A 71,620-nucleotide genomic window follows, 5' to 3' on the forward strand; every position below is an offset into this window, starting at 1 on the left:
CCCAGGGCTGCCAGGCTCTGACCACTGTGCCCCTGCTGCGATGCAAGCTGCCTCACTGGGCTCTGCGTCTCCCCACTGCAGGGGCCAAGTGCTGCAGTAGCAGCTGCAGCCAGGCCCTCCTGCCCTTTGGAGGGTACTCAGCAGTTTGGGGAGACAGTGTAGCCCAGACCTCAGCACTCAAGTCCTGTGTCCCTGATGCACCCCCTGCTTATAAGTGTCTGTCTGCACTGACTGGAGCAGGAGAGCCTCTGGTGGGTGGGGAAATTGCTTCCCTTTGCTGGCTTGGTTCTCCCAGGAAAAATGGACACTTTAAGTTTGGGGAGTGACCCAGTACAGGAGTCTGGGTGGCTGTCCCGCACAGCCTTTCCCTGTGCCCCCGAGATTACACTCTCCTCTCACAATTCCAGTCCTCTCAGTGCTCCCGTCCCCGGAGCACCAGGTAAGTGGCTGTGAACGAGGTTTTCTGTGTGGTCCCTTTAAGACAGAGTCTGGGTCTGAGAGTTCTGTCTCCCTCTTGAAAATAGTAACCAGGCTCTTCTTTGAGCTAAATACTGTTCTTACACCTCCTCTAGTCTCTGGAGCTCCAGGCTGGGGTTCTGGTCTCCGGGCAACCCACCCTGCCTCTCGCTCCTGGGAGCGGGGCAGACCTTTCCGCATCTCTGCCCTTCCTACCAGCTCAGTGTGGTTCCTTCGGTGATGCTTGGTTATAGATTTCTCTTAGTTTAGTCCAAAGTTGGTTTTCCAAGATGATTGTTCCTAAGTTGTAATCTACTTTGGTTCTGGGAGGTGATCACGAATTATAACATCCACCTACTCTGTCACCATCCCCTCCCATTTAGTTATTTTTGTTTTTAAGGATTAACTTTTTTTAAAAATGTTTTATTCGGCCTAGCGTGAGGAGGACCCCGGTTCGATTCCCGGCCAGGGCACACAGGAGAAGCGCCCATTTGCTTCTCCACCCCTCTGCCGCGCTTTCCTCTCTGTCTCTCTCTTCCCCTCCCACAGCCAAGGCTCCATTGGAGCAAAGATGGCCTGGGCGCTGGGGTTGGCTCTGTGGCCTCTGCCTCAGGCACTGGAGTGGCTCTGGTCGCAACATGGCGACGCCCAGGATGGGCAGAGCATCGCCCCCTGGTGGGCAGAGCGTCGCCCCATGGTGGGCGTGCCGGGTGGATCCCAGTCGGGCGCATGCGGGAGTCTGTCTGACTGTCTCTCCCTGTTTCCAGCTTCAGAATAATGAAAAAAAAAAAAGTTTTATTTTATTGATTTTTTTAGAGAGAGAAAGGTAGAGAACAAGAGAGAGAGATAGGAACATCTATTCCTGTATGTGCCTTGACAGGGGATTAAACTGGCAACCTCTACACTCTGGGTCGATGCTTTAGCCAACTGAGATATCTGGCCAGGGTGTCCCAGTGTGGTTTAAATGTGTGTTTGGGGTTATACACGTTTGTGTGTGTTGATGTGAGTTGTGGGCATGTGTGGGTTTGCACTAATTTTGGGGCATATATGGGTGTGTTTCTGTGCATTCTGTCTTTGTAGACTCCAGAACATAGTGTTTGACAACAAGTACCTCAAGGAGGCACCCTGAAATCTTCTCTTGAACACTGGGAAGTATACCCTTCCTCAAAATGTGATTGTGAACTGGGGCAAAGCCCTGGACAGAGTGTTAAAAGGTAGATATAATAAAAGATAAATGTTTGAGGGGAAGAAATCAGGGATAGTGGGGGCAAGACAGTAAGGAAAAGCACCTACTTTGTAGGGTTGTCAACCAGTGATCATTAGTACCAATTCAACACCAAAAGAAATCTCCAATTTGGGTTAAAGAGCTGCAAACAGCTCAATTGTGATGCATCATGGTTGTGAAGCAGGTCCGGGGTGAGGAAGTTCTGCTCTCTGCTCTGCTGTACTCAAGCTACCCAAGTCCATTCCACTCTGCCCAGGCCTGGCTTGCCCTGACCAGCCCTGCCCAGTCAGGGATACTCAGTCTTCATTTTTCAGTGGGAAGGGAAACTGGTTACCAGAGCCAGAAGGGAGCTGGCTTCTATAGAAAGAAGTCCCCACCTCTGTTTCCTGATTGGCCCATCATCATGCAAATGAAAACTCCAAATTCTGGCAATTTGGTCCAAAAGGCACTGTCCTGATTACTCATTATGGAGCTGCTCTGATTGGTTGGTGAAGATGAGGACAGGGAATATCTCAGTCCTACTAGTTAAAATGTAATCCAGGAACTCCTTTACAAGGGCTACTCAGGGGGCAGGAACACAGTGCTGGCAGGAGGTGCAGTGCAGGCTTCTTCCTGAAGTGCAGTTTGTGTGAGAGGCTCCTGTGCAGTAATGGCTACCAGGCTATGGTGTTGTTTTTTAAATTTGAGCCCAGTTAGCCACCAGGAGCCCTTCTTAGTAGTTGTCTTCTTTCTCAGGTTAACAGGGTCCACTGTGAGAATTAAATGAGAAATGCATGTAAGGCACCTAGAGCAGAGGAAGTTCTCTGCACATCCCAGGCATTTCTATTATTAGAAACAACTACTGTAATACATCGCCGGGTCAACCAAATTAAGACATGTGAGGAACTTCCTACCCAGCCCCCACCCCCAGTATACCCACAAACTCCCTGGCACTTCCACTTTCACTGCCCCTAAATGGCTGGAAGCTCTGGGTCCCTTGTTGTTGGGCAGATAAAATATATTATGCTCACATTGTTAAAGATGGCGCTGCCCATGTGGAAGCCTGTCGCCCAGGTGATTGCTTGGGATGCGCGTGATTATATTAATGTGTGTTAGGGCGGGCTGTGGGCGGGCAGGATCCTTGTAGCCTGGGGCTTCGTTTTAGGACTAAGCCTTTCCCACCCTTTTTGATGTGGGGTGATACAATCCCATCATGCCTCAGATAAGTGACTTTGCATCAGAGACTTCCCTATTTTGTATATTGGATTAAAGGTCTTGATTTCTATACTATAAAGTGGGGCAGACCGGGAGCTTGTACTCTCAGTTCCTGAGATTAGCATTAGAAGAGAGAGCAGGGAGGAGAGGAGAGGCAGCCAAGATGAAGGAGTGCTGAAAGAGAAGCCAGTTAGTGCAGAATTTGTGTAGAGAGAAGGAGAAGGGGAACTGTAAAGCCAGGAGGCACGGCCAGGGCCACCATCAAAGCAGCCTGGCCTATGCAGGTTCGCATTGGATTCGGACAGTCGGTAAAGAAACAGCAGAGCCAAAAACTGATGGGCCATAGCCTTTAATCCTACCTTGCACCCGGCGGGCAAATAAAAATACACACTGGGCTCCAAAACCCAGTCACACTCAGTGCTCACAAAGCCACTGACTTATCCGAGTTTCCTAGAATCAAAGGTTTCTAGCTCACCAGCCTTATTCTCCTTAGTTCCCCATCTCCTTCCTTATCCCAGATACAAACTCTACACAAACTGGCATCTCACTCAGCACTCCGCCATCTTGGCTGCTTCTCCTGGCCTCCTCCACGTGGCCTCCTTTAGCTGCTGGCTCTACTCTCTCCGCTCTCTCATGCTAACCTCAGGAACCAAGAGGGCAAAATCCTGTTTTGCCCCCACTTTATACTGTAGCTTCACAACCTCTAATCCAATATACAAAGTAGGGAAGTCTCCAACCCAAAGTCACCTTTTGAGGCATGATTGGATTGCACCACCCCACATCAAAAAGGGTAGGAAAGGCTTAATCCCAAAACCAAGCCCCAGGCTTCAAGGATTCTGCCTGCCTTTAGCCCACCCCCAACACACATTAATATCACCCGGGCGACGGCTTCCTTGTGTTATCTTTAACAAAGTGAGCATAATACATTTTATCTGCCCAACAGGAACAAAGAAGAATGAGGCTAGTGAGCTAGAAACATTTGATTCTGGGAAACTCGGATAAGTCAGTAGCTTTGTGAGCACTGAATGAGTGGGTTTTGGAGCCCAGTGTGTGTTTTTACTTGCCCACTGGGTGCAAGCTAGGATTAAAGATGATGGCCCATCAGTTCTTGGCTCCATTGTTTCATTATCATCTGTCCGAATCTAATGCGAACCTGCATGGGCCAGGCGGCTGTGATGGTGGTCATGGATACTGGCCATACATTTGGTGTAGTCTGTGGCAGGATTCGATACAAATCGTTATGGAGCCACCACCACCTTTGAGCGGTGGAGTAGAGGACTGGTTGCTGTTATGGTTCACTGTGGCTGTCCTTTTGGGGACCATAGGCTGGCTGACTTTTACAGCCATGTGTGAGGAAACCTAGAGCTCTGTGGAAGAGTCTGCCCGGTACCTGCAAACCAAGCAGTGGAAGGAGCTGGAGCAAACGTGAGAGAAAGAGATGCTGACCCTGGAGCTAAAGCAAGCACTGGACGAGGCCGACCAGGTTTGAGAGATTTGTTTGGAAATGAAGCAGACGCTGGAGAAGGAACCACAGGTTTATGAGTTACAGCTTGCCCTGGACATTGTGGAGAGCCAGCAGCGGCAGGAGGCCAGGGCTGAGGCTGAGGCTGAGGCTAAGGCTAAGGCTGGGTCCGGAGCTGCAAGTTCTGCAGAGCAGAAGGGTGCAGCAGCCCAGGGCTCGAGACCGGCAGCGGGAACTGGTGTTTTCAGTTCCTTTTTGGAGGATGAGGAGAATCGGGCTGGAGTTGCAATCCACAGTCTCCAGAAGATGAGAGTCTAGCAGCAAGGAGTACTTGCTATGTCCCTGGTAGTTCTGCGATTTGGGGACATAGGGGTTGATGCCATAATGCTTTCTGGAGCAGAGATGGAAATGCTGACTGCCATTGCCACGTGCTCCTCTTTGGGACAGCGTAAGACCTGCTAGGACAGCAGGAATGAGGGGGGTGGCTGATGCCCCATGTGCATGGACTGATTTCCTGGACTACGACCACAGTGAGCAGTGGCTCCTTTGTTGGATGGACTTACGGATTTTGGACAATGTGAAATACCCTGATGGGGGTGGGAAGCGGCTTTGCTGGAAGCACTCCCCTGCCCCAGGAAACTTTTCCCATGGCTAGAAAGAAGGCTGAGGACATTTTGCGCTTTGGGCTAAGTGTTTAGAGGCTGGTGAAATGTACCTTTGTAATTGTTGAAACTGTATGATTTGTGCTGTTGTAATTTGTGTAATGTGCCTAATTTCCTTGCACAGGGATGCCGGTGGTATAGATTGTGGGTAATAAAGTGAGCATAGGGGTGGATTGTTGGGCAGATAAAATATATTATGCTCACTTTGTTAAAGATGGCGCTGCCCATGTGGAAGCCTGTTGCCCAGGTGATTGCTTGGGATGCGCGTGATTATATTAATGTGTGTTGGGGGTGGGCTGTGGGCAGGCAGGATCCTTGTAGCCTGGGGCTTCGTTTTAGGACTAAGCCTTTCCCACCCTTTTTGATGTGGGGTGGTACAATCCCATCATGCCTCAGATAAGTGACTTTGTATCAGAGACTTCCCTATTTTGTATATTGGATTAAAGGTCTTGATTTCTATACTATAAAATGGGGCAGACCGGGAGCTTGTGCTCTCAGTTCCTGAGATTAGCATTAGAAGAGAGAGCAGGGAGGAGAGGAGAGGCAGCCAAGATGAAGGAGTGCTGAAAGAGAAGCCAGTTAGTGCAGAATTTGTGTAGAGAGAAGGAGAAGGAGAATAAAGAAGAATGAGACTAGTGAGCTAGAAACCTTTGATTCTGGGAAACTCGGATAAGTCAGTAGCTTTGTGAGCACTGAATGAGTGGGTTTTGGAGCCCAGTGTGTGTTTTTACTAGCCCACTGGGTGCAAGCTAGGATTAAAGATAATGGCTGTAAAGCCAGGAGCCAGGGCCAGAGCCACTATCACAGCAGCCTTCTGGTCCATGCAGGTTCGCATTGGATTCGGACAGTCGGCAAAGAAACAGCGGAGCCAAAAACTGGTGGGCCATAGTCTTTAATTCTAGCTTTGCACCCGGCGGGCAAGTAAAAATACACACTGGGCTCCAAAACCCAGTCACATTCAGTGCTCACAAAGCTACTGACTTATCCGAGTTTCCTAGAATCAAAGGTTTCTAGCTCACCAGACTTATTCTCCTCAGTTCCCCATTTCCTTCCTTATCCCAGATACAAACTCTACACAAACTGGCATCTCACTCAGCACTCCGCCATCTTGGCTGCTTTTCCTGGCCTTCTCCACGTGGCCTCCTCCCGCTGCTGGCTCTATTCTCTCTGCTCTCTCATGCTAACCTCAGGAACCAAGAGCCCAAACTCTCATTCCGTTCCCATTTTATAGTGTAGAAATCCAAACCCTTAATCCAATATACAAAACAGGGAAGTCTCTAATACAAAGTCAGCCTCTGAGGCATGATAGGATTGTACCGCCCTACATCAAAAAGGGTAGGAAAGGCTTAATCCCAAAACCAAGCCCCAGGCTAAAGGATTCTGCCTGCCTTTAGCCCACCCAAACACACATTAATATCACCTGGGTGACGGCCTCCTCCTGTTATCTTTAACAAAGTGAGCATAATACATTTTATCTGCCCAACAATGGCCCATCAGTTCTTGGCTCCAGTGTTTCATTATCATCTGTCCAAATCCAATGTGAACCTGCATGGGCCAGGCGGCTGTGATGGTGGCCATGGCTACTGGCTTTACACTTGTCATCTCCAAAAAATAAAAAGGTTATTCATTTAGTAAATGAGGCAAAATTCAAAAGTGAAAATATAAAGAAACTGGGAATTCCCTCATCAAGAGTTGAAGATTAATTTTTCAAAAGTAAGAGGAATCTGAAGGAACAAGCAAGTAGTGAGGGAAAACAGAGGATGGGGACAGACAGACAGGAAGGGAGAGAGATGAGAAGCATCAATTCTTCGTTGCAGCTCCTTAGTTGTTCAGTGATTGCTTTCTCATATGTGCCTTGACTGGGGGGGGGGGGACTACAGCAGAGCGAGTGACCCCGTGCGCAAGCCAGTGACCTTGGGCTCAAACCAGCAACCATGGGATAATGTCTAGGATCCCATGCTCAAGCCAGCAACCCCTCACTCAAGCTGGCGACCTCAGGGTTTTGAACTTGGGTCCTCCTTGTCCCAGTCTAACGCTCCCTCCACTGCGCCACTGCCTGGTCAGGCCGTTTTGCTTTTAAAAGTAGATCAAAGGTACAAATATAGCTGTTCTTTCCAACAGCTTTGGTAGAAGGTGAGAACTGATTTTCACAACTCAGAAGGCCAGCTCTCAGACTGCAGCTCATGACGAGGCCAGGGAGTGCAGTGAAGTCAGCAGGGCTGTGGAGTCGGAGGCTGGGGTTTCCATGTCAGGCAGAACCTGCTTGGGCAAAGGGTATAGAGGACCCAGACCATAAGGCAGCAGCAGAGGTGTACGTGAACACAGGACCAGAAACAATGAACCAGTCAGTCCCAGGAAGCTGACCTTTGACTCTGCAAAGTTGATGGGGCAAGGTAGCTGTCTGGAGCCAACCTCTGAGCATCTGCAGCTGCAGTCTCCTCAGAGGAGCTGTCAGCCTCCACAGGGGTGTGTCTCTAAGTTATGTCTAGCAGAAAAGTATGACATCTGAGGACAGCAAGCAACAGTGTAGATGATGGGGCATTCTGAAAGAATGCTCTGCAAGGTATAGAAATTAAAACTGGATACAGGGCTCAGTATTTGTGCTTTATTGAAGATGACTGTCATCAGCAGAACTGGGTTTATGTGCACAATCTGAAAATCTGTTTTGCTTTTTCTACAGGGCAAAAAAAGAGAACCACAGCGTCTTGACTATAAAACCAAACCTACATGGAATGAAGCCTGAAAGGAAGAGTGGGTTATAACCCCATCATTAAAGACAAAGGAATTTTCAAGGTTAAAGGTGGTCTATGTCTACACCAATATTTGAGAGGTATTTTCATTAAAAAATCTTTTTTGCCTGACCAAGTGGTGGCGCAGTGGATAGAGCATCCACCTGGGATGCTTAGGACCTAGGTTCGAAACCGCAAGCTCACTAGTTTGAGTACAGGCTCATTTGGTTTGAGTACAGGCTCATCAGCTTGATCGTAAGGTCGGCAGCTTTAACATGGAATCATAAACATGTCTTTGAGCTCAAAGGATGCTGGCTTGAAGCCCAAGGTCGCTAGCTTGCGCCCAAGGTCACTGGCACAGATGGGGCCACCCCATCAAGGCATGTATGAGAAAGCAATCAATGAACAGCTAAAATGCTGCAACTTCAAGTTGATGCTTCTCATCTCTCTCCCTTACTGTCCCTCTTTTCCTTTGTTTAAAAAAAAAATCTTTTTTCCACCAATATTATGAATGGCATGTCATTGCTACAATATAATCTACAGCAGCGTTTGGAGAGTTACCTATGGTAGAAGGTTTAAAGTGCCAGATATACCATTTTTATAGATGATAAATAAGGTTGAGAAAATGGAAATAATAATAGCTAAAGCTTATTGAAAATTATATATATTTACTCATTTAATCCTTGCTGTGATCTTAAAAGGTAGGGACTATTGCTAAACCCTCATGACACATGAGTACACTGAAGTACCTGGAGGTTAGGTAACTTGCTCAAGGTCACAGTTAGTACCAAGTAGAGAACAGACTTGGGCCCTGGCAGTTTCCCTAGTAGCAGAGAAAAGAAAGGTCCTCAAATTGGTAGGAGCCAAAGGCTTGGAGCAGCCATGCTCAGCCTAGAAGAGCAGCTTCCTGGAGGAGAGCCCAGTTAGCAAAGGTGGGTCAGGAACACACATTATCAGGCATAAGATGACTTTTCCAGACACTGGAGCTTGTGTTTTTGATAATCAAACTTTATTTGTTTATTTATTTATTTATTTATTTATTTATTGAGAGACAGGAAGGAGGAGAAAAGGCAAGAAAGAGGGAGGAAGGGAGGGAGAAAGAGGGAGAAGCATCAACTCATAGTTGCTTTCATTTGAGTTGTGCATTGGTTGCTTCCTCATGTGTACCTTGACCAGAGATTGGACCTTGGCTCAAGGCAAGCCAGAGTCCCCTTGCTCAAGCCAGTGAACTTTGGGTTCAAGGTGAAAACTTTTGGGATTGTGTAGACTACTCCTGCGCAAGCTGACAAGCCCATCCTCAAGCCAGTGACCTCAAGGTTTCAAACTGGCAACCTCAGCATTCCAGGTTGTGGCTTTATCCACTGTGTGACCACAGGTAAGGCAACCAAAATATTTTTAGGAATTGGAATATTTAGCTCTTTCACAGAACTGCTGTGCTATTTTGAAAAGAATTCTTAGTATCTGTAAGCCTTAAGGCCTTTGTCTGCCGTAAGAGGAAATAACATGTGCTTCCTACTTAGTTTTTTATCAAATGAGTGTGTGTGTGAAAGAATTCATGTGAAAATATCTTTAAAAAACTATAAAGTAACTATGCAATTATATAGTATAAGTAATATTCCTTGCACAAATCTTTCTAGTGTTTTTCATGGAGTGTGCTGAACAGAGGTTAGCCTTTTATTGATGAGTCAGGGTCATTCTTATGAGTATTTATTATTATACTCTGTGTTGCTATTGCACTGTCACTACATTTAGCAATGCTACTGGGGTACGAAGCACTGTTTGACCCTGTTCTACTGGCTTTGCTTGTGTATACAGTAATAGAAGATATAGCAAAATATCTTTAAATGAACAAGTGCTAATAATTAGAAGACTCAAAAAAGCCAAATCTTAAACCAGCAGTGAAGAAAGCCAAGAAAAAACACTGACTATAAAAGCAGCGGTGGGCCCTGGCTGGTTGGCTCAGTGGTAGAGCGTCGGACTGGCGTGCGGGGGACCCGGGTTTGATTCCCGGCCAGGGCACATAGGAGAAGCGCCCATTTGCTTCTCCACCCCCCCCTCTCTGTCTCTCTCTTTCCCTCCCGCAGCCAAGGCTCCATTGGAGCAAAGATGGCCCGGGCGCTGGGGATGGCTCCTTGGCCTCTGCCCCAGGCGCTAGAGTGGCTCTGGTCGCAGCAGAGCGACGCCCCGGAGGGGCAGAGCATCGCCCCTTAGTGGGCAGAGCGTCGCCCCTGGTGGGCGTGCCGGGTGGATCCCGGTCGGGCACATGCGGGAGTCTGTCTGACTGTCTCTCTCCCGCTTCCAGCTTCAGATAAAAAAAAAATAATAAAAAAAAAGCAGTGGTGAAGGTGGGTCCATGACAAGAATAGAGGAATGATTAGAAAGCTTTTAAAAGAAAAATCCAGAAAAAAGCCAGGTCTCCCAAGTATTTTCCCCCAACTAGTTCCTCAGACACCAGCAACTAACCTACACCCACAGTCAAGAAAAGAGAAAAGCCTTCCTTGGCGCCTTAACCAGCCCCAGAAAAAAGACCTAATAATTCTTTTTTTTTTTTTTTTTAATTTTTTTAAAATATTTTTATTTATTCATTTTAGAGAGGAGAGAGAGAAAGAGAGAGAGAGAGAGAGAGAGAGAGAGGGAAAGGGGGAGGAGCAGGAAGCATCAACTCCAATATGTGCCTTGACCAGACAAGTACAGGATTTTGAACCAGCGACCTCAGCATTCCATATCGACGCTTTATCCACTGCACCACAACAGGTCAGGCTGACCTAATAATTCTGATAGGGATTTTCAAATCGTTGTATAGTAAAAAGCATGGCCAATAACCTCTGTCCCCCCTGTAGACAGGGCTTTCGCACCCTTGTCTTAAATATAAGCAGACAGCTAAGAGTCACTATATTTGAGCAATATTATTTATGACAGAGCAAAAAAATCTTGGAAGAGAGGGAATAGGGGGGAGAACATTTCTTCTAATATTAGCCTCAGAGAGATAAGAAAAGACATTGTAGCCTAACTAAGCAGTGGTGCCATGGACAGAACATTGGCCTGGGATGCTGAGAACCCAAGTTTGAAACCCCAAGGTCACCAGCTTAAGCATGGCTGACCAGCTTGAGCATGGGATCATAGACATGACCTCATGGTCGCTGGTTTGAGCCCAAGGTCACTGGTTTGAGCAAGGTATCACTGGCTTGGCTGGAGCTGGCTGGTAAAGGTACATATGAGAAGCAGTCAATGAACAATTAAGATGCCACAATGAAGAATTAATGCTTCTCATCTCTCTCTCTTTCTGTCTGTCTGTTCCTTTTTTTTTTTTAATCTCTCTTTCTCTCTTGCTAAAAAAAATAAGAAGAACGAAAGACATTGTATCCATGAAGCAAGAACAGGACACCAAAAAAAAAAAAAGGGTAATAATCAAGGAATAAAAATTCTAAGAAACAATCATGACAGAGTAAAAATGAAAAACTACAGAGAAGTTGAATAATAAAGTTACGGGTATCTTCCAGGCTGTAGAACAAAAGACAAATTTTTAAAAAGTGAAAGATTTTTTTTCTTTTTGTAAAGGATGAACAGTTGAAGAAATCAGATATGTATATGAAAACTCTGTGTTTCATAAAGAGAAAACAGAATGGAGAAAAATCAAGAAATAATTCAAGAAAATATCTTGGAACAGAACGACATGGGAGTCCATGTTGAAAGGGTACTTGGAAAGCCCAGCACAGTGGACAAAATTGGACCATGCCGAAACCCAGCACAGTGAAACTTCAGAACTCTGGGAACAAGTAAAAAACCTAAAATGTTCCAGAAGAAGGGATAGATAGATCAGGACAAAGGAATTTAGGGGATGCTGGAGGTAGAGGATCCAACGCCAGAAAGAGGCAGAGGAAACTCTGAGCATGATGAAGGAACAGCTCCAGCCCAGGGCTGTGCCACAGCCCCGGGTGCCAGTCCTCGACCTGCTGGGATGGTGACGGAGCCCCTGGGAGAGACATTTCCCCAGATGAAGCTGGTAGGATGCCTAATGTGCTTGTTTGTATTAATACGAGTTTTACATAACCAAGGAAGAGTTTGAAAATGATAAGTGGAAAAGATGTATAAACCTAAGTAAGAGAAAAAAAAAAAGGACAATTACTGATTCCATGAAATACAAAGAGCTGTGCAGAAAAGGAAAATTTATCCCAGCGAATGATATAACTTGGTGGTTTACGTAGGATAACAAATACAGCATTGAACAGAGAGCTAACAAAATTGAGACATAGAAATGGTGGGATGATGGAGCGATAGAAAACTGTGTGTGTGGTGGTAGGAGCAGGGGGCAGAACTGAGAGTGCTAAATCTTCACCTTCTGCAGTGCAAAGCCCACAGCTACTGCCTACAACTGAAAAAAAAAAAAAAAAGAATAGCAGCCTATTAGAGAGATAAGAAGAGGAAGGGAGAGGCTAAAAGACTTGGAACGCACTACCTCTGAATGCTTGGTGTGCGGCTACAGGATAAGGGTCAACCTGGAGGATTCTTGAATCTCTAACCACAGGCAGGCAGGTGGGCAGGAGTCAGGACATGGCCCCACTTACAGGGTCTTCTTCCTGTTTTTCAGGCTATGGAGTTGGCCAGTAAAGTGCCTTGGAGTGAATGGAGAAATGAATGCTGTCACACACAAACCACAGACATTACACCCCGCAGAGCTAAACAGATCATTGCTAACCAAGGGGTGAAGGATTCCTGCCCAGAACTTCATGATTTTTTTTTTTAAAGTTAAAGAGAGACAGGCAGACAGACAGGGACAGACAGGAAGGAAGATGAGAAGCATCAACTCATAGCTGTGACACCTTAGTTCAGTGGTTCTCAAAGTTTGTGCCAGGGCACACTGGTGCACCCTAGAAGATTTCCAGGTATGCCCTATGGCATTCCAGAGAAATACGTATGTGCCTGTTGGGGACCAAAAAACCAATAGGGTTTTTGGACTTTAGATTTTTGGGGGACAGAAGTGTGGGGAATTGGCTGTAAGCTGACAGTCTGCCCAACCCCCACCTCACTTGCTTAATTAAGTTGCAAAAGGCTGTTAAGCTAGGTGCTGGATTGTTTACACTACCCCCATGTTCCCTGGAAAGACTGGAGGCAAGTTTCTTCTATCCTTTGTCTGTTGTAAAGTTAAGATGATGTGTATGGTGGGAGCTTTCTGCACTCAACACAATTAAGAACAAAAAAAGTGGAATTCTTTGATGTATTGATGAGGAAATGAGAGTTTGCCTTTCAAACATATGCCCAAACATTGAAGAAATCGCTAGGACACATCAGCCTCATGTTTCTCATAAACGCAAGAATGAAAAAACTTTACAGATTCACGCTGGGACCTGCTGAATTTACTAAATCTTACTAAGACTGTATCTATATATATAAAAAAATTAATTTTTGTCATTTTTAAAATTTTTTAACCCCTCTTTTTTACAAATTCTAAAAAGGATAACTCAAAACATGTAACATAAAAATGTTTTTTAATGTCAAAATAAATTTAATTTTGTTGTATTTATTTCATTTAATTACCATTAAAGCACACTTGAACTTTATATATTTTCTTTAATATTTGACTTAATTATTATAACATATTTCTCAGAAATTTTTATGTAATGCACCTACAATTATTTGTAGGATTTTAAATGGGCCTGACTTCAAAAAGTTTGAGAATCACTGCCTTAGTTGTTCATTGATTGCTTTCTCATAAGTGGCTTGATGGGGAGGGGGGACAATGGGGGGTGCTGCAGCTGAGCCAGTGACCCTTGCTCAAGCCAGTGACCTTTGGACTCAAGCCAGCAACCATAGGGTCATGTCTACAATCCCACACTCAAGCCAACGACTCCACACTCAAGCTGGTGAGCCCAGGCTCAAGCTAGATGAGCCCATGCTTAAGCTGGTGACCTCAGGGTTTTGAACTTGGGTTCTCAGCATTCTAGGCCAATGCTCTATCCACTGTACCACCACTGGTCAGGCTTCATAATTCTTAAGAGGAAAATTCTGAAAAGTCAGACTGAGAGGTACAACCACTCATTACTCTTGAAATTATTTGCTCAGTATCTAGATTTCCCATTAGATCGCAACATTTGTTAAATATTTCATAAAAAATTATTAAGACTTATGTGGCATTTACTGTGCACCCAGTCCTATACTCAAATGCTTTTCCCACGATTGTCTCCTGTGGTCCTTAGGACGGCTTTGAGGTGGGTAGTCTGTCCATTTACAGAGGCAGAGGTACGGCCCAGACTCAGCAAAATATTTTATACCAGGCGGATGGACCCCAGGGCCGTGCTCCCCACCACTCTGTTCTCCTTCTTCTCACATCATTTTTTAAATTTTATTTGCAGGTTTTACAAGTCTCACTGAGATATAATCGAAAGATAACATTTGTAAGTTTAAGGTGGCCTGACCAGGCGGTGGCGCAGTGGAAAGAGCGTCAGACTGGGATGCAGAGGACCCAGGTTCAAGACCCCGAGGTTGCCAGCTTGAGCGCGGGCTCATCTGGTTTAAGCAAAAGCCCACCAGCTTGAACCCAAGGTCGCTGGCTCCAGCAAGGGGTTACCCAGTCTGCTGAAGGCCCGCGGTCAAGGCACATATGAGAAAGCAATCAATGAACAACTAAGGTGACACAACACGCAATGAAGAACCGATGATCCATGCTTCTCATCTCTCCGTTCCTGTCTGTCTGTCCCTGTCTATCCCTCTCTCTGACTCACTCTCTGTCTCTGTAAAAAAAAAAAAAAAAAAAAAAAGTTTAAGGTGTACAAGATGTGATGATTTAATATGTGTATATATTGTGAAATTACTATAATAAAGTCGTAAATACATCCATACTTCACCTTTGTGAGTGTGTCGGTTAACAACACCCAAGATCTACTCTTTCTTTTTGCCTAGCCAGAGAGAAAGAGACAGGAACATCGATCTGTTCCTATTTGTGCCCTGAGCAGTGATGGAACCAACAACCTCTGTGCTTCCGGCCAATGTTCTAACCAACAGAGTTATCAGGCCAGGGACCAAGACTTAATCTTCTCAATGTTCAGAGAAACGCTGCAGTATTGTTAACTATAGTCATCATGCTGTGCATTATACCGCCAGAACATTCACCTTCCTTCCACCTTACCTTGTCCTCTGCTGCACTTCCAGTACCCTGTGCAGTGCTAGCTCATAAATAGTACATGCTCAACAAATATTTTTTTTATTGTCCCTTTTGTTGGGATGCACACATTCCAAAGGAGACCTCACAAGAGATGTCCCTTAAGCTCATGCCTCTTGATATTGTGACAGAGTGATGAAGCAAAGTCAGATCTCAAACTCAAGTTAGCCCAGATGGACTTTTTTACCTCCGCCCCTCCCCCTCCAAAAAACCATGATCCTTTTCCAATTTTCTCCCTCTCAGTAAACGGCGCATCCATGCACACCATGGCTTCTGCCAGAAATCTGAGTCCTACTGTAGAAGATGAGTTGGCTAATGCTGTCCACATCTCCCACACCAACCCCTCACCAGACCCTACCTAGTCCCTTCCGGTGTGGCTCTCAAGTCATTTGCTTCTGTTCCCATCATCACAACCCTGATTCAGGCCCCTACTTTCTCTCCACAAGTCCACTTCAAGAGCTTCCACCCTGTCCCTTTCAATTTATTCTCCTGATCTAAGAGCCCAGATCTCAGCATGGCCTTCCTGCCCTTTTCTGCTGGAAACTGTCAGTCTACATTAAGAATAAAATCCAAACTCTTTTTCTTGGCCTGTAGGCCATGTGTTATCCAGCTTTGGAGAGTGGAGAGTGGCCATCTCTCCATGCTCTCTCTCCTCCTGCTTCCTTTTACCCACTGACCAGCCTTCCTCTAGCATCTCAGATTTGGGGAACACTTGCACCTCTAAGGTTTTCAGTGGAATTCCCTTCTCCTGGAATGGTCTTTCCCCTCCTCTTGCAGGCAGGTCACCTCCTCCTGTTGATCCTTCAGGCCTAAAGATGAATGTGTCTTCCTCAGGGAAGCTTTCAACAAACACCCTCTAGCATAAACATAGTCCCTCTGTTGCACCCTTTATAACATCCTTTTCTTTTTGCTTTTAAGTGAGAAGTGGGGAGACAGAGAGACAGACTCCCCCATGCATCCCAACTGAGATCCACTCAGCAAGCCCCCTACTGGGTGATGCTCTGCCCATCTGGGGCTGCTGCTTTGTTGCTATTTTAACGCCTGAGGCAAGGCGAGGGCATGAAGCCATCCTCACTGCCCGCGGTCAACTTGGTTGAACCATTTGAGCTATGGCTGACAGAAAGAGAAGAAAAGGAGAGAGGGAGACTGAAGGGGGAGGGGTGGAGAGCAGATGGGCGCTTCTCCTGTGTGCCCTGATCAGGAATCAAACCCAGGACTTCCACATGCCAGGCTGACACTCTACTGCTGAACCAACCAGCCAGGGCCCATGACATCCTTTTCTTATCTTCTACAGAAGGCACCACTATTTGTAATTTTGTATTTATATATCTTCATGATTGTCTAACCTATGTCTTCATAGAAAATTGAAATCTGTCTGAGGGTTTTCTGAATGGCTGCTGCCACCATGCCCCCTTCTCCACAGTGCCTAGCTCAGAGCAGACACCTGCAGCAGGTAGGTGGGCAGGCAGTAATGAGTAAATAAATGAAAGACAATATGAAGGGAAAGAAAACTCTGAGCATTTGCTGCAGGAGGTAGACGTCTGGGTCTTCTCAACCTGCTGTAATGGGCAGGAGTTAAATGAGACCAGTGTTCTGCAAAGGATGGCCAGTCAGCACAGACATGGGTCTGTGGGGTCTTTGCGTGCCACCTGCTCAACAATGATTATAATAAATAGATGAGCCTATGTCAGTGAAGTAAAAAGTGCCCCTAGAAATGGGCTGTGCTCAACTTGCATGACCTTACATGGCAGCTTGGGAGGCAATAGTAAATGCCAATGACATGTCTTGTTTCTTTGTATTTAGTTTTTCTCCATCTGGGGGGACACATGGAAGCATCCCTAGGAATTGAGCCTTGTCTTTGAGTCACCCTGTCTTCCATTGTTTTGTTTCCAGTCTTTAGAACACTCTTAGCAAACACTAACATTTACCTTTGCACCTGAATACTTTTCTTTGTTCTATTCTTATTTTTATTTTCCTATGGGAGTGGGGGAAAAGGGCTTTTTCTTTTTTCCTCCCTTTCTCCCTCCCTCCCTCTCTCCCTTCTCTCTCTCTCTTTCTTCTTTCTTTCTTTCTTTCTTTCTTTCTTTCTTTCTTTCTTTCTTTCTTTCTTTCTTTCTTTCTTTTTCTTTTCCATTTGTTTTGAAAAAAAGAAAGAAGGAAGAGAGAGAGAGAAGCATCAACTTGTTGCTCCATTTAGTTGTGCACCCACTGATTGCATTTCATATGTGCCCTGACCAGGACTCAAGCCAGTGCCTTCAGGATCAAGGCAGTGACCCCAGGATCGAGCCAATGAACTAGGTGCTCTGAGATGATGCTCTATCCGCTGCACCACTGGCCAGGGCAAGGGCTTTTTCTTTATTATACCTGTTACACCTTTTGAGCCTGTATTTTATCTAGTCCTTCCCTCTGGCTAGTTCAGGAATTCATCATGAGTCATGCCAATACCAGCATCCTGCAACCTTCACAGTAGGTTTAATGTCCAAAGACAAGAAACAGCCTCTAGTGATTGTGCATTTTCTCTACTGCAGACATGGGGACCTTAGCCTCCTGAGGTGAAGGATTTTTCTTTTTCCAGTTTATTTGGGGAGAAGTGAAGGACTTTTCTTACCATGTGTTCACAGAGCAACAGTGAACTGCCCACACTTCATGTAGGACTGCCCACACTTCATGGTCTTGCTTATTCTTGAACAAGGGAAGAAAAGGGCCAGCTGCCTTTGAAGCCTAAATACCCACCTGTCTAAACACTGCCTACACCAAAGTCTCCATCTTGTTTGTCTTGCTTATAAAGCACAAGTGGGGTGTCCAGAGTTTTCCTCTATCTAGAGGAGAAACTTCAGTGATGTGAATCAGGTCATTTCTCCTCACTACCCTAGTGCTCACCCCACAATCCATTGTCATTCCCCAAACAAGCTTCTGTTGGCCTCCAGCTTCTGCACATAGCCACAGGTCCACTGAGCCTGGAAAAGTGTTTCCTTCCCTCTTCACCTGGCCAACAGGAATCTCAGCTTGGACTTTTTTTTACTCCTGGGAGTCTTGACCCCTTCCCCAGGGCAAGACCAGGTCAGGTGCTGGTCAAATGCTGCTCCTCTGCTCAGCCTCCTCTTAGCACAAACACACTGCATTGGAATGTTCCAGGTACCTATAGGCTTCTACCCCAAGAATACACCTTCTTAAACAGCAGAGGATCCCCAGGTGAGGAGCTGAGCTTGGCCCATCACAACTACTCCATCAGTGTTTGCTAATAATGCCCACCACATGTGCCCTCACCACCTTCTAACCGGACATTCTATTTGCCCTTCTGCCCCGCTGCCCAGAGGCCAGTGTCAGCCCTCCCGCCACTTGTTTTCCAAAGGGCGCTGTGACAAACCCTTCTACCCACAGAGACTTAAGAAAGTCCAGCTGAATGCTGGTTCCAGTCCTCAACTTTTCAGCCTGGACTGCAAATTAGAATCACCTGGAAAGCTTTTATAAGTCACTGACGATGGCATCCTATCCTAGACCAATTAAATCAGAGTACCCGGGCTTGGTACCGGGCACTGTTTTTGTTTGTTTGTTTTAAGTTCCCTAGCCCTTCTTATGTGCAGCCAGAGCTGAAAACCACCACTTTCAGGAGACAGGTGCACCTGAAGAAGTTAAATAGCAACATATGGTATTATCTACACACGTAAAACGACACAGATTCCCTGGTAGTCTGGAAGGGAGTTGGTGGCTGCCTCGGAAAGGAGGTGAGACTTGACATGACCCTCAGTGGCATGGAGGAAGGAGGAAGACCTGAGGAGTGTGCCTGCCATTGGCTCATCCAACAAGTCTGCTGCCCTGCAGTGTTTACTGGGAAGGAGGGTCAGCAAAGGCCAACCAGGCAGAGTTCTGAGTGAGTATGAATATGTGGACAGTAAAAGGAGGTTCTGTGGAAAGTAACTTCACAGGGTGATCTGATCATAAATTCCTAACTGGGCAAGTCATAGTACATGTTCCCACGCCAGTCACACAACTTCTTCAGTCAAAGGTTTATCTTTGCCTCAAGCAAGCCCTGCCCATTTTCTCTGCACTCCCAGGTTAACACACCTTTGAAATGCCTCTTTTCAAATTCCTTCTTCTAATAAGAGAAGACCCTCAAGAGATCGCAAAGTCTTACAACCCTATAATACAGTTGCAGCCTAGCTCTCACTTATCTCCATGTAATCTTCTTTACATCCCCTCTTTAATTTTCAAATGCATAAAATTAACTCCAAAACTGTTTTCTGTGGAAGCATTTCAGGTTTTGTTCCCAGTATCTGTCATCAGCTTGGCTCAAATAAACTCCTATAAAACATAATCAGAGCTTCTCTGCCCACCTCCAAACCCCTGTGCTCTCTCCCTCCACTGCCTGGAAGCTCTCCGTACTGTGCTTCCAATGAGGAACTTTCCACAGAGGGGCCACACCTTAGAGGACACTGCCTGCCTGGCCCCTCTGCTCCCAGAACACACAGTGAAAGGAACGCCATATTAGAGAAGATTCAGTTGAGTGAACCTGAAGATCTATTCGGCTTTTATTAAGCAACTCATGAATCGGCAGCATCTCATCCATCAATTAGAAGACTGTAAAAAGAAGCAGTCAAGATGGTGGAGTGCTGAGTGAGAAGCCAGTTTGTGCAGAGAAAAGGAGATGGGGAACAGAGTTGTACGCATCAGTTTTGAAAGCTGTGCTCCATTGCCGATTGAGATGGGTGTGTTCAATTACCTTTATAGAAATACCAAATGTCCTTTGGCTGTTCTGCCTGACTGTCGGACCTCAACCTTATTTACTGGATAATTGCCCCTGAGGCAGAAGAGTTCCAGGAAGCTGGTCAAGCACCCTAAGGAGGAGTGTTCCAGAAAGCTGAAACCGTAAATCCACAGGAGGGGACATAACAGAACTTCTTGCTCTGTACTTACTCAGGCTCTCCCAAACACTATAAAAATTTGCCCCCTAGTCTGTACTGGTGCCCTTCTCCATGGAGAAGTACCCAACAGTGTTCCTTCCTTCCTTTCAATAAAGCCTGCTACACTGGTAAAAAAAAAAAAAAAAAAAAAATTAGAAGACTGCTCTGAGGAGTTTTACAAGTATAAGATGAAAGGTTTTTGGTCCTGGCTGGTTAGCTCAGCCAGTTAGAGCGTCATCCTGAAATGACAAAGTTACAGGTTCAATCCCTCATTGGGACACACATGGGAAACAAGCAATGAATGCACGACTGAGTGGAACAACAAATAAATGCTTTCCTTCCTGCTGCCCCCTCTCTCCCTTTCTCTGTCTTTCTAAAAAAAATCAATCAATCAACAAAAAATAAAGCCCTGGCTGGATAGATCCGTTGGTTAGAGCATCGTCCCAAAGTACAAAGGTTGCCGGTTTGATCCCTGGTCAGGGCATATTCAGGAACAGCTTGATGTTTCTGTCTCTCTTGCTGTCTTTCTAAAAAAAAGAAAAAGAAAGAAAAGAAGATGGAAGGTTTTATAGGGAGAAAGAGAATGGGTCGTTTCAGGCTGGGACAGCTTCCCTGAGGGAAAGGCAGGGAGTCTTATCAGGCAGGTTGTCCCAGTAGAGCCAGAGCTCTACGTCAATCAGCTGTTCCAATTCGACTTCCCCGTGCAGTGAGACACTCCTGCTTAACAGCAGGGCTGGCAGCCTCTTTGAGACTATTCTTGAGGCGGCTCTGAGGATTCTACTTATTGGTAGCGAGACCAATTGCCACCAGAGGAAAGACATGACTGACACATAAGTTAGTTGCAAGAATCACACAAGCAGTTTATTACTCACATATACTATGGCGTGCCTGGGTACAGCTTAAGGGGGCCCCATTCGCATGCTCCTCTTGGCTGTCCTTGTTCAATGTTGGAGTCTGAATGACTGACTGACTGACTGACTGTGATTCAGGAGCCCCTTCTAAAAACCCTGCACATGCAGCACCTCTCACCATATGGCTATCACAAACCACATAAACATCTGGCTGTTGCCAAGGTTGACTCTTTTCACTTCTTTGCACTCTTTGTTTGGCTGTTCACCCAGCACATAAATATTTTTAATTTCACTTTGAATTCATTCCAACTATTTACAAGTTTTCCTATTAATATTTCCACAACTTATTTTCCTGTGTTTATATAACACAGGTCACCTACTTTCTGCTGATCAGCCAGTGACAGATTGATTGGTTTAAAAGTTCACTCCTGGGAGAAGCTTAAATTGCAATCAGGCAGTTACTAAATTTTGGTTTGGTGGTGCAACCTAGCAAAAGTGACTCCTTGTCTCACAGCCTCCAGGGGCCACAGCTTTCCCCAGGCAGAGGTGTGAGGCCAGGTTCTGTGTTGTGAGCATCATACCTCCTCCTTAGTCCCCTCTCCAAATGCTGATGAAAACGTGCTTCCATCTCTGTTTCATAGAAAAAGTGAGGGTGCTAGGAGGAAGACAACCTGTGAACAGGGATAAACTGGGAAGCTCCAAGCTGAGAATAAGTTACCTCAGAAACAACTTCAAATGGAGGAGGTAGGCAAAGATGGGGTACAGGGTCATCTCTACCTTCAAAACCATCCCCAAATAGGGCTTAGAATATACTTTGCACATCCAAGACCGACCAAAGACACCCGCTAATACTCTCCCAATCTCTTAGTCAGGCTGGTGACTAGGTTAGGGTCTGTATCCATGGGCTAAGACCAGGGCTTGCGAACTGTGTGTGCTCGTGGGTACTGTCCCTTTGCCCCCAACTAACCAAGAACATCAATTTACATCTGGAACTCTTTTATAGGAATGACAGTGCAACATTTCTTTACCCCTAAATTAAATGGAGGGATTTGGGGTGACTTCCTCCCCAAATGCAGAACCTGGCAAGGTCTGTGTTGAAATGTAAATGAAGGAGCCATAAATATTTTTAAAGTTGCAACACAAGTAAAAGACTGCCCTGGACCAAAAAGATTACCTTTTATATTTAAATGAAAATGATGAACCGTTAAGGGCCAGTTATTGTCAGGGCAATAAACAGACTGACTCCCGCTGGAGGGAAGGGGTCACCTGGGTGGAACCTAGTGCATAGTAAAAAACCACCAAGGCTGAGGGAAAAAAAAATCAAAAGGGCAGGCTAAAGTCCTGAGGAGTTGATAAAAAACTTCTAGGGGCAGACCAGCATGTAGAAAAAGAACCAGAGTCCTGAGTCCATAACTAAAAGGTCATCTGAGATGAAAACAAGACAGGAATGTACCGTCTCAGAAAATGAACACAGTAACTCACAGCAAATGCAGTGTTCTGCCTTAGCATCTGGCTCTGCCTCCTCCAGTACTCCTCATGCTCAAACCTCACTCTTCTTTAGTTTTGTCTTTTTTAATTTTTCTTTTACAGAGACAGAGAGAGAGTCAGAGAGAGGGATAGACAGGGACAGACAGAAAGGGAGAGAGATGAGAAGCATCAATCATTAGTTTTTTGTTGCGCATTGCAACACCTTAGTTGTTCATTGATTGCTTTCTCATATGTGCCTTGACCGCGGGCCTTCAGCAGACCGAGTAACCCCTTGCTTGAGCCAGTGACCTTGAGTCCAAGCTGGTGAGCTTTTGCTCAAACCAGATGAGCCCACGCTCAAGCTGGCAATCTCGGGGTCTCGAACCTGGGTCCTAGGCATCCCAGTCAGACGCTCTATCCACTGCACCACCGCCTGGTCAAGCTCGCTCTTCTTTAGTTTTTTTTTAAAAAAATCTTTTTATATTTTATTGATTTTAGGGAGACAGGAAAGGGGAGAGAATGGATAGAGACATCAATTTGTTGTTCCTCTCGTTCATGCCGTCAGTGGTTGCTTGTTTTATGTGCCCTAAGGCTCAAACCCGCAACATCAGCTTGTCAGGATGATGCTCTATTCCACTGAGCTACTGGTCAGGGCAAACCTAGCTCTTCTTTCCAAGAAGGTGTTTAATGGTAGATTTCTTGATTGTGGAACTATGTTGAATTTTACTTTAATATTCCCAGCACCTGGCATATATTAAGTGCTCACTGATAAAAAACAAAAAACAAAACCATAGATTCTTTTTTTTTGTATTTTTCTGAAGGTGGAAACGGGGAGAGGCAGTCAGACAGACTCCCGCATGCGCCCCACCGGGATCCACCCGGCACGCCCACCAGGGGGTGATGCTCTGCCCCTCCGGGGCGTCGCTCTGTTGCGACCAGAGCCACTCTAGCGCCTGGGGCAGAGGCCAGGGAGCCATCCCCAGCGCCTGGGCCATCTTTGCTCCAATGGAGCCTTGGCTGCGGGAGGGGAAGAGAGAGACAGAGAGGAAGGAGAGGGGGAGGGGTGGAGAAGCAGATGGGCGCTTCTCCTGTGTGCCCTGGCCGGGAATTGAACCCAGGACTTCTGCACGCCAGGCCGACGCTCTACCACTGAGCCAACTGGCCAGGGCCAAAACCATAGATTCTTTGCTTCTGCTTTCCCTCTGCTCATTCATTCACATCCACCAAATATTTATCGAGATCTATTATATGTCAGGCAGTATCATGGGTCTGGTCCCTGATCTCTTGAAGTCTGCAGTCTATAGGACAAGAATGAACATGAACAAATGGTCAACCAACTATATACATGAAAATAATTACACATAGCATATGGAAAGATAAGAGTTGCATAAGAGGGAAAACCAACCCAGTTTCCCCTCATGAGATGACATTTAAAATGAGATCTGAATAGAGAGACTCAGCCAGGAAAAACAGGTGCAAAGGTCCTGAAGTGGAAAGTTGAGGGACTGGAAGAAGGATATAGGGAGGGAGGTTGGCAGGAAAGCAAGCAAGCAAAGAGCTTCATGCGATGCTGAGAAGCGACAGCCACAAGAGTCCCATCTCAAGACCCTGCCCCACCTGCTGCCAGCGGATGGAAAGGAGGTTTGCATTAGGCCTACTGCTCGTCTTGCTCTGACCTTCCCCATTGCCAGCCTCCATCTTTGCTTCCCAGTCTGCTCTCCTCTAGCCCCTGACCATGACTTAGCTGGCAGCCCTGCCCCTCCCTGGCATGGAAGACTGTCCAATACTGAGTGTACCATGACTTCTGCCTGGAGTCATTAGCAATTCGTAATAGTGACTTTTTTTTTTTTTTGCGACAGTCCGTTGCTTATGAGTCATCAGAACCTGAAGAAATGAACAACCCCCCCACCTTTCCTGCCAAGAACTATTTAAGAGGCTTCAATCACTTCTGTCTCACAAGGAAGCTGGAAGTCAAGGCCTCTGCAGAACCAAATAGGAAGGGGCAGAGGTGAGCTGGCTGTTCAGAGAGGTGGACGGGAGGGGGAAGTTGGACAGGAAATTAACTTAAGGCAAGAGGCCCAAGGTATGTGCCTTGAGAACCCAAGCCCTGAGGTCAGCTGAATTTACTATTGCAGGTGAAGAACAACCAGCTTATGTATCTTCTCCAGACAACTGAAGAAAACTCAGAGAAGGTATGAAAGAAGGAGGGACTGGCCAGGAAGCCAGAGACATCCAGGGTGGCAAAGGAAGTGAGCATTTAGAGTAAGAGCATGAACACCAACCACAGGATCAGAGGGAATAATAGTGGAGGACCTGAAACGGAATGTCCTTCTAATCACAGTAACAGGGTGGAACAGAGTGGGTTGGTCAGAGGGTGGCAGCTTACCCTCCCTGGTGGCATAACTCACATCACCTTGAGGTTAGTAGCACCCTGGAGATGTGGAGTGTGGGGAAGCAATGCCAGGATGTGCAGGGTGCTCAGAGGTCCTGCGGAAAAGCAGATGGTGCTTCTGAAGGAGCTGAAACCAGCCAGGTACGACAATGATGCAGATTCACAAATTGAAGCTCAAGCCTCTGTTTCCGGGCCACCAAACCGCCTATGGAGACTGTCATCAAGCTAACTTGTCATTAACCTTAGAGATGTTAGAACCTGAAAAAAAACAAACCAGTGGTCACATGAAAAAATAACATTTGTATGACGTTAGCCACTGACAGCTATTGATTATGTGACAGAATACTGGAAACAGATCAGCAGTCCATCAACAGGAGACAGGGTAAGTAAATTATAGCACCCATTTAAGAAGTACTAGGCTTTATGGAGATAGAGGAAGAACTTTCCCTATGAACTGTAAGAAAAATATCTCCAAATTACATTTAATTTTAAAAATAAAAAATGCGGCTCTGGCCAGATAGATTAATTAATTAGAGCGTTGTCCCGATACCCCAATATTGAGAGTTCAATTCCTGGTCAGGGCACATACAAGAATCAACCAATGAATGCATAAATAAGTGAAACAACAAATTGAAGTTTCTCTCTCTCTCACTTTTCCTTTCCTCTCTTTCTAAAAATCAAGAAATTTTTTTAAATGATAGAAAAGAAAAAGAGAAAAATCAAAGCACAGGCATGTACAGTATGCTACCTCTGGTGTAAATAGGGAGAAGAACAGTGTTCATATTTGTGACCATGTTTATAAAAACCAACTCTGGAAGAATACACAAAAATAGAAAATAGTGGTTAGCTGGTAAGGATGGGTGAGGAATTGGGTGGAAAAAAAACAGGGAATGAGAACCTGGCCTGTGGTGGTACAGTGGATAGAGAGTCAACCTGGAATGTTGAGGTCATTGGTTCAAAACCCTGTTCAGGTTCTTAAAATGTAAAGACTTTGACTATTTTTATTAAAAAGAATAGAAGAGTTAATACATGTATAAAAAGCACACTTATTGCAAGTTATTGAATAATTTTCAACTGTCTATTTGGTTTCACCTATAATAAACATATAAGGCAATCTAACACAAGCAGATATAAAATGTGTTTCATTTTTCTTAAAGATTAACATAATATGATTAGAAGGATAATTTCTCTAGATTTTTCCTTTCTATGCTGATATATGTTTAAATGCCATGGCTACTTTCCACAAATGATATTGTATAGGACCAAATTTTATGAGGAGCTTGAGGTGACATCCCTCCTCTATGCCATATGATAATATGATTACCTTGATCACCAGCTGTAATTAAACCATTGTTCTTATGCCACCTTAAATCAGCACCCTGCCCTTTAACTTGGGCGGAGCTATGAGGGCTTTAATCTATAACATTTTATGTACAGATGTATTACTTTTAAATCTATATCCTTGTAACAAATGGTTTTTTTTCTTTACTGTTATTTTTGACAATAGAGAGCCAAGTTTGAGCCTCTATGTTTAAACTATAATTTTCTAATTTCGTGCCTTCTTCCGAAGGTGCTAAGGGACCTCTATCATTAAAAGGTTCTGGAAGCTAATTAGAGTTATTAACAAAAATAAGAAAGGCACTATTTTCCTAATGAATAGCTCCACTTAATGGAGGATTAGGGACATATGCCTAATAACTAAAATTTTCAGTTCTACTTACCAGAATTGATACCAAAGCAATCGTTGCTAAAAACAGGTTAGTAGCATTTTCTTCTTTTTTAGTAGTTTGTAGCATTATTTTACCATTAAAGGTCAGTTTTTTAAGTTGACCTCAACTTGGTATTTTAGCCTTTCAATACCAAGCAGCAGCACCTTTAAGATTCTTCTTTTGAAATTCATTTCTTCCATATCAGCAATGGGCAGATATGGAAAGAATCTATTGTTCTTATTCATGTTGTTAGTTTAATTCTGCGAGCAGGACTCCAAAGGACTTCACCGGATTCTGCAATGACACAAGCAAACCCTCTTCCCCAATGTTGTACTACACTAGGTACCTATTGATCCAACTCACTTTTATAATGCACAGGTTGATTAATCTTAGAACTGTTATTTTTAGTCCAATGTCTGTCTGCAGTTGTCAAATTATCTTCTCCTGTATTTAAGAAATTTAAAGTAAATAAATCTTTGTTTTGTGTAACATAATTCTAGGGGATAATCTCCTTTCTTCTCTCTGCTTTTTGTTTAAGTAACATATTTTTCAGAGTGCAATTACTACGTTCAATAATCGCTTGTCCTTGTGGATTATATTGAATTCCAGTAGTATGTTTAATATTCTAAAATGCTAAGAATTGTTAAAATTTAGCAGAAGTATAGGTCAGACTATTGTCAGGTTTTTTTGTGTGTGTTTTTTTTCTGTTTTTGTATTTTTCTGAAGCTGGAAACGGGGAGAGACAGTCAGACAGACTCCCGCATGAGCCTGACCCGATCCACCCTGCACGCCCACTAGGGGGCGACGCTCTGCCCACCAGGGGGCGATGCTCTGCCCCTCCAGGGCGTCGCTCTGTTGCGACCAGAGCCACTCTAGCGCCTGGGGCAGAGGCCAAGGAGCCATCCCCAGCGCCCGGGCCATCTTTGCTCCAATGGAGCCTCGGCTGCGGGAGGGGAAGAGAGAGACAGAGAGGAAGGAGAGGGGGAGGAGTGGAGAGGCAGATGGGCGCCTCTCCTGTGTGCCCTGGCCGGGAATCGAACCCGGGACTTCTGCACGCCAGGCCGACACTCTACCACTGAGCCAACCGGCCAGGGCGATTGTCAGTTTTAATTGCTTTAGGAATGCATATAACATTAAAAGCTTCAGTAAGATGTTGAATGACACAGTCAGCCTTTTCTCTAGGCATAGGTATGGCCTATTGAAAGGAAGATTAAATATTAATAAAACAGTATACATAGGATAGTTTTCTAAAAGAAGAAATATGAGTAATATCTATTTGCTATAGGTTATTACTGTGTTGCCCTCTAGAATTCATTCCTCTCGGTAATGGAGGAGCATTTATAATACTATATTGAGGAGAGTTTTCAACATTACTCCAAGATTCTTGCCTAGTTATTTTAAATTTTTGTATTAAACCTTTTTTATTTGTATGAGTCTTTGTATGAAATTTAGTAGCTATTTCTATTGATTTAATGAGTAATTGATTAATTTTATTATTTATAGTAGACATAGGTCCTGGTAAAGCTGTTTGAGAACAAATGTGAGTTATATAGACAGGCAAATTTTGTTCCTACAATAAAAGTTGTAACTTTTGAAACAATTTGTGCAATCTAGAATTATTATTTAAAATATAAACAGTTTCTATAAGTTTAATTGTATGTTCTACATATTGTGAATTAGTAACAATGTTAATAAGACAGGATGTTTGAATTTTGTCTTCAACTACAATTAAACTACATTGATTTAAGGTTTCAGAAGCATTTTTAAGGATGACTGAAAGTTCAGTATTATTTTTTCAAGTTATTAATATGTCATTTATATAATGGATTATTAAAGATTGAGATGTTTTGTGGTTTTTTTTGTATTTTTCCGAAGATGGAAATGGGGAGAGACAGTCAGACAGACTCCCGTATGCGCCCGACCGGGATCCACCCGGCATGCCTACCAGGGGCGACGCTCTGCCCACCAGGGGGCGATGCTCTGCCCCTCCGGGGGGCCGCTCTGCCATGACCAGAGCCACTCTAGCACCTGGGGCAGAGGCCAAGGAGCCATCCCCAGCGCCCGGGCCATCCTTGCTCCAATGGAGCCTTGGCTGCGAGAGGGGAAGAGAGAGACAGAGAGGAAGGAGGGGAGGGGTGGAGAAGCAAACGGGCACTTCTCCTATGTGCCCTGGCTGGGAATCGAACCCAGGTCCCCCGCACGCCAGGCCGATGCTCCACCGCTGAGCCAACCGGCCAGGGCCAGATTGAGGATATTTTTAATGAATTTTTTCTAAAGGTTGATTTACATAATGTTGATACAGTGTCGGGCTATTCAACATTGATTATTTAAGTAATATAAACTTAGTAAGAATAATTAGTTCTGCTTATTATTATAGACACAACAGCTAGTATTGTTAGAAGCAGAGTCAAAGATGTTTTTTGAAGTCTTAGTCTTAATTAAAAAAATTTTTGCCTCCTGAGTAAGTTTATTTAATTGTCAAATTTCCCTTTTTTCTATTTCCAACTTATGCCAAAGCTTCATTTTTCGGGAAGGTATCTACTGGTCTCCCGTATCTGTGGAGATAAGAGCAAATCCTCACTCCTACATTTTGCCTACATTGCTGTTATAAATTAGCAAACTGTCTATCTAAAAAGTTTATGTTGTGTAATATTAATAAGAGGGTTAGCATTAGTATTTTGATTAGCTTGAATACAAGCTTGATTCTCCTACTAAGTCATAAATTGTAACTCTTTCGCTGTTGAAAGGACAGTCTAAGCTAATATTTCTAAATTTTTTGAAATAAAACATTCAGAGTCCATGAAGGAGGATAGCAGTTCCTGCGTATAAAGACAGCTTTATACTGGGAGCAAGTCGTTTTTAACTCTTTAAGAGCTTTGACAGAAATTTGGTCATAGTGAGTATAAAAAACTTCCTGTCAGAGAGTTTAGACTGTAATTTTAAAAGTTGCTCTTTTAATTATTTATAAGATAAATGTTTTTCTTTATTAGAGGCCAAATGACCCTTGTTATTTTCCTATTGTAAAAAAACTTTAGAGCTTTGTTAGGGACTTTCCCTAAGCTATGCAGTTTAGTGACTACTGCCTAAGTGGGCTAAAAAGAAAACTAATGTTGCTTAGTAATAACAGATGCATTAGCTTCTATATATAAAAGTCTTTTGTATTGTTAAGTCTATTATAGGGCATCAGAGAAACTAAATTCCCGCTTTCCTCAGTGCCTCCTTTTTCAGGATGTTGCCTTACAAGCAGCCAACTGTCTGAAGCAGCTTGAGATAAATTCTTAAAATGACTTAATTTTACTTAATTCCTTAGTTTTACAAATTTGAGCATATTTTACACACAAACAAGACAATTTTCAACACAGAAACACAAGTATAACATAATTTTAATTAATCCTAATATTTGAATTCTTATTTGATTTCAAACTTTGAATATACCTTACAATTTATTAACCAAATTAGAAAGTCTTAAGAATCCATATTCTATTCAATTTAAATTTAAATGAGTGCTCCTTATAATTTCTAATTTTAAAGCAAAAAATATATGGATGAAACTATTTTTTCAATATAAAAGCTGGCATTTTAAATTTTTGTATGTAAACACTTAATTCAGGCCTTAAAAATCACATTTTAGACATTAAACCAAAACTAAACAGAAATTAGAATCAAACAAACCAGACCAGACAAACCAAAGAGAAACCCATGATTTCAGAGCACAGGCAGACTAGAAAGATGACTGCCTGGTTTTAATCAGGGCATTTTCTGACAGAGGGACTGACAATGGATGAGACTAAACAAAATTTCCCCAAGAAAATTCTCTTGGCAGCTGCTGGGATATTTTCTATAGTCAGATCCAACACATGTCCCCCGCCTCAGTTTTCAGACAAAGAGTAAGAAAGAAATGATAGTTCAGAGGACCATAGCTAAAACACCAAAGAAAATCAGTATTTATTTATTTTATTATTACAAAGACTAGAGAATTCTAAGGACTTCATGATTCTTCTATATATCCTAATTCTAATTGAATTTGTACCAACTGATTTAAAGCTGAAAGCTTTTCTTCCTTGTGTCTAACTCCAGTGATCTTCATCCAGGCTTTAAGACAAGCAATTTAATCTGAGCTATAACAGCATCAGTATAACCAGTTCGTTGTCCCACAGCTGCATAAGCGCCAATGCCGATGAATATTTCAAAAGTAGCTCCCGGGGGATTATTTCTGGCATTCATGCGAGATATTTGAAGAGCCTCCTCTCTTCACCAAGATTTTAATTCTAAATATTGTCCTGGTTCCAAAACCATACTAGCAAGTAAATCCCAATCCAAAGGAATCATTAAATGATTCCTTAATCATTAAATGATCATTACAATAGGAATAGATAAGACTTTGAACATATGAGGATTGAGGTTCATACGTAGCAACAGATTGTTTGACTAGCTTTAAGAAAGTAAATTTAATTTGGTCAAATTGGATATTATGCCCTCCCCCAGGATCTGGAGCATTAAGAGGAAAAGGCTGTCAAATAATGGGAAAAATAGATGCAGAAAAATTACTAGAATTATATTCTAAATCATCATAATGCACAAGCATCTGTTGCATTTCAGAGATTTCAGGGAATTGAAAAATCCTTCCCCTGCCAGTACTAATTAATTCTTGACCTTGAATTGGAGGAGCCGTAGGCTCACATATATCTTGCTTTTGAACAGGATAAGCAGTTTATTGATTTCCAATCTCCTGTTGTTCCAGTGTAAATTGTAGTTTATTTAATAAATGTTTTAGACAGGCAACATCATCCATAGGGGCTCCCTCATTTTTTAAGAAAGAGGGATGAAAGCCTGTGGATGGCCTTTAACAGAATCTCCATCTGATTGCAAAGGGCCAAGGTCTGTAGCAATAAGATTATAAGCAGCCCACATTTCAGCATCGAGTGGATCTCTGTGCTGATGAGCATGGCAAAAAGATTTTCCTACTTGTTGCCAAACATTCAAATTCAATTGATTATGATGCTCAAGAGTATACCAATAACAATGTTTCTGAATAGCATTTAAAAAATGTAACAAAACTTTGTCTTTTATCTGAATCCCAGACCCTTTTAAAAGGGATTTTAAAACTTGTACATCATTGTCCAATAATGAATGGGAATATCCCATGACTTTGCTAGTTTTCCAAAAGTTTCATGTACATAGCACATCCAACTTACCCTTTCGGGGTTCCGATGTTCCTAATCTCTTCTTAAGGCCCCACGTTGGGCACCAAATGTTGTTATGAGTTGGGGGTGCAGAGAGAGAGAGAGATCAGCAGACGAAATCATTATGGACTAGCAAAGGACCACTGCTCGCTCAGACAAATGGCTCTGAGTTCACACTGTGTCCTATTTTTATTCACAAGACTTCAAAAAGCTTGTTTACTGAGAAATTGGCATAACATCAAGCATAACTTTTACTTAAAGATACATGGAGTATACCTGCATGATAGCTTAATAACAATATAATATCAAAAGGCATTAATTGCTATTGCTTCTATGGTTCCCACAACATTCCTCTCTTTATCTCACGGGATAACCTTGAAAGAAACAAAAATCTTATGAGAATGTTTTACTGAGAAAAAAGTCCAGCAACTGCCTTCAGTCACATAGACCTGTTTCAGTGACCCGCCTTCAAGTCACAAAACAATTCTCTTGGCAAAACATTCTTTTCTTGTTGGCTGTGTTTTCATCCAAGACCATGCAATGGATTATTCCACTTCAGAGGCCTGCAAAAGATCAGGCTCAGTACCATCTACATTTTTGGACAAACTAGGGCCAAACACCTGTTGTTGGTTCTATTGTGTAAACTTCTATCTGCAACCCTGATCTGTTCACTGGAGAATGTTCATAAAGGTGTGGGAAAATCAAATGCCCAGTGGTTCTCAAAGCCTAGGCCCAGGTCTGGACTTATCAGCATCACCTTTAAACTAATTAGAGATGTACAATCTTAAACTCTTCCCAGACCTATTGACTAGGAACTCTGGGGTGATGCCCAGGTATCTGTGCTTCAAGGAACCCCCCCCCCCCCCCGAGAACTCTGATGCATGCTCATGACTGTGAACCATTACATGCCCTAGCCTGTATACCACCTTCCTTTAAATAGCTAGGTCGAGGGATGGAATTGTTAGAGAGAGAGAAGAGAGGCATTTTAGAAGATGGAGAGGGTCTAAGACATGTCCTAACGGCCACAAAGTCTCAAGAATAAGTACAAACATAGCGCTAGTGTCCCCTGCTATGTTAGACAAACCTGGCAGGTGATGAGGGAGAGTTAGCTGTTGCACCATGCTTGCAGACAGCTCATGAACACCCCGTGGGCCACGCTGGGAGGGGCACTGAGCCGAGTGTGGTATAGTCCATGCTTAGCAGTGTGGCTCTCTGTCAGTTAAAGGCCCACTAGAAACATTGTTCCAGATCACAAACAAAGCAGGCCCAAGAGGTGCCTACAATCACTCACTGTAAAATGTCTCTAAGCACCTAACAGGTGTTTGTGTACTCAGTACAGATTCTACACAGTGAGGTAGGAATCAGCAGAGTGTGATGCAGCTGACCTTGGGAAGTGGGAACTAGTTGAGGAAACAGCTTTCCCAGGTGCCTGTGGGAGATTAAGGAAGAACAGAGTCTGACAGACAAAAGAAAGGGCTCTGGGGATCAAATTGTGGCTCAGTCTGCCCAGCACTGTTCACAGGGCCCAGGCCTCTTGCTGGAGCTCTTAGACAAATGGGCCATTCTCCAGTGGCCTGAACAGGCCTCCACTCACTGGTCACCTTTTGATCTTTTGCCCATTATGTCTCATCTGTTTTTTCATATGAGTGACGCAGGTATGGGGACAGAGTGTGAGAGCCTAGGAAAAGGTTTAGCGAGGCCAGGATGTGAAGAATTCTGGATGGAGACAGAAACACTTTTTCTGGTTTGTTTGAGGGCAGTATCAGAAGGAGCAAACCCAGGGCACAGCTGGACAGCAGTACTTGTTGGGGACCTCAAGCAGGTGTGGACACACGACAGAGGAGAACTTCCAGAGAGCTTGGGCCTTGACCCTATGATGGAAGCTACTTCCCTTCTGAGGGATTGCAACTCCTCTACTAGTTTGCTGGAACTGCTGTGCAAAATACCACAGACTGGGTGGTTTAAACAACAGAAACTTATCTCTCACAGTTCTGGAGGTGAAAAATTTAAAACCAAAGGGTTTACCAGTTTGGTTTCTCCTGAGGCCTCTCTCCATGGCTTAGAGATGGCGCCTTCCCTCTAGGTCCTCACTGAGCTATCCTCTGTGCACGTGCACCCGGCGTCTGTGTCCAAATGTCCAAATGTCCTGTTCTCATAAGGACAGATATCAGATCAGGTGGGGACTCATCTTAAAAGCCTCATTTTAATTGAATTTTCTCTTTAATGGTCTAATCTCCGATTACAGTTGCTGTCTAAAGTGCTGAGGAGGCCCTGGCCGGTTGGCTCAGTGGTAGAGCGTTGGCCTGGCATGCAGAGGTCCCAGGTTCGATTCCTGGCCAGGGCACACAGGAGAAGCGCCCATCTGCTTCTCCACCCCTCCCCCTCTCCTTCCTCTCTGTCTCTCTCTTCCCCTCCCGCAGCCGAGGCTCCATTGGAGCAAGGATGGCCAGGGCGCTGGGGATGGCTCCTTGGCCTCTGCCCCAGCGCTAGAGTGGCTCTGGTCGCAGCAAAGCGACGCCCCAGAGGGGCAGAGCATCGCCCCCTGGTGGGCAGAGCGTCGCCTCCTGGTGGGCGTGCCAGGTGGATCCCGGTTGGGCACATGCGGGAGTCTGTTTGACTGTCTCTCCCCGTTTCCAGCTTCAGAAAAATACAAAAAATAAAAAAAGCGCTGAGGATTAGGGGTTTCAATGTATCGATCTGAGGGGTACAGCACAAACCGAGTAAGGAGCACTAACCCTAGCTAAAGGGAGTGATTGTGGAGAGAATGCAGAGATGGGTTAGAATCAACAAATAAGTTTAGATTCAAATTGCTCCCACAAGGTTTCAGAAAGTTCCATCCTTTCCTTTGTGAATAGAAAAAAAAATCAGTTCTCCATGTAGAAACCATTTACTGTGTACCACTCTGGGCCATGCGTTGGGAAGGTAAAACCATAAAAGATGAGAGACCAGGCCTCAGCACAGTGCAGGTATCGTCTGACCTAATCAAGAAGTATTTGTTAAGTGGCAGACATTAAGGAAATCCCAGGTCCTGGCCCGGTAGCTCAGTTGGTTAGGGCCTTGTCCACATTGAGCCAAGGTTGTGGGTTCAATCTCTGGTTGGGGCACATACAAGAAGCAACCAATGAATACATAACTAAAGTGTAAAAACAAGTTGATGTTTCTCTCTCCTTCCCTCTTCCTCTCTCTCTAAAAAGTCAATAAATTTAAAAATAATAATAATAATAATAAAAGGAATACAAGACAGACCTGATGCCAGTCTTGAAAGAGCTTGTACTTTTTGTTGGGGAGGGCACACAAGTTCCTATGAGACAACAGGAACACCATAGGCAATACATACCTGCGTCTAAATTGTGTGGCACAGACTTCAATTGCTGTTGGAATTCGGAATGAGGAAGATCAATGAGGCAGCAGGGAGACAACAGATAAATCACTTAGACTGAAGTATTCATTAGTCTGAGCCATTGTTCACACTACAGTTTTTTCTGTTTCAGACAGTAAAAGCTGGTCGGAAAGCCTCAATCACATGGACACCTCAAGATCACCAGTTTCATTTCAAGTTTCTAAAATCACAAGACGACTGTGGGTCTTGCTCTGCTCACCATAGTCCCAACCACCACCCACCACAAAATACGAACTGAAAACTCTCTCCACTCAGTTTTCCACCCCTGGGGGTGAGTGAGAAAATGGATTCCCCATCCCCTCTGCAGACATGGATGACAGAGCACTTTCAAGAGGACAGGGCAGCTTGACCAGGCAGTAGCACAGTGGTTAGAGTGTTGAACTGGTATGCAGAGGACCCAGGTTTGAAACTCCGAGGTCGCTGGCTTGAACGTGAGCTCACCAGCTTGAACACGGGGTCACTGGCTTGAGCGTGGGACCATAGACATGACCCCATGGTCACTGGCTTGAGTCCAAAGGTCGCTGGCTTGAGCAAGGGGTTACTTGCTCTGCTGGAGCCCCCCATTCAAGGCACATATGAGAAAGCAATCAATGAACAACTAAGGTGCAGCAACAAAGAATTGATGCTTCTCATCTCTTTCCTTTCCTGTCTGTTCCTATCTGTCCCTCTCTCTGACTCTCTCTGTCTCTGTCAAAAAAAAAAAAAAAAAGAGGACAGGACAATGGAGCGCACACCTGCATCCCATTCCCACCTTACTCCAGGTCTCTCAACCCTCTGGCAGTGTTCAATTGCTGGTCATGATCCCCTGGTTGGTTTAGGAGGCACAGGGCATCAGCTGACAGGATATGGGAAGGGAAGGAAGGAGGAGGAAAGAGGAAGAAGCCTATAGAACTAAAATCTTTTTTTTTTCCTTAAGATTTTATTTATTTTTGAGAGGAGAAAGAGAGAGAAGGGGTGGGAAGCAGGAAGCATCAACTCCCGTATGTGCCTTGATCAGGCTAGCCCAGGGATTCGAACAAGCGACCTCAGTGTTCCAGGTTGACGCTTTATCCCACTGTGCCACCACAGATCAGGCAGGAGCCTATAGAATTAGACAGCGAGAGGACAGGGCACTGGGAACCAGAACAAACAAACTGTCCAGCCTGACACATAGTCTCTCCTCATAGTTTCCAGGGCTAGGACCCAGATTGCTCTGGGAGTGCAGGGAGGCTGTCCTATCACTCTCCAACCCCACAACACTCCTCTGAAAGACCCTCTGTTTTTACCCTCAATTCATGGCTATACAGGTAGGTTGGGGATTTCTGCTGCCTGGTCTCTCAGGTATGCTGAAGGCTCCCCTGGGTGGGACCTCCCTCCCCTCTATGCACAGAAGTCCACGGGGTAGTGACTCGTTCCTAGTAATGGTCAAAGTACCTTCATTTCAGGTTCGAAATATCTTCAAAACCTGTCAGAACCAAGGAAGATAGAATTTCCTTGCACTGGGAAAGTGAATGTCCCATGACCTTTTTAGAGGCATTTGTTGGGATGGAATGGAGATCCAAGAGCAAAATCAAACAAGTGGAGATAACAAGTGCAAGCTGGCCCATACCTGGGGGCCCTAGAACTCCAGCTGGCCCCAAGCTAATGCTCATCTTAACACATAGGCCACTGCTAGAGACCAACAGAAAAACTAACTGCATGGAGGAGACTGTCAGGTCACAGCACCCTCATTTAACTTTCCCTGTGTTTCTGGTGTTTGACTTCCAAAGGATACTAGCAGTTCATCAAAAACATTGATTCGGCATGAATATGGCTTTAACAACAGGAACAGAAGAATTCTAACTGTGGATCCTGAGAAAGAAGATACCTACCAAGAAAGACTGGTAACTAACTGGGGTCAGATTTAAAAAAAAAAAGAAAAAAAAGCCTAGCAACCGTTTCTATGCAGGGCCCTTTTATACAAACAGCATTCAAGGAGAAGCCTGCACTAAATTCCCTGCCTGCACTGGGTTCCTGCCACCTGAGCTAGCCTTTATTGAGGAGTTCTTGAATTGTATTTCAACCAATAGGATTGAGGCTTTCCCCATCCAATCAGAGATATGAAGCTATATTCCCTCCCCACCAGCATTTTCACCAACCAATCAGAGCAACTGTCTTCTGACCAATCAGATAGTCCCTTTTGGACAGGATCAAACTAGGAGATTTGGAGTCTTCATCTGCATAAGAACAGACCAATTAGGGACCAAGGTGGGAAGTTCTATGTAAGTCAGCTCCCCTCCAGCTTGGAGAGTGCCTTTCCTTTTCTGCTGAAGATTGTGTTTCCCCAGCTAGCTGAAACATTGAAGACTGGCGCAGGACAAAGTGGAGTGGACTGGACTGGAGCAGGTGGAGCAGACCAGAGCAGACAGAGTTATACAGCTGGAGAGGGGCCTGGCCCCAGGGCCACCTCACCCCAGAGCCACTTCACAACCATGCTGCTTCAAAATTGAGCTGTAACACCACTGAGCTGTTCCATAGCCCTGCTGGTCACACAGCTGTGCTGTATCACAAGTAAGCTGTTTGCACCAGATAAAGTTTCCTTCTTCTCCACATCCCAAATTAGGAATTTCTGGTGGTGTTGAATTGACGCCAGCTACCATTGGTTGACATATCAACCCTCCTTGAGTTCCTAAGGAAAAGGAAGCCTAAATCTGAGCTTCCTGAGAAACACGACTTTGTTACATGAGATAGGATGAGCCCTACTCTTAGGCCACTTCTAGTTACACATTCTGTTATTTGAAACCAAAAGCATCCTGACAAGACTCGTTAGGAATCCTGTTGCCAACATTAGGATAATTCCCTGGCTTCCAGCATTGCTCAAGTCTAACCATATTTGAGGTGGGTTTCTCATGCATAAAGCTATTTTCAACCCTTTAATGTTGGTGTTTGTTTGTTTGTAACTCTCAAGAGATGGGTTCTTCTTCATCTTAACTTTAGAGTTTATGTGCAAATTATATGCCCTAAGAACTGTATTACAAAAGACAATGAGGTTAACCAAGGAAACACATGACAAAGGCACGGACCTTGCGACAGCAGGCACACTTTCAACAGCAATCCTGGATTAAATTAACAGGTCACCCTGCATAACCAAATACTGATGGCCAGCTCTGAAGACCTCTGAAATGGTTTTGTTTGCTGCTAGCCTTCACCCACTGGCTTGCTTTAATTAGAGAATTAATAGTCCCTTATGTTAGGAAGGCTATAGCTGCTTTGAGCTCACCCCACCCCAACACCTGGGGGAATAAGTATTCAGTGATCCTATTGTTGGAGTATAAAGGGGGCAGCCTCAAGTACTAGCTATTGGCCTATTACTGTGCCCAAAGCTTTATTTATTAACATTAGCTTCCACCTACTGAGCACCCACCCGTATGCCAGGTGTCTCTGGTCCCTTAGTGCTAATCCCTAAAACTCCTCTGGTAAGTAGGATAATTACAGTGCTCATTTCACAGATAGGGAAACCAAGGCTCAAAGAGTTCAAGTGACTTGCCCAAGACCAAAAATCTGACAAATTGCGCAGCTTCATCTGTCTCCAGAGTTTGCCCTTTTTCATTACACCATACTGCACAGGACTCAGAGCCAGGACAAGGAGGCCAGAGCTGTCACTAAGCTCCTGGGAGCGACTTGGAGCTGCAGCTCATGGTCCTCTGGACAACTGCTTCCTGCACTGAGGCTCTTAAACTAGAGTACAAGTACTAAGCCCAAGCCCACCTAATTAAGCCCCAGTTGGTGAAGGAAAACCCTTCCATACTGGCATACATTCTGAGGTTTGGTATGGTCGCCTACAGAGGGAAGGCCAGGCCTCCACCCAGCACACCTCCTGCCTCCTCTTTGCCTGTCCTCCACCCTGGAAAGAGCCTCCATGATGAAGAGAGAGCCACACATTCTTGCCAAGACACTTTAATCAGAATCTGAGCAAGCTTTTAAGATCTTTCAATCTACAAAAAGCATACAGATAAAGGAACAAGTTAAATAACACAAGAAAATAATCAGACAAATCCACAAGATGTAATATTTTTTAAAGATTAAAAATAATTTTATTTATTGGTTTTAGAGAGAAGAAGGCAGAGAGAGAGAGATAGAAACATTGTCCCACTTATTCATGCTGGGTTGGTTCTTGTGTGTGTCCTGACTGGGGGTTGAACCTGCAACCTTGGTGTGTTGGGGTGATGCACTAACCAACTGAGCTACACGGCCAGGGCATAATATGGACTATTATGCATGAGAATTGATCTATCTCTTCAAGAGTCTGTCAACAGATAGTTGTTGGTGCCAATTCAACACTAACAGAAATCCCCAATTTGGGGTGAGGTGAGGAAGAAAACTATTCAGTGAAAAACTGCTCAATTTTGATACAGCCCAACTGTGAAAACAGCACAACTGTGATCCAGCCTTGAGGCTAGACACCTCTCTTGCTAGATAGCTCTGCTCTCTCCATTCTGTACCAGTTTGCTCTGGCCTACACTGCTTTGCTCCACTCTGCTCCAGCAATACATCTCCAGTGTTCAGGTCAGAAAAGAAAACATGGTCTTACTCTTCCCAAGAAAGGGTCAGAGCCAGAGGAAAGTGGGCTTATATGGGCAGAAATCCCTTCCCCTGGCCCCTGATTTGTCTACCCACATGCAAATGAGGGCTCCAAAGCCTCACAGTTCGTTGGTCCAAAAGACACTGTCCTGATTGGTCAGAATAAAGCCGTTCTGATTGGTCAGTACATAGGGTGTGGGGGTATAGCTGCACATCTTCCAGCTGTACGGAAAAAGCCTCAGTCCTATTGGTTGAATAGGATTCCAGGAACTCCTTTATAAGGGCTGCTCAGATGGCAGAAACACAGTGCAGGCAGGCAGTTCAGTGCAGGCTTCTTCCTGAAGTGCAGTTTGCATGAAACGCCCTTGTGTAGGAGTGGCTGCCAGACTCTTTTGTGTTTAATCTGAGCTCAGTTAGTCACCAGCAGCCCTTCTTGGTAGGTGTCTTCTTTTTCAGGGTTTACAAGTCAAAGGCACTACAAAATGAGCAGTGATTGTTCGGGATTAAAATAAATTTGAGAGAAATATAAATAAAATGCAATGCATGAGCCTTGATTGGGTCTTCATTTCAAGAAACCAGCTTCAACAGATATTTAGGGGCAAATGGAGAATCTTAACAAAGCCTTGTTATTAGATTAAGTGAGGTAACTATTTTTATTTTGCACAAGGGCGTTTCATGCAAACTGCACTTCAGGAAGAAGCCTGCACTGAACTGCCTGCCTGCACTGTGTTTCTGCCATCTGAGCAGCCCTTATAAAGGAGTTCCTGGAATCCTATTCATCCTGGAACTCTGAGATCACCAATTCAAAACCCTGGGCTTGCCTGACCAGGTGGTGACGCAGTGGATAGAGCATCGGACTGGGACACAGAGGACCCAGTTTCGAAACCCTGAGGTCACTGGCTTGAGCATGGGCTCATCTGGTTTGAGCACAGGGTCGCTGGCTTGAGCATTGGATCATAGACATTACCCCGTGGTTGAGCCCAAGGTCACTGGCTTGAGCAAGGGGCACTTGCTCTGCTGTAACCTCCACCCCCACCTACCTCCCCCCTCTCCAGTCAAGCACATATGAGAAAGCAATCAATGAACAACTAAGGAGACTAAGGAGCTGCAACGAAGAATTGATGTTTCTAATCTCTCTCCCTTCCTGCCTGTTTGTCCCTATCTGTCCCTCTCTCTGTTTCTCTCTCTGTCTCTGTCACAAAAAAACAAAGAACAAAAAGCCCTAGGCTTCTCTGGCCAAGGCTCATATGGGAGTTGATGCTTCCTGCACCTCCCCCTTCTCTCTCTCTCTCTCTCCTCTCTAAAATGAATAAATAACGTCTTTTTTTCTTTTTTTCTTTTTGTATTTTTCTGAAGCTGGAAATGGGGAGAGACAGACAGACTCCCGCATGCGCCCGACCGGGATCCACCCGGCACGCCCACCAGGGGGCGACACTCTGCCCACCAGGGGGCGATGCTCTGCCCCTCCGGGCGTTGCTCTGTTGTGACCAGAGCCACTCTAGCGCCTGGGGCAGAGGCCAAGGAGCCATCCCCAGAGCCCGGACCATCTTTGCTCCAATGGAGCCTCGCTGCAGGAGGGGAAGAGAGAGACAGAGAGGAAGGAGAGGGGGAGGAGTGGACAAGCAGATGGACACTTCTCCTGAGTGCCCTGGCCGGAAATCGAACCCGGGACTTCTACACGTCAGGCCGATGCTCTACCACTGAGCCAACCGGCCAGGGCTAACGTCTTTTTTTTTTAAGATTTTATTTATTGATTTTAGAGAAGAGAAAGAGAGAAAGAGCGGGGAGGAGCAGGAAGCATCAACTTGTAATAGTTGCTTCTGGTATGTGCCTTGACCGGGCAAGCCTGGAATTTGGAACTGGCGACCTCAACATTCCAGGTCAACACTTTATCCACTGTACCACCACAGGTCAGGCAATAAAGTCTTAAACAAATAAAAGTAATAATAAAAAATGTTAACTATTGTTGAAACTAGGTGGTGGAAATATGAATATTCCTTGTACTATTCTTTCTATTTTACTGTGTATGTTTCAAACATAATAACAAATTGAAATTTTATAACAGAAGTTTACCAACTAAATGAAGGTGACTATAGGGGATGGAGACCAGAAGGTAGGGGCCTCTGTTGGCAAAGTGTTGCCGCCCACCTGGTCCCTTTTCTCAGTGTTCTGTCGAGCTGTTGGCCCCCCTTCCCCCCCCCCCCCCCAGCTATTTCAGCTTGGACTCTGAGGCTTGAGTGAATTTAGAAACTGCTGAGCCCCCTAGAACCAGACCAACCAGACACATCAAGGTAGGATTCCTCATTTGCTACTTAGCAAAGAAGGTAATCATCTGTCCCATGAGGGCAGCTCTGGAGAGAAACAGACCCTGTACAGGAAAGCAAGAGCCCTTCCTGGGCATTCCTGCAGCATGAAGAGGAACAGAGTGAAAAGCACAGGTAGGAGTTAAGTGTGTCAAATCAATATATGTATATATATCTTTAATTTTACACACTGTTATGTGTTAATTACATCTCAATAAAGCTGGAAAAAAAGAAATGACATAGTAGAATAATCAGCAAGAGGACCGGGCCCCAAAGTTAGAGCCACTGCCCAGAGTAGAAAGTTGTTCCTGGCCTTAACGATCAAAGTCAGGTTGATGTTCCCCAACTCTGATGAACAGGCTTGGCAGGATTTCCATAAAATACTAGTGAAAGATTTTATGAACTTGACAAAAATTATCGCATAACATATAAGGGGAAAGTGGGCCAGAAATATGGACTTGAAGAATGTTTTTGGAGGTTGTAAGCTCCTTGAGGAGAAGAACTATGTCTGGTCCCTTGACACCAATATCCCCATCAGTACCATAAGGTCTTACACACAACAGATACTGAAAAACTTTTTTAAATCCAATTAAAATAAGCAAACACTGAAGTCAACCCCAGAAGCCAAGTTGCCTATGCTGACCAGGTAACCCGCACTGACAGCCTTGTGAAGCACGGGGTCGCAGGAGCACTGGCAGCAAGAGAACCAAGTTCAAAACCCTTAAAAGCCAGACCCAAGAAACTCAGCAATCAGTTTCATCAGGGTTGGATTTCCTCATGACATTGTGCCAGTGGCTGAAGTGGGGACCACAGGGACCGGGGCCCTTCGGGTATTTGCATCACAGATGCTGAGGCAAACACCCCTTACAACTGAAGGGTCAGCCACTGCTGGAAACGTCTCTAGAATGCCCACCCTGGCGTTGGAGCTCAGTTGATACAAGTCAGAATATGGGCTCCCCCAAAAACTTGTTTTTTGAACATAAATTTCTTCATCTAAGATGGAAATTTTAATAGTGCCGCTCCTGTAAAAGGCTCCAGTAAGATAATCTATATGTAAAATATCCACCACAGTGCATGGCTCACACAGCGAGCATCCGTAAACAGCAGTAGGTGTTACTGTTATGGCTACAAACGCAGTTACAGGGAGGGCACTGCTAGGTGCCAGTCTGCCAGAATAAAGTCCCCATAGCTGGCTTTCTGAAACATAAGAAAGGAATTCCACTATCACCTTTGAGACACATGTATTAGTTAGTTTAGTAATTTCTTTTCCCACATTCTCTAAAGTTGTAAAGGCGAAACAGGAAATGCATGGTGGAATTGTCCTCTAAGTAAGTGTTGGCTTACCGACAACAGATCAATCAACTCTATCAGGATCAGGACTAGGTCATACAGGTTTCCTGTGCTCCTTTGGGTCCAACGATACCCGTCACAGACTAAGTACCCAACAACAAAAATTGGTAAATTGAATGAAACTGCCTGAAGGCAGAGAACACTGACCTTCACATAAAGTGGAGCTCAAGGAGCTTCTCTTGGAGGGAGGTGAGGTGGTGCAGCAGGTCTGGTAGAGGAGCCACTGATTCCACAGAAATCTGCACATAGAGGTGGTATCCTGGCTCCTGCTCCCTTCAGAACACTTGACCTGAAAGAGGGAAGTTTCCAGGGCTTCCTCATGATGAAAATTCTAACTGGGTGACAGCTGGGTGACTGGGTTCAGGAAAACAGTCACCCAGCTCGCGTTACCAGCCACCTTTAAGGGATGATTTTTATGGGGCTACCTGGTCTATGGAGGAAAAAATGGACTATAAAAACATAATTTAGCATCTTTGAAGCAAGAAAATTTGCAAAATAGGGAAGAACCCTGAGAACAGAGCCTCCAATTCAGCATTTTGGAGGAAGGCCCAGAGAAGAGACATGCCTGGCCAGGAACACTGAACATGTTAGCAGCAAAGTAGGTGTACTAACTAGAGGCTAAGCCTCTGCCCTCATATTCTCAGCTTTTCCCACTCCAGCCAGCCTACCCCAGGAGACAATTTCTCTGCTCATCAACTCACAGACGGACATACAGACAGTGTCAGTAATCCTACTTCCCCAAATCTCAAAACCAATCCTTCACAGCCTTCCCCATTCCTCCTGCCCTGTGGACACCATAAAGTCTGAGAGGGACATCGCACTCAGACAGCAGTGGCTGGGAGCCGTGCACTTCCTGAGTTGTTTTAGCAGCCTAAATGAGCTGTCAGCCATCCACTACATCAAAGACAAGGCAAAAGGTATCTGTGTTTCTCACACTGTTCCCTACTGCCAGGCCCATTGCTACAGAAGCAGACCCTTTGTGTACCAAGGAGTAGTCAGAAACAGTCTCCTAGTATCAGACTGGCCTCTGGGGGGAGGGAGAGGGAATTGTCTGTGGAAGTTCCAGCAAATATTCTCCTTTAAACAAAGAAACCACAAGAAAATGATAAGAGGGAAAAAGAGCCAACGTGTGTGTGTGTGGGAAAGATAAGTAAGCTTTTTTTTTTTTTTAATTTAAGAAAGAAAGGTGCGGAGAGACAGAGAAGCATTGATTTGTTGTCCAACTCATTGATACATTCATTATTTGATTCTTGTATGTGCCTTGACTGGGGATTGAACCCACAACTTCAGCGTATTAGAACAACGCTCTAACCAACTGATCTACCCGGATGGACAACAAACATCCTTTTGAAATTGCACTGTGATTAGAGTATGACTGCTTTCCAGATTTTCATGCGCTGGGAGGGGTGATGCATTTATTAACATGGTCAAAAGACTTCAGGCAAATTAAACTGCTGCCCGACCTTGTTTCCAAAACACTTAGCGTGCAAATGAGACATGACACTGGGCAAAGGGAACCACACCAACTAGCCCGCACAGGTCTTGATCAATTGAAGAGGGAAACCCTGAAAGTGAAGGGAGGCACTGGGAAGAGGGACCAGAGTGGGGCATCCCATTTCCACTGGGAACAGTTTTCATTGGTTTGGTCCAGGCTGATACCAAAACTAGGAGCTAGCTGGTTAGGTCCCCGAGGACTGTGTGAACTCACATATGAGAGTATAGGAGACTGGGACCCAGCAATACGTGAGTCTGTGCCAGTTTTAACCCAGTGGGGCTGCCAACATGGCCAAGAGGGCATTGCCAAGGTGTTTGCATAGCAGAAACTAGCACAGGGGCCTGAAGAAACCCTTCCGAGGAGGTGGAGAACGGCTATACCCCCAGGAGTCACTCTCCGATGGTTTTGCTTTAGTTTCAGAACCTGTGGCTGAGGCAGAAAGACCAAGAGGCCCCTGGCCGAGCTGCTTTTTCTCTTCCCAGCTGCTTCTGTCTCTCAGGCTCCTGGACACAAAACAGCTGAGCAGATAAACAAGTCACCACCTGCTCCCTCCTCCCCCATGACACTACTCCTGTCCCCAAGTCCCACCCCTTTTCCCTTGCCTTCTCCTCCTCCGTTCCTCCCTGAAGCCAAACTTCCCAGCAGCAGCTGCTGCAGCCAGCTCTCTCCCCTCCTGTGCTTGTCTCCAAAGCCCCCAGCACAGCCCCTCCACCCCCCTGCTCCCACCAATGGCAAATGAGGAACATGTGTACAGAGCCCTGGGCTCTCCCTCCTCCCAGAGCCATTTCAAACAAAACAGTGTGCTTTCAGAAATTAATTCCTGGAGCTCTGGGGTCCCCAAGGAAAAGGAGTTTATGGCATCCACAGCCCTGGAACCAGTGAGTGTCTAGCCACTTGGCCCAGAGCCCCTGCACTGGAAAGCTGGAAGGAAGGGGTTAATCTGAGCAGAAACAGGAGGACCCAGCAATAACCAAACGGAGGGGGGCTGAGGGAGGCAGAGGGGAGGCCATCCCTGAGATGAGGGCAGCAGGAAGCAGTTTAAACCCTGAATAAAGGCCACCTTTCTAGTCACTTGTGTGTGCCTGCGCAGTATGCTCTTATTAACAAAATAAAGGTTGTCACAACAGACTCTGGGTTAGGGAGTCAAAAGCTCTGAGCTGGTTCTGTTAATAAGTCCCCAGTGCCAGTGGAAGGCATTCCTGAGAGCCCGGTGTTAGCGGTGTGGTCGGGGAACAAATGACATGGGGACAAGAGAGGAACCCAGTGCCTCCTCCAGGAGGCCACGTGCCATAAGCTGGTGGTGGGGATCCCCCGGAGGTTTCCTTGGCAATTTAGAGTTTAAATTTGGGTCACTGTTGGCTCAACCAGCCTGTCTTTCCCTCCAAGCTTCCATATTTCCTCAGAGCTCTGTCTTCACTGTTTCGTGGATGAGGCAAGGCATGGATTTGTTTGAGGAAAGTGCAACTGCCTTCCATTTGTCAACGGTTTCCAGTTTGTCTGCACTGCTCAATGCTATACTGGGAGAAGTAGCAGGAGCCCTGGGCTGAGCACCAGTCAATGAATATGGCTTTTGACAAATTACATAAACTCTCAGAGCCTCAGTTTTCTCATTGATAAAATGACATTTACCACACATATGTAACTTTTTTTTTTCTTTTTTTCCAAGTGAGAGGAGGGGAGATAGACAAACTCCTTCATGCACCCTCATCGGGATCTACCTGGCAACCTCAGTCTGGGCCGATGCTACGCCTATCTGGGGCCATGCCCAACTGAGCTATTTTAGCCCCTGAGGCGGAGGCTCCATGGAGCCATCCTTAGAGCTAGCCAGCCGATGTGCTCAAAACAATCGAGCCATGGCTGCAGGAGGAGGAGAAAGAGAGAGAGAGAGAGAGAGAAGGGGGAGGGGTGGAGAAGCAGCTAGTTACTTCTCCTGTGTGCCCTGACTAGGAATCAAACCCGGGACACATGCCTGGCTGATACTCTACCACTGAGCCAACTGACCAGGGCTCCCAAAAAGTCTTTGTTGTGAGGACCTGTGCATTGTAGCATTTTCAGCCACAGCCTTAGCCTCCACCCACTAGATAGCATTATTACCCCTCCTCCCAGTTATGACAATCAAAATGTCTCCAGACACTGCCAGATGTCCCCTGGGACGGGGGTGGGGGGGACCAGGCTGTATGCATAGTAGGGAGTCAGTAAAGGCTAGAAGGATGGCTGTTATCACACCTTTCTTTTAAGGGGTGCACTCTTGCAGGCCCTGAGGAGGCCCATGTGAGCAGAGAGACGGAGAAGCAGTGTCTCCCAGCTGTGCCCTCCAGGGGCACTGCCTCGTGGAAGTTTCCCACTTCTGGTCTTCTGTCTCGCCTGTTTCCAGAATAGAGGTGAATTCTTAATCACACGGGAAAATTAGTCAGGGTGACAGGAGTCAGATCTGTTTCTGCCCTCGCTCTCTGACTCAACTAACGGGCAAGCTCAGGGGTAGTCAACCTTTTTATACCCACCGCCCACTTTTGTATTTTTCTGAAGCTGGAAACGGGGAGAGACAGTCAGACAGACTCCCGCATGCGCCCCACCGGGATCCACCCGGCACGCCCACCAGGGGCAACGACGCTCTGCCCCTCCGGGGTACCGCCCACTTTTGTATCTCTGTTAGTAGTAAAATTTTCTAACCACCCACCGGTTCCACAGTAATGGTGATTTATAAAGTAGGGAAGTAACTTTACTTTATAAAATTTATAAAGCAGAGTTACAGCAAGTTAAAGCATATAATAATAATTACTTACCAAGTACTTTATGTCGGATTTTCGCTAAGTTTGGCAGATTAGATCTTTGTAAAACAACTTACTATAGCGTTTGGTTGCTCCGCTACTGACTACCATGAAAGCTGGAATGCCCACTAGTGGGCGGTAGGGACCAGGTTGACTACCACTAGGTTAGCTGTATGCCCTTATGCGTGCTGTCTTGTCTCTCAGCAACGGCCTCTTTGTGCAGTGTGGGAGTGGAGTCCCTGAGTTCTAGAGTCCCTTCCAGATATCAGCCCAAAGGCCTGTGGTCACCACCACTGTGATTAAACCAACTGGGTAATCAGGGCATTGTGGAGCTCCATCTTTCTATACTACAAGCCGGCAGGGTCATTCTCCATATATCTTTGTTAGTAAGAACTATCATTGTCAAAAAATATTTGACAAGTTCTTACTGTATGGAAAGAACTGTGCTAGCTAGCCACTGGGTTGGGGGTGGGAGGTAGAAAGAGGAGCTTCCCTCTTCCCTTCAAGGGCTCACAATCTAGCTAAAGAGAAAAATAATTCCAAAAAGAGGTCTCTGATGGCTTTAAAGTCAGGCAGACTGAGTTTGACAGCTGGTTGCACCACTGTGAGCCCTCCTACAAGTCGCTTAATCTCAATTTCTTCATCTGTAAAATGGGCATAATAACAGCACCTAGGCTGCAGGGTAATTGTAAGAGTTAAATGTAGCAGAGTGCTTGGCACATAATCAATTGTTAGTAGCAAACTTTTATTGAATATTCTGCACCAGGCACTCTGATAAGTCCTGGGCACGTATGGACTAGGGACAGGGCTCCTGCCTTGGAGAGGCTCACCAGAAGGTGGGGAAACAAGGACCATGTGCAGTGCCCTGAGAGGGCTCTGGCAGAGCCAGATAGAAGGGCCCTGACCACAGGACGCTGAGTGGAAGTAAGATCTGTGCCAGGTCCCGAAGCATGGCCAACGGTCTGCGCCCAAGTTCAGCAGGCAGGATTCCTGACGGGGGAACACCTGCAATCTGTGCATCCGCAGAAGCGAGTGCCCTTGAGCAAGGCCGATTGTGAGGGGCTAGTGGGAGAAGTGAGCCTGCACATTAGTCCCCAAAAGATGGGCAACTACCTGCGCAGGAAATGTTTCCTTTTGATCACTCTGTTTTCCTTTTTGATACAACCACCAGGAAGCTCAGAGCTGATTTTTAGGCTCAGACGTGAAGCATTTGCCTAAATCTGGGCTTTCTGGTGTGCCGTAATTACTCTTTAGCCCCAACTTCCTTTACACCCTTGGACCTCAACCTGTTAACCAGGTTTTTATTTTCAGGGTTAGGGTTTGGTGCTATTGGTTGTAAACTGCCTTGACTCCTTTCTGGATACAGACAGTGTGTAAATGAATAAATGAATAAATGAACTATGTAATGTGAAAGCACATGGATGAGAATAAAGTGAGAACCTGTAGGATGAGCTCTCCCAGGGTGGCAATAGTTTGTCTTCACAGCAGTGTCCCCAGTGAGGAGGCCAGCGCCTGGCACCCCGTGGGAGCCCAATACCAACTCAGAGAGTAACATTAGGGACCATTTCACCTTGAAAGAAGCTTTCTCCAAGAGGCAAAACCAGGACTGAACTACAGGACCATTCGCTGGCCTGATCACACATGTGGGCTCCATGCTGGACGTCTTTGTATACCGTCCCTTAATTGTATAGGCTGAAAGCATGGTTGTTCCGGGCAGACGGCACCTGATACCTTGGGGACAGATGCTTTGCCATATGTCTGTGCCTCCCAGAACAGCACCTAGCACAAAGCTTTTTACAAAGCAGCCTCCCCAAATTTCTCTGGCTTTAGCCTAATAAATATCCACAAGTCTTTGTAGTTGAATGAAGATGAACAGTCCTGGCCCCTCCAAGTCTGGTCATGTATTTGACCACATAGAGGTTTCATTCATTTGGTTAGCCAACAAATATTTGCCGAGTGAAAGGAGGGAAAAACTGCTTCTTATTGATCTGTGGGGAAGGTTTCTGCACACATTTTTCTCAACAGCATTATTTTACCCTCCATACAAAAGGTAGAGAAGGGAAGGAAGGAGGATCTCCCACCCTCCTGCGGAGGGGACAGAGGATCTAAGGAGCAGAGACTGGTGTGTGCATGCGTGGCAGACAGGCCTCTGGAAGCCACTGCTACTCACACTGGGCCACAGTTTCTCTCTCACCGAGAGTCGTGCCAGACCGAGGACTGGGCCAGGGGCCATGGGAGTGCCCACGTCCTAGCTGTGCTCAGGGCCTCCCGTGTTCAGTGCAGGCTCCTAGTCCCAAAAGGTCTCTCTCTCTCTCTCTCTTACAAACACACACACACACACCTTCCTTCCCTATTTTCCTTTCTCTATCCCTGCCTTTCTCAGTGAAAAGATGCCTTTCACCAAGAGTATCAGATTTCAGTTGTCTGTGTCCCGGGAAATGACAAGATCTTTGCCCCTTTCTCTTTTTAACCAGGATTGCACATTCAGAGTGAGCTGGCACATGGGCTTGCCCAGCTGCTGCCCAGCTGGAGGATGGGCAGAGTCAGATGGAAGCTCTTGTGTCTGCTCTCCCTTCTCCTGAACTGCAGGGACCCTCCCCCAGGAATTCTGAGAGCACTAGACATGCTTGCAGAGGTGGGGCAGCCCCTCAGGCATCTGGCCACAGGTCTCCTTCCACTGCATGGACAACTACGGGAAGAGGGGGAAATGGGGAACGCCAGGTTAATTGTGATCTGACTGTGGACATTGAGAAAGAGAAACATTGGCAGTATACACATCTATCCAATCACTGTGTTATACACATTGAACTTATACAACATCATGTGTCAATTATAAGTCACTTAGACTGAGCAAAAAGAAAGACAAGCAGGGGCCCTGGCCGGTTGGCTCAGCGGTAGAGTGTCAGCCTGGTGTGCAGGGGACCCGGGTTCGATTCCCAGCCAGGGCACATAGGAGAAGCGCCCATTTGCTTCTCCACCCCCCCCTCCTCCTTCCTCTCTGTCTCTCTCTTCCCCTCCCGCAGCCAGGACTCCATTGGAGCAAAGATGGCCCGGGCACTGGGGATGGCTCCTTGGCCTCTGCCCCAGGTGCTAAAGTGGCTCTGGTTGTGGCAGAGCGACGCCCCGGAGGGGCAGAGCATCGCCCCCTGGTGGGCAGAGCATCGCCCCCTGGTGGGCAGAGCATCGCCCCTGGTGGGCCTGCCGGGTAGATCCCGGTCGGGCGCATGCGGAGTCTGTCTGACTGTCTCTCCCCGTTTCCAGCTTCAGAAAAATACAAAAAAAAACCAACAACAAAAAAAAGAAAGACAAGCAGGAGGCTGAGAGAGTAGATGGGATTATGAAAACAGCAAAGGGAAAAGGGAGGGGAGGAGAAAGAAGGGAAGGATTCCTAGAAATTCCCTTTGACCCTGAACTCTAGCTACCCAGAGTGTGCTGAGGACAGGGCCCACACAGGTCTTCCTGAGAAACTGAGAAAAGACCCAAACACTGACTGTGGGAGTGCAGGAGCCCAGGCACTGGTCACTGGGTCCAGGTCTGCCTGGTGAGACAGTTGGGGCACTATGCTCCTCCGTGGAAAATGCATGTTGGCTTCCCCAATTTGAGAGGCCTGGGAGTGGTGGCCTTTCCCACCACACGTGGGCAGTGGAGATTGTAAGCTTACCACATACTGAAGGCGAGCATCTCCAGAGCCCTCATGAGCAAGTGGGAATGCCGCGGCTGAGAGGTGACATGATTGCACAAGTTCACTTGGAGGCCGAATGGTGGAAATTTCTCCAGAACCCAGGGTTTCCCAGGTGCTTCTTCCCACACACCACAGCCACAGCTGCGCCCTGGCCAACTGATGGCAGAGAGCAAAGTGATTGAAGAAACAAATAAAACAGATACAAGTGCAAAAGCAGAAGGCGACTGGGGGTGAAGGCTGTGGTCATGGGACTGGGTGAGTTTTGAGTTCTTGCGACAGAGGTTCAGGGGTGGGGGTAAGAGTCCACTCTGGGTCCTTGAGTGTCTCTGAAAAGGCAGGCCTAGTGTCAGCCTTCCTCCCTCCCACAGGGCGCCTGCCTGGGAGCTCCCCCAGCCCATTCCTGGCTTCTTCAGCACCTAGTTCTATTCAAGGACACAACTTTTAGCACCTTAACAGAGGACCAAAGAGGAGTCAGGATCCATGACTTAGCTCAGATGGCCTTTCTCTGAGCCGGACAGATTATTAGGAAACTGCTCACAGTGCACAGTACTATCATTCAAGTGAGGAACATGAAACCTGAGCCCTGGGAGTCACATGTAATCGCCAAGGACACCCCAGCCTGGGGTAAGTCAAGGTCATTATTAGGGTGGCTCCAGGCTGTTCTGCAGCTTAGATCAGTCTTCCCCCCAGACCCACAGTATCACCTCCATATCCCCTCACAAGACCCCAGCCAGGCTCCCTGAAGACACAGAAGTCTCTGCACTTACCTCGGGGCTCTCTCTGCTGTGGAAACAGCATGCAGCTTCCCAGGGTTCTGAGAAACAACTTTCCTAAGAGTGTCACCAGCTGCAGACGCCCCTGTCATAAACTGTCTTGCTCTAAGCCGCCTAGGGCGTTTATCCCTTCCCTCTTAGCTACTCATTACCCAGTTTAATTAGTCCAGGAAATGCTCGCACAGAGGACACTCACCGCAGGAGGCAAGCAGGGAGGAGAGAGTCTCAGCGACTCAACTTCCTGAGCTGGGGGCTGGGAAACCTGGAGCAAGGCTGCAGAGAGGCAGGCCTTCGTCCTCCTGCAGACAGCTGCTGGGAACCAGGCCCAGACGCGCACATTTGCTCCCAGGCCCTCCTGGGAGCTGAAAGGCTGAAGGTTGCACTTGTTTACCAGAAGGGCACCAGATCTAAAAGCTTGGCAGTGTCTGGCCCCCCACCCCCACCCTCACCTCCCATCTCAATTAACCAGCTTCATCACCCTTCCCCATGGTCTCCTCCGCTCTCTGGCTAAATCACAGCTAAAGACACGGCCTCCCATGTTCAGCTGGCCCCTGACCTTCACTTGGAACCGCTGTGGTCTTACGTGTGGCCGGTAGACCTCCCCGGAAGCAGTATGTCAAGGTCCGTGGGGCTGAACCCTAAGATGAGTGTGCTGCACTAAACTGGTGTATCCTTCACCCGCTTTTGGAGCTTCCTGCTGCAGTGCTGGTGGAGGGGAGTGATGGGATTAGATCCTCAGTCAAGTCAGAACTAGTAATGTCGACATCTTGGGAGGCCGAGATAACCTACATCTATCCTTAAACCAGAGCAGCAGCTGGCATCGCCAAAGTCAGGTGGAGGGGCTATGCCTCTCAGCCAGTCACTACTTCCCTCGCTCCCATGTTTCTTTGAGTGAATACTTTAAGAAAAGGGGAAAATAATATTAATGGCTCCCACTGTCTGTTGGGGGCATTCACACTTATGTTATTTCACTTACTCATCAGATTATCTGCTGTGGCTTTGGGATACAAACAAGTCCACCGAAGCTGGAGAAGATGGCTCATGACAGGAGGCAGGCAGAGCAGATATTGCTGTCGGGCTATAGACAGAGACCCAGGTCTAGAAATCTCAGAACACCAGCTGGCGTGAGGAGGTGACCTGACTCTCAGGAGCCACACTGCCGGGTGCTTCAGGTGGTGGGATTCAGCCACTTCGCACCCGTTCGACAGAACTGATACCTAATTTTTTGTTGAGTTCAGCGATCCGGTTGTTAAAATGCACTTGTCATCAGGGTTCTCTCTAAGGTGGGCACCTGGGCAGCCGCCCAATGTGGAAATCACAAATTGACAATCCTTATTCTTTTTTTTCTTTTTTTTTTGTATTTTTCTGAAGCTGGAAACGGGGAGAGACAGTCAGATAGACTCCCACATGCACCCGACCGGGATCCACCTGGCACGCCCACCAGGGGGCGATGCTCTGCCCCTCCGGGGCGTCGCTCTGCCGCGACCAGAGCCACTCCAGCGCCTGGGGCAGAGGCCAAGGAGCCATCCCCAGCGCCCGGGCCATCTTTGCTCCAATGGAGCCTTGGCTGCAGGAGGGGAAGAGAGAGACAGAGAGGAAGGAGGGGGGGGGTGGAGAAGTAAATGGGCGCTTCTCCTATGTGCCCTGGACGGGAATCGAACCCGGGCCCCCCCGCACGCCAGGCCGACGCTCTACCGCTGAGCCAACCGGCCAGGGCCCCTTATTCTTTTTTACCGTTCATCTGCACAACATATTCTAAGTGCCCATAGTAAAATGTTCATTCTGTCCATAGGTGAAAAAAATTGCAAGTGAGGACGCCAATCAAGAAGCAATGTGGAAATATCTTAAATAACAGTTTTATTGTTTTTGTCAGGTATTATTTAATATTCTTTCATTAATATTTTAAAACTCTTATAATCTGGTTTTGTGTACCTCTTTTATTCTTCTTATTTAAGTATTAAATGCATGAAATAATAAACTACCTTTCAGTACATTGTTTTTTAATACTTAAAATGGTCATTAGGGCAGAGAACCGGTTGTTAAATTATTTGAATCCCAGCACTGAGTTCATGGTCCCTTTTTTGGAAGATAATGACAAGACGTCATTCAAGTATGACTGTCTGGGGTTGGCTGTCTCTCCTCCCTGGAACACATACCCACTGACCTCCTCTGAGCTCTGGGGCTGTTTGGTTCAATCGTCCCTGGCTTATGGTTTTTTGCCTTGCTGTTTCCATTGTATCAGTGTTTTCTGACAAAATGCCCATTTCTTGAGAAGTGACCTCATTTTCCTTATCTGTAGAATTACGAGAGGAATTCTTGCTTCTCTGATATCCAGAAATGCTATGATGCAGACGTTTTGTCAGTAACTGGAAAATGCTGTCTAGCTCCACCAAAAAAAACTTAAAATGTCCCACAGCAGGTAGTGGTGGTGGGTGTATGGGAAGGTGGTTCTCCTTGAGATCCAGTAAATCAGAGGAAGCTCCTGCCTGAGCAGCCAGAGGGATAAAAACCTTTGCATTCTACCTCGAGGGTCCCTGGTTGCTCTGTCACTCTCTACTTACAGCTTTAGATGGGTGACATTGGGAACAAACAGACAGTGCCCGGAATGCTAGCGAGGCCGTCACACAGAACTTTGTGTGGTTTCAGGGAGCAGAACGCAGAACCCGAGTGACATTACAGGGAGGCAGTGCAGGCTGAGCACACAGAAGTCCCCGAGTATGGAAATCATCAGTGAGTCATCCTGTCTGGCCAAGGAAGCAGGCCCAGGTGGTGCCCATGCAGGTGAGGTTACAGGTGCAGAGCAATCTGCACAGAGCAAGGTGTGGGCCTTCCAAGAGAGGTTCTCTCTACACGGGGGCTGTGAAGTAGAACTGACCAGGCCAGGGGTGGAAGGAGGAAGCCCCTGACCTGAGGCAGCACCCAGAGCCCGGTTCTGACACAAGAGTTTCTCAGTGCCATGGGTACACCTGTAAGGCCCCCACCCTCCTTCAGTCTGCCTGTACCCTATGCCTCCCTTTCCACCCACAGGAAGTCAGGAGTATGAGTGGGAGACGCAGCCCTCCACCTTGGAAACATAGTTTACATGCTGCTGCCATTGTTCCTCCTTATTTCAGGGATGGGAGGGACCCAGTGGAGGGTTGGGGAATACCCTCCTCTAAGGTAAATGAGAAGAGCTGAAAACTCCGTTGGCCTCCGAGAGGGGTTTCAGGATGCCATTTCCATGGGGTCGGCTGTTCCTAGCAGCGGGTGAGAGGGAAGAGGGGTGCAGGCATCCCCTGGGCAACAACTTTGTTGTTTCTCTAACTCCCCTGAGGCTGGCGAGGCCACAGGGCTGACAAGCACAGCCTCCCCTCTTGGGTCTGCCGCTGTGACACTTGTACCACCCAAGCTTGCATGAATCTTGGGTGGGCGCCGGCGTTCGTCTCATCAGACAGTTAACTGCCAGGCCGAGAGGACTGGGCAGCACACACCTCTGGGGCCCTCTGGGCTGTGAGGTCAAGCATCCACCGCTGACCTGCTTTAGCAATGTAGTCAGCACCTTTCTGGGAACACCTGCTGAACACTGAGTTTCAAATGTCCAGTTTGAAATAGAAGGACTCACAGTGAAGACTCTACCAACCTCTTCTGGAAACACTGGGGAGAGCAGATAGACGGGCAGGCCTCGTCCAGGCAAAGCATGGAGCCTGGTGGAGGTAGGAAGCCTGGGAAGGTAGAAATCCCAATGCAGCCGTAATAATAGCAGCTGTGTGTGTGTGCGTGTGTGCGTGTGTGTGCGTGCGTGCGCGTGCGTGTATGTGCGCGTGTGTGTGCGTGTGCGTGCGTGCATGCGCGTGTGCGTGTGTGCGCGTGCGTGTGTGCGTGTGTGTGTGCGTGCGCGTGCATGTGTGTGTGCGTGTGTGTGTGTGTGCGTGCGTGCATGTGTGTGTGTCGGGGGGCAATGAGAATGAGAAACAGTGGAGCAAAATGACTGAGACTGGAGGGGCCAGGGAGGGCGGCCCAGAGGAAATGACAGCAGAAACGGGGCCAGCGGGCTCCTTTCACAGGTGGCTTTCTGAGCTAAACTTCTAAGACAACATGAGGCCACCTGTTCTAGAGCCCAAGTGGGGTCTAACTTAGCTTTTAAGGTCCTGTCTTCCTACAGATTCATAGAGAAGCCTGAGCAGCAGCCTATAACTTTCTGGTGGTCAGCACTGTCAGCCTGACACCCCAGGGCAGGAAGAGCTGGAAGCGTGAAGACTTGTTTTGAGACCCCGAGACAAGCCCCAACAGACTGTTGTTATGAACTGCAATGGCGTATTTCTAGTTTGTTCCCACTCAATGAAAAGGACAGCCTTCCCAGACCAGACTCAGTCCCCTCCCAGGCTCAGCAGACACTTCTTCCCACAGACACTCAGACTCCTGTGTTCCCTCTCTACCTGCCTACAAAGTCAGAACAACTGTTTCTGCCTCTGCGCCATTTTTACCATGACTCTCCCTCTTTATTTTATCCTCCCTCCCTCCCTCCCTCCCTTCCTCCCTCCCTCCTTTCCTTCCTTCCTTCCTTCCTTCCTTCCTTCCTTCCTTCCTTCCTTCCTTCCTTCCTCCCTCCTTTCCTTCCTTCCTTCCTTCCCTCCTTCCTCCCTCCCTTCCTTCCTTCCTCCCTCCCTCCTTTCCTTCCTTCCTCCCTCCCTCCTTCCTCCCTCCCTTCCTTCCTTCCTCCCTCCCTCCCTTCCTTCCTTCCTCCCTCCCTCCCTCCTTTCCTTCCTTCCTTCCTCCCTCCTTCCTCCCTCCCTTCCTTCCTTCCTCCCTCCCTCCCTTCCTTCCTTCCTCCCTCCTTTCCTTCCTTCCTTCCCTCCTCCCTCCCTCCCTCCCTTCCTTCCTCCCTCCCTCCTTTCCTTCCCTCCTTCCTTCCCTTCCTCCCTCCTTTCCTTCCTTCCTTCCTTCCTCCCTTCCTTCCTTCCTTCCTTCCTTCCTTCCTTCCTTCCTTCCTTCCTTCCTCCCTTCCTCCCTTCCTCCTTTCCTTCCTTCCTTCCTTCCTTCCTTCCTTCCTTCCTTCCTTCCTTCCTTCCTTCCTTCTTTCCTTTCTTTTTACAAGTAAACAAACACTGAAAGTATTCAGAACAAATCAAGATGCCTCCTCTCCCCTCTCCTGCCCCCCTTTGCCCCCCCAATCCATCACCACTGTCCACAATTTGAGGTGCACGCTCTGTGGCTGCCACTCGGACATACATACACATTCACTGGAACCCGATTCCGATCTATGCTCCTCTCTCTTGTTTTTAGCTGCTTCACAGTACGACAGTCTGAGTGCCATGACTTGTTTGCTTCTTTATTAATTGATGGATATTTAGGTAAATCCCCTCCTTTTTTTTTTTTTTTTTTTTTTTTTTTCTGAAGCTGGAAACAGGGAGAGACAGTCAGACAGACTCCCACATGCGCCCGACCGGGATCCACCCGGCACGCCCACCAGGGGCAACGCTCTGCCCACCAGGGGGCGATGCTCTGCCCCTCCGGGGGGTTGCTCTGCCACAACCAGAGCCACTCTAGCGCCTGGGGCAGAGGCCAAGGAGCCATCCCCAGTGCCCAGGCCATCTTTGCTCCAATGGAGCCTTGGCTGCGGGAGGGGAAGAGAGAGACAGAGAGGAAGGAGAGGGGGAGGGGTGGAGAAGCAGATGGGCGCTTCTCGTATGTGCCCTGGCCAGGAATCGAACTCGGGTCCCCCGCACGCCAGGCCGACTCTCTACCGCTGAGCCAACCAGCCAGGGCCAAATCCCCTCCTTTTTTTCTACTACATGTTGGATGACTTCTTTACAATGTGAGTTGAATTTCTAATATGTTTACTTTTTAGAAAACTTTCCAGAGAGCAAGATGAGGAATCCAACATTGAGGATACTGTTTTTTATTTTTCCTTTGATTTAAGTACCACCTTAGGAATCACAGCCATTTGCGCCTAGGCCATGTAATCTCACTCTGGGCTTACCTGAGCCGCCTCCGTGCCCATCATGCCTACCTAGTCTCCATCCATGATTGCCTTGGTCCTGGTGTATTGTGGTCAGAAGTCGTTTCCTCTGGAACCTGCCTCTGTGCCTAGTGGGCCAGGCTCACCACTTCTGCCCTGCATGTGCCTCCCTTCCATAGAAGGATGGACTGCCCTCCCCACTGCCAGCCTCCAGTCCTCTGTTTTTTCAGAGCCCTCTGGACAAAGAGTGGCTAGCACCCAAGTTACCTCTTACCTCAACCCCTGCAGCCTCCTGTCCACTGTAAGGTCGCTCTTTGTGACTACTTACTTCTGTCGAAGTGTTCTGTCTGTCCCCATCTTACTTGTCGATGCACATACATGTCTTCATTGTCTTCTCTGAACCTCAGCCTAGGAGGGAGCTTCAGTGCCACCTCCCTCCTGCTCACTCCACCCTGCTTGACTGGCTTTCCTCAAGTCTCAGTGCCTTTTGTTTCCCAACTCTGGCTCCTCCTTCTGGGTTTTCCCCCTTCTCTCTCCCTTTGTGGTCCCTAGTCCACAACCTTTCCTCCTAGTGAGCACTTTTCCAAACGCCGTCTTCTGCAGCCTGTTCTGTGTAACACAAAGTGAAGGAGAAATTATCTAATGAGTCCACACAATGCAAGACGGCCAATTGAAATATCCTTGACACAACGAAACCCCCTCACTTCATTTGATGCTGAACTCTGTGAGGTCTGCCTTTCACAAAGTCTGTCTCATCATCAAGATGTTGTGGGGACAACAGTGAGAATTTCAGCAACATCTCTGTATGGCTCCTTTCTCACAAAGTAAAAGATATTTATATATAGCTGCAAACAAACAAAAACAAACAGCACACACACACACACACACACAACTTTCTTAGAGTTGGTGTATAATTGTGTACTGAAATTCATTCTCTCTCTTTTTTTAGATTTTATTTATTGATTTTTAGAGAGAAGAGAGAGAGAGAAAGAGGGGCAAGAAGTGGGAAGCATCAACTTGTAGTAGTTGCTTCCTGTATGTGCAAGCCCAGGGCTTGGAACCGGCGACCGCAGTGTTCCAGGTCTTCACTTTATCTACTGTGCCACCACAGGTCAGGCGAAATCCATTCTCTTATTTATTTATTCAGCTATTTATTTATTTGTTTTTATTAAGTGAGAGGCAGGGAGGTAGAAAGTCAAATTCCCACCTGCATTCTGACAGGGATCCACCCAGCAAGCCCCCTACAAGGCAATGCTCTGCCCATCTGGGGCCATTGCTCGCTCCATTGCTAGGCAACCAAGCTATTTTAGCACCTGAGGCGAGGCCATGGAGCCATCCTCAATGCCCAACTGAGCCATGGCTGTGGGAGGGAAGAGAGAGATAAAGAGGGAGAGAGGGAGGGGTAGAGAAGCAGATGGTGCTTCTCCTGTGTGCCCTGACCAGGAATCAAACCTGGGCCTTTCATATGCCAGGCTGGCACTCTACTGCTGAGCCAAACAGCCAGGGCAAAAATCCATTCTCAAAATAGGAATTTCTGTGGAAACTGTTATTTGCCTGGCAACCCCAGTATTTCATTCATAGTTGTATTTTTTTTGCTAAATACAGAGAATTGACTGAGGTAGTTTTTGTGTGTGTGTGTGAAAGAGACAGAGAGAGAGACAGAGAGGAGGACATATAGGGACAGGCAGATAGGGAGGGAGAGAGATGAGAAGCATCAATTCTTCATCGTGGCTCCTTAGTCTCCTTAGTTTTTCATTGATTGCTTTCTCATATGTGCCTTGACTGCAGCAGAGCGAGTGACCCCTTGCTCAAGCCAGCGACCTTGGGCTCAAGTCAGTGACCTTGGGCTTCAAGCTAACAACCTTTGGGCTCAAGCCAGTGACCATGGGGTCATATCTCTGATCCCACGCTCAAGCCAGCAACTCCCTGCTCAAGCTGGCAACCTTGACTGAGGTAGCTTTTATGACTTCAAAGACATTGACCTTCTTCCCTCTTGCCTTGTTATAAAAGTAAAAACCAGGGGAATTCTATGGGGAAAAGCACAATTATCTTCAGTTAGGTTCTTAAGTCGGGTGAAAACATCAATCAGAGAATATTTAATATTCTACTTTAACAGTTTTATTATTTTTTTTAATTATTGATTTGAGAGAGAGAGGGAGAAACATTGACATGTTGTTCTGTTTATGTATTCATTCACTGGTTGATTCTTGCATGTGCCCTGACCAGGGATCAAACCTACAACCTTGGCGTATCAGACAATGCTCTAACCAACCAAGCTACCTGGTCAAGGCATCTATTTCAACAGTTTTGGAAAACACATGTGACTTCAGTTGTTTTCCTGAAGTGACAACTAGAGGTACTATGTTGTTTTGTTTTAGAAAATATATCAACAACAAGGTATTTTTATCAATTTAAAAAGATTTGACTACTAATATTGAACTGGCTTTAAAATATCTTTTGGAAAAATATTAATTTAAAACAATTTTTTTTTAAATCTTTTTTTTTTTTTTTTTTTTTTACAGAGGCAGAGATAGACAGGGACAGACAGACAGGAATGGAGAGAGATGAGAAGCATCAATCATCAGTTTCTCGTTGCGTGTTGCGACTTCTTAGTTGTTCATTGATTGCTTTCTCACATGTGCCTTGACTGTGGGCCTTCAGCAGACCGAGTAACCCCCTGCTGGAGCCAGCGACCTTGGGTCCAAGCTGGTGAGCTCTTTGCTCAAGCCAGATGAGTCGGTGCTCAAGCTGGCGACCTCGGGGTCTCGAACCTGGGTCCTTCCGCATCCCAGTCCGACGCTCTATTCACTGCGCCACCACCTGGTCAGGCAGAAAAATATTAATTTAAAACAGAGCAGGGCCTAAAGCATTGGCCTGGGACCCTGAGAACCCAGGTTTGAAACCTCAGGGTGGCTGGCTTGAACGTGAGCACATCTGGCTTGAGTGCAGGCTCATCCAGCTTGAGTGGGGGCTCACCAATTTGAAAGCAGGGTCGCTGCCTTGAGCGTGGGATCATAGACATGACCCCATGGTCACTGGCTTGAGCCCAAAGGTTGCTGACTTGAAGCCCAAGGTCACTGCCTTGAGCAAGGGTCACTAGCTTGAGCAATGGGTCACTGGCTTGGCTGGAGCCCTCAGTCAAGGCACAAATGAGAAAGCAATTAATGAACAACTAAGATGCAGTAACAAAGAATTGATGCTTCTCATCTCTCCTTTCCTGTCTGTCTATCCCGGTCTCTGTCTCTCTCCTTTTCTCTCTCTAAACAAACAAACAAACAAACAAGCAAACAAACAAAACAAAAAAAGAAAGTCAAGGTTAGAAATGAATCCATGTGTGCTACTTACCCTAGTTCAGACTCCACTGCATCTTTCTTAGATTAGCGCCACAACTTGACAGCTGGGACTTTATCTCTAGTCTGGCCCCTCTCCCTGCTGTTCACTACATGAAGAAGAGACCAGAGTGACCTTTCTAATATATAAATCCTATCACATTTCTACCCCTCCCTATACCCTTTCAATGCTCATGACTGAGCTTGGAACAACTTCCAAACTCTAACCCGACAAACAAGGCTTGTGTCCGGTCAGCTCAAGCTCAGGTCCCAGAGATGCCTTTAGGTCACCAGGGTATTCTATGATGCTTAGCGCTCCATGTGCCGCATGCGGAATAAAGAAGTGCATTCTGGAAAAGGTGAAGAAAGCAGTAGCTGCTGGAAGGGAGGAGATGGAGGAGGAGGAGGAGCACAGAAATGTGAGAACAGAAGAGAAGTACAGGATGTGACTGGAGTCCCTGTGTAAAGGAGATGGCGGTGCGGGTGAAAGGTAGTGGATCTGCAGAGAGTCCACTTGGTTTAGACATGTTAAATGTTAGGCCCCTGTGACATATTTGAGTAGAAATGACTAACAGGAATTTGGAGATCAGTGCAGGAGAGACAGCAAGGAGAAGCTAGCACCTTAAGAGTCAGATCATGAGGGGATGAAGTGAGGACAGAGTAGGGGAGGGTCATGCTCACAGATGGGATGGCAGAAACAGACCTGAAGGGGAGGGTGAAAGGGGAGGTGGATTCCAAGATCCAAGGCAAGGTTTTCAGGGCAAGGAGGTCTTGGGCATATTGACAAGGCAATAGGAAAGTCGCGGTGGGGAGGGAAACATCAGGGACAGAAGATGATTGTTGGAGCAAGACCCATGATGGCGAAGAGGGTGGGTCCTGGGGCATAGGTGGCAAGATGAACCCTGGAAAGGAGTAAAGACATGCCTTCACCTTCTGTGTAAGGCAGGAAGAAAAAGCAGGTATCACAGATGTTGGCGGAGGAAAGCCAAAGGAGCCCGTACCTGACAACCTCTCTCTCCTGTGTGCCATGGAAGGTTATCTCAGGTAAGAGTCTGGAAGTCTAGTTCCAGCTCTACTGTCACAGGCTGTGTGGCCTTGGGCTGTTCTCAGAGTTCATCTACCCAGGCCTCAGAGTGCTTTGAAAACAATCCCATCCAACCTGACCATTCAGCAACCTCATTTATAGAGACTCTTTGTTTCTGTAAACATTTATTTGCTGCACAACAAAAATGTCAGTTAAGCTACATCTAAACCTTGAAGGGCTTGTCTTCTTATTGAAGCAAAGCAAGTTTGGGGACAACAAAAAGGGGGCACAAGAGTTTGCCAGTCTCACAGATGGAGTGCACTAGCCTTGCTATTCAGGGAAGGGTTTAACCTTCATACTAGCAAAAGGTAGATACTGACTATATGGCTTATTAATTCTTATTATCTCTCCAGTGAAGAACCTTACATGTAGCATAAACACTACTTTGAATAAATTTAATAATTTATTGACTTGTACAACAAAAAATTTTGAGCACCTGCTCTGTTAAGGGCATCTCCGTAGGGAGATGAGCAAAAGAAGCAACCTTCACAGCTAAGCCAAGCTAGGATATTAGAATGTAACGCTGTTCAATAGAAATACAATTTGAACAACATATGCAATTTTTTTCTTTTTGTATTTTTCTGGAGTGAGAAGCAGGGAGGTAGAGAGACAGACTCCTGCATGCGCCCGCCCAGGATCCACCCAGCATGCCCACTAGGGGGCGATGCTCTGCCCATCTGGGGCGTTGATCCATTGCAACCAGAGCTATTCTAGTGCCTGAGGTGGAGGCCATGGAGCCATCCTCAGCGCCCGGGCCAACTTTGCTCCAATGGAGCCTTGGCTGTGGGAAGGGAAGAGAGAGACAAAGAGAAAGGAGAAGGGGAAGGGTGGAGAAGCAGATGGGCACTTCTGTGTGCCGTGGCTGGGAATCAAACCCGGGACTTCCACATGCTGGGCCAATGCTCTACCACTAAGCCAACTGGCCAGGGCCCAACATAAGCAATTTTAAAATTTCTAGTGGCCATGTTTTAAAAAAATCAGGTGAAATTAATTTTAATGTTTTTTAAACTCAATATATCCAAAATATCTCATCACATAATAAAAATTATTAATAAATATTTTGTTTTTTCTTCATAATAAGCCCTCAAATCCTGTGTGTTCTTTACTCCACAGACAGCTTAGTTTTAAAATAACATCTCTAGGTTTTTAGGTGAGTAGTAAAAGGGAACCCTGGCCAGTTGGCTCAATGGTAGAATGTCAGCTAGAGTGTAGATGTCCCAGGTTTGATTCTTGGTCAAGGCACACAGGAGAAGCGCCCATCTGCTTCTCCATCTCTTCCCCTCTTATTTCTCTCTCTTCCCCTCCTGCACTATGGCTTGATTGGAGCAAGTTGGCCCTGGGTGCTGAGGATGACTCCGTGGCCTCACCCTCAGGTGCTAAGAAGACCTTGGTTGCTGAGCAATGGAGCAATGCCACAGATGGCCAGAGCATCGCCCCTTAGTTGGCTTGCTGGCTGGATCCCGGTCAGTGGGCATGCAGTAGTCTGTCTCTACCGCCTCCCCTCTCACTGGATATAAGAAAAGAATGGTAAAAGGGGACACCTGGGTAACCACCACATGTACTGCCTCCCCTGGTGCCTGTCAGAGGCCTGTCAGAAGCAGGGTATGCCTGTCAGAGCCTTCATGAGCAAGGAGGAAGGCTGGCCTCATCTTTAAAACTCCATTCCACAGTCATCCCAATCCCACCCACAGCCAGAGGCAATCGTAACCTCACCCTGTCCAATCTCAACAGACAATGACTGAACCAAACTTCCTCCCAGAGAATAGTAACCGAAGTTACTGTCTTTCTTTTCGGGGACCCACAAGGTCAATACAGAGTGGTGAGGCCGTCTGTCCCATATCTTGGAAGTTCAGTTACAAATAACTTGCAGCGGCCCTGGCCGGTTGGCTCAGTGATAGAGCGTCGGCCTGGCGTGCGGAAGTCCTGGGTTCAATTCCTGGCCAGGGCACACAGGAGAAGCGCCCATCTGCTTCTCCACCCCTCCCCCTCTCCTTCCTCTCTGTCTCTTTCTTCCCCTCCTGCAGTCAAGGCTCCATTGGAGCAAAGATGGCCCGGGCGCTGGGGATGGCTCCTTGGCCTCTGCCCCAGGCGCTAGAGTGGCTCTGGTCGCGGCAGAGCGACGCCCTGGAGGGGCAGAGCATCGCCCCCTGGTGGGCGTGCCGGGTGGATCCCGGTCGGGCGCATGCGGGAGTCTGTCTGACTGTCTCTCCCTGTTTCTAGCTTCGGAAAAATACAAAAAAAACCAAAAACAAACAAAAAAAACCCCAAAGAACTTACAGCTGTGAGGCATTTTTAGGCTGCCTTCAGTCTCACGGGCTGGCCAACACTCATCCTCACTGCCACGGCACTGACTCACAGAAGAAGGCATCCGGAATTTTCTCTTTACTGGCCCAGCATCCTTTCCTTTGCAGAACTGCCCCACTCCATCACTTCCATTTCATCTAATTCTGGTGGGGCTTGTAAGGACCAAGAGAAGATCAGAAAATAAGCAGGGCACTAATGGAACAGGGAACTTAAGGGTTACAGGCAGGTCCTGCTCCCGTTCTGTTAGGAATAACATGCCCAAGGTCATTCAAGAAGCAGAGACAGATAGGGACTCTGGGAGGCTGAGAGAGAAGAAAAAAAAAAAAAAAGAAAGAAAAAGAGACAAACGTTTGCATTCTATTGGTTAAAAGACCCTTATCAGAAGTTTAGGTTTGGAATTTGCCAATGAGCTAGACCCCAGACCCTGTTGCTATGCTATGTGCAGCCCCCTTAGCAAATAGGTTACCACCACATCTGCTTCTGTATTAGGCTTGCTTGCTTAGCTTATAAAAAGATTTAGCTGTAAGCGCTAGGTGCGATTCCTATCTGCAGCTCCTTGTGAGCACAGTGTCTCTGGACACCTCGGGAATTTGCCCCTGCACAGGTAAAACTGGCCAATAAAGTTACATCTATACTCCTGAAAGTCTCCGACGTTTGTTCTTGTACCCGGTGGATGCTACAGGGCTCTCAATCTCGGAGGCCTTCCCTACTCCTATCAGGCAGGTGGGAACTGGGTCCATCACCAAGCCAGTCAGATACTCTCTCCTTAGAATATAAATATTGAGCAGAAACAGAGGGGCTGAAGGCAATCTGGAAACAGAGCCTGAGATCCACCTAAGTGCCCCAGACCTGTTCTTTCAATCCTTCTTTTGATTCTGTGAGCTGTCCCTTCAACAACTCCTCTATCTCCCCTTCTTTCCTCCTTCAGGTTAGCCAGAGTCTGTTTTTGTTGCTTATAACCAGTTAATCCTGCCACAAGACATTAACTTCAGTTATATATTCATGCACACATGCAAGTACACACAGATGTATGTATTCATATATATTTTTTACTTTTGTCATATATATGCATATATATATATATATAATTTCCCTTTTTGTTTTTTTAATGTTGTTTTTTTTTTTAATGAGTGGGTGGGGAGATAGAGATACAGACTCCCACATGCGCCCTGACCAAGATCCACCTGGCAACTCCCATCTGGGGCTGATGCTCAAATCAACCAAGCTATCCTCAGCACCTGAGGCCAATGCTCAACTGCAAGAAAGGAAGAGAGAAAGATGGAGTAGAGGGAGGGGAAGAGAAGCAGATGGTCATTTCCCATGTGTGCATTGACTGGCGATCAAACACATGCTGGGCCTAGGCCTGACCAGGCAGTGGCGCAGTGGATAGAGTGTTGGACTGGGATGCAGAGGACTCAGGTTCGAGACCCCAAGGTCACCAGCTTGGGCATGAGCTCATCTGGTTTGAGCAAAGCTCACCAGCTTGGACCCAAGGTCACCGGCTTGAGCAAGAGGTATCAAGAAGTACTCAGTCTGCTGAAGGCCCACGGTCAAGGCACATATGAGAAAGCAATCAGTGAACAACTAAGGTGTTGCAATGAAAAACTGATGATTGATGCTTCTCATCTCTCTCTGTTCCTGCCTGTCCCTATCTATCCTTCTCTCTAACTCTCTCTCTGTCTCAGTAAAAAAATAAAATAAAATAAATAAAAAATAAATAAAAACAGTACTAGGCCCTAGCCGGTTGGCTCAGTGGTAGAGTGTCAGCCTGGTGTGCAGGAGTCCCGGGTTTGATTCCCAGCCAGGGCACACAGGAGAAGCGCCCATCTGCTTCTCCACCCCTCCCCCTCTCCTTCCTCTCTGTCTCTCTCTTCCCCTCCTGCAGCCAAGGCTCCATTGGAGCAAAGTTGGCCCAGGCGCTGAGGATGGCTCCGTGGCCTCTGCCTCAGGCACTAGAATGGCTCTGGTTGCAACAGAGTGACGCCCCAGATGGGCAGAGCATTGCCCCCTGGTGGGCATGCCGGGTGGATCCCAGTCGAGCGCATGCGGGAGTCTTTCTAACTGCCTCCCTGTTTCCAACTTCAGAAAAAAATACAAAACAAAACAAAAAAAACCAGTGCTAAATATAAGGGTTTTTTGGGGTTTTTTTTTGTATTTTTCTGAAGCTAGAAACAGGGAGAGACAGTCAGATAGACTCCCGCATGCGCCCGACCGGGATCCACCTGGCATGCCCACCAGGGGGCGATGCTCTGCCCCTCTGGGGCGTCGCTCTGCCGCTACCAGAGCCACTCTAGAGCCTGGGGCAGAGGCCAAGGAGCCATCCCCAGCGCCCGGGCCATCTTTGCTCCAATGGAGCCTTGGCTGCGGGAGGGGAAGAGAGAGACAGAGAGGAAGGAGTGGGTGGGGGTGGAGAAGCAAATGGGCACTTCTCCTATGTGCCCTGGCCGGGAATCGAACCTGGGTCCCCCGCACGCCAGGCCGACACTCTACCACCGAGCCAACCGGCCAGGGCTAAATATAAGTTTTTTAAGGTTGTTTGGTTTTGTTTTTTGAAGCCAGGGTCATTGGAAGTTTCCAATGCCTCACCATGCTCCAAAGTCAGTATGTGTCCAGGTGAATTTACACCATCTGCCACCTCTGGGTTTAGCAGCCAAGTGGCCAGTGGTATCCTGGAAGGAAGAAGGCCACATTATCTCTCAGCCTGTGGTGAAGAGGCTGCCCCTTTTGGCCACTTCTTACAACAGCTTGCTATAATGTTGGTCAGCTGTTTTCCTCCTATGAGGAACAGTATTTTAATTTTTTTAACTTAAAAAAATTATTATATTTATTGAGTTTGGAGAGAGAGGAAAACATCGATTCATTGTTCCACTTATTTATGCATTCATTGGTTGATTTTTGCTTGTGCCCTGACTGAGGATCGAACCCTCAACCTTGGAGTATTGGGACAATGCTCTAACCAACTGAGCTAACTGGCTAGTGTGGGACAGAATTTTAAATATTTTGTTCATCCAGCTTCCGCAAAAACAAATGAATGATGAGATTAGAAGCATACCTTTAGAATGAAGATACTGTACGAGGATGCTCTCTGTGCTCCAAACCGCTGTGCTGTGTAATCACTGTAAACCACAGGCTTACTGTGCTTCAGATGTACAGCATCTCCTTAGCTGGGAAGAGGTGAGACTCTCTCTTAAGTGTTATATTTAACTGAGAGTATGAAGGGTTACGCAGATTAAAATTCTGTTTATTTAACCTGCTCCTCGAGTATACATAAGATATTTGGAAAGAGCAGGGTACAGTTGAGGAATGTTACGCCAATAACCAACTACCGCACAGTGCTTTGTAGAACTATGTGTCTACATATATTTTGAAATGTAACATGAGAACAACAACAAAGAAAGAAAATAAATATAACTATCAAGAAGTATGAAGACCCTGGCTGTTTGGCTCAGTGGTAGAGCGTCGGCCTGGCGTGTGGGAGTCCCGGGTTTGATTCCTGGCCAGGGCACACAGGAGAAGTGCCCATCTGCTTCTCTACCCCACCCCTCTCCTTCCTCTCTGTCTCTCTCTTCCCCTCCCGCAGCCAAGACTCTACTGGAGCAAAGTTGGCCCGGGCGCTGGGGATGGCTCCATGACCTTTGCCTCAGGTGCTAGAATGGCTCTGGTTGCAACAGAGTGACGCCCCAGATGGGCAGAGCATCGCCCCCTGGTGGGCATGCTGGGTGGATCCCGTTCGGGTGCATGTGGGAGTCTGACTGCCTCCCCACTTCTCACTTCAGAAAAATACAAAAAAAAAAGAAGTATGGAGACATGCGCCATCACGGCAGCTGACATGGCCACTTGATTTCACAGTGAACATTCACACAGAAAACCAGAATGTGGTTGTCATGGTGAGGAAGATTGTCGTGAACCAGCGCGATTCATAATTTTGTAGGTCTGGGTGGGAACGGTGGAGGATTAGAAAATAAACACAGAAAGAAAAAGGATGGGACTGGGAGGACCCATTGCCAAGCTGAAGGCTCGCAAGAGTAAGTCTCCACCCTCAAAATGCTTTATTTATAGGGCAAAGAGCAAAGCCATTAGCAAAACAAAGAGATTTCTGAAACAAAGTCACATTTCTAGGGCAAACCAAGAATTCTGCCAAGTGCAGAAACCCCCCCCACCACCACCATGTATAACATCTTAACTTCACAAAACAAAGGGTAAAAGGAAAACTGCCTCCAGTCTCTCCGAAGGACATGGGGGATGGGACATGGAAACCAGCAGCCTCACAACTAGCACGGAGGTGTGGAGAAAGGCATAGCCTTCAGCAACTTAATCTAACACTCAGAGATTTGTGGGGAAGAGCTTATTCTTTTGGCTTAAGTCTTAAACTGCGAGGATCTTTGTCAACTCGCAGTCTCCCACAGAAGATGAACTGTGTTTTAAAGTTTGATGGCAAGTGGGGTGTCAGGAAACCCGATGTCTTTTCCAGTTCACGTGTTGCCGCTGACTCGTGATGAGTTTTGGGTGATAGGTCTAAAGTTCTTTATGTCCAGCACAACACAGTGAAGGGTGAGGGGACAACGGCTTGTATGGGGGCGAACAAATTATACTCTACAGAAACTATCCCTAGTGTCTCTAATTAAGGGTTAATAACATCTCCATAAAGGGTTAACATGCCCTTTTAATTTTCTATTATTTTCAACTTGGTTTAAATACCTCCCCTCAAAAAAAGTGAATATGGTTAATTTCACTCTTTGCTCTCTTGGCTTTCTAAAGTTATGGGTAAAATAAACCCTGCTATAATACCTGAAAGGGGAGCTGAGTTCATCAACAAGGTTGTACACTCTTGTTCACCGCATCGCCAGACCCAGGCCTGGGCCTGCATGTGCGCACTTTTTGTACGTAACTATTTTGGATAGAGGGAGATAGACTCGGTGGGGTGTGTGGCAATGACCATGTTCCCAGAGCAAGCAGACACGTGACCTGCCCCCTATGGAATAGCACCCATGAAGGTTTCTCCCTGTTCAGGTGCACTCATCATACCAGGAGGTAACTGAGACAAAAAAGGACAGAGGAAAAAACCATAGGATAAAATGGAGAAAAGGATATCTCACAGTCACATCCCCAGCTCAACCCAGCCTGCTGTCTGTTTCATGAGTAATTCCTCTTCAACTCCCTTCTCCATCCCCTGAAACCCCTTCTCTTCCCATGATCATCCTCTTGTGGTAATTTGCTCATGGCTAAGAGAACACTGGAGATAATAGTCTTAGGTTCCTACATGACAGTTTCATTTTCTTTCATTTTTTTCCTCTTTTTTCTTTTTGAAATGAGAGGAGGAGAGATAGAGAGACAGACTCATTTATGTTCCCTGACCAGGATCCACCTGGCAACCCCATCTGGGGCTGATGCTTGAATCAACTGAGCCATACTCAGCACCTGGGGCCAACACTTGAACCAATTGAGCCACTGGCTGTGAGAGAGGAAGAGAGAAAGAAGGGGGAGGGGGGAAAAGTAGAAGGCCACTTCTCAGGTGTGCCCTGACAGGGGATCAAACTCAGGACATCCATAAAGCCAGCCAAGGCTATATACACTGTGCCAACTGGCCAAGGCTTACCATTCCATTTTTAGTAATGGCTTTTAGGAAGACAATGGTTCTGCCTGGAAATGTCAAAATAATCTTCCAAATGGGAATGAATTCTCTACAATTTTCTTAAAGATGACAAGAACAGTGCTATGGGCTGACCTAGAATTCATATGTTGAAGCCCTAGCCCCTAAGGTATTTGGAGTCAGGCCCTCAAGAAGATAGTTAAAGTTAAATGAGATCATAAGAATAGGGCCCTAATCCAATAGGACTGGTGTCCTTCTAAGAAAAAGAGACATGGCGAGGTGCATGCAGAGAGAAGCTCATGTGAGCACACATAGAGAAGGGAGCTGCATGCAAGCCAGGAAGAGGCTGTCATAGAAACCAACCCTCTGGCAACTTGATCTTGGACTTCTAACCTCTGACTGTCAGAAAATGAATTTCTGTTGTGTAAGCCAATACCCAATGTGTGGTAGTCTATTGTGGCAGCCCAAGCAGAGGAACACAGATGGTCAGTGACTACATGGAGAGGTCTCTATCAGCACACTCAGGAGCTGAAGAAACAGTCCCACAGACCAAAATGAGGCATTTTTTTGCAGCTTCAAGTTCACACTGAGATTTGGGGGAAACATATTTATTTATTTACTTTTATTTTGAGAGAGAGAGAGAAAGAGGCAGAGAGACAGATGAGATGCATCAACTCATAGTTGCTTCACTTTAGTTGTGTATAGATTGCTTCTCATATGCACCTTGACCAAGGATCAGATCTCAGGCTCAAACTGAGCCAGCGACCTCTTGCTCAAGCCAGTTACCTTGGGCTTTCAAGCCAGCAACCTTTGGGCTCAAGCTGACGAACCTGCACTCAAGCTGAGGAGCCCAAGTTCAAGCCAGTAACCTCAGGATTTCAAACCAGTGACCTCAGCATTCCGAATCCACACTCTATCCACTGCACCACCACCTGTCAGGCAGGAAACATTGTTTTTTTTTAATTTTTTTATTTTTTTAATTTATTTATTCATTTTAGAGGGGGGGAGAGAGAGAGAGAGAAGGGGAAGGAGCAGGAAGCATCAACTCCCATATGTGCCTTGACCAGGCAAGCCAGGGTTTTGAACCGGCAACCTCAGTGTTTCCAGGTTGACACTTTATCCACTGCACCACCACAGGTCAGGCAGGAAACATTGTTTTTTACATTAAAACAGACACTGATATATTCTGGGATTTAGTGCAAAACTCACTTGACTGTTTAGTAAAGTATGATACAACAGAGAAGTTGCACCTTTGCAACAGTGTTCTCTGCTGTCTCGTCCTCTACCTCCAGTCGGGGAAACAGACATTCCAGTGCAAGAAACTGGTTACATAGGTGTTGGAAGCATCAAGGAGTCAAACAAGGAACAGTGGATCAACTGAGAGATTAGCAATAGCATGAACCTGTCAGTGCCACTCCTAGGGTGAGAAGGACACAGGGGCGAGGTGATTTAACCAGGCTGACTGCTCGTGTTTGGGATAGGGGAGGAGAGCCTGGGGTGGAGGTCGGTTAGTGCTGGGACCATGAAGTAAGAAGTGTCCAATCAAAGATGGAAGGATGTGGGAGGTACTGCTTTTGTAGGATACCGGGCCCTTGTAGGAGAAACACGGCTTCTCTCTTCTGTGGTGCTACCCAGTGGCTGGAGTGCGAGGGAGCCTGGGCAGTGGTGTTTCCTACCT

At 46.5% G+C, this 71,620-nt stretch overlaps 1 long non-coding RNA gene across 11 annotated transcripts; it reads right to left on the bottom strand.

Moving 5' to 3' along the window:
- Window positions 1-1,281: 1,281 nt before the first annotated feature.
- LOC136309526 (uncharacterized) lies at window positions 1,282-51,992 on the bottom strand. 11 transcript variants are annotated; one of them, XR_010726297.1, is made up of 7 exons: window positions 51,692-51,885; window positions 50,904-51,080; window positions 43,127-43,268; window positions 34,725-34,758; window positions 33,413-33,533; window positions 24,517-24,590; window positions 1,282-2,430 (listed from the first exon to the last, which is right to left on the bottom strand). It is a non-coding gene; the product is annotated as an uncharacterized lncRNA (long non-coding RNA). The 11 variants fall into 11 exon arrangements; XR_010726291.1 differs by having other exon boundaries at window positions 24,517-24,709; XR_010726293.1 differs by lacking the exons at window positions 1,282-2,430; window positions 51,692-51,885 and adding exons at window positions 19,942-20,312; window positions 51,894-51,992 and having other exon boundaries at window positions 24,490-24,709.
- Window positions 51,993-71,620: the final 19,628 nt, after the last annotated feature.

The sequence above is a fragment of the Saccopteryx bilineata genome, chromosome 6, assembly GCF_036850765.1.
Source record: "Saccopteryx bilineata isolate mSacBil1 chromosome 6, mSacBil1_pri_phased_curated, whole genome shotgun sequence".
In the NCBI taxonomy this organism is placed as follows: domain Eukaryota; kingdom Metazoa; phylum Chordata; class Mammalia; order Chiroptera; family Emballonuridae; genus Saccopteryx; species Saccopteryx bilineata.